Below are 72089 nucleotides of genomic sequence, written 5' to 3'. Positions count from 1 at the left end.
GTAGAGTGTTCTTTAGATGAAGATGAACTCGATGAGTTGTTCATACAACTCAGCGAGTAGAATGAAGAATATTTGTTCATCAGCTTAGAAGGAAAACTCGTCGAGTCAATGCCAAACTTGACGAGTAGAGATGGGTTAGTGGTCAGAAAAAGGGATAGGGACTCGGTGTGTTGACAAGCCAACTCAGCGAGTCGGGTCTACTGGTAGTTGATTTTGACTTATGGTTTGGTTAAGGGTAAATGGTCAGTTTACCCTGAGTTCGGTTAGCAGTATTTGACTAAGTGTTTGGTGGGAATTGCAACTGGAGGATTTCCGGAGCAGCAGCAGACAGACAGACAGACAGTTCCCACACAGAGTAACAGCTACGAGGTGAGTTGCCTTCCAGTAGCGGTGGGTCTACGGCCACAATGTCAGCCCACCAGTAGGAGTTGCATGATAGATGATGGTCTCCGTGATATTCATCTAGGGTTGCTACTAACTGTGTTATGTTTATGTGCTAGTATGATATGATGCTATGTGATATGTGTTATGTGGTAGTAGTAGGGGTGAAATAGTCCCCAGTATTCGGTCGCAAGGACCGAAGGGTAGGCTGGGCACCCAGATATGCCCGGCAGTATTCGGTCGCAAGGACCGAAGGGTAGGTCGGGCACCCAGATATGCCCGGCACTATTCGATCGCAAGGACCGAAGGGTCGTTCGGGCACCCAGATATGCCCGGCAGTATTCAGTCGCTAGGACCGAAGGGTAGGTCGGGCACCCAGATATACCCGGCAGTATCCGGTCGCAAGGACCGAAGGGGTAGGTCGGGCACCCAGATATGCCCGGCAGTATATGTATGTTATGTGATTTTATGGTATGCGGTACAGTGGGGGAATTCACTAAGCTTCGTGCTTACAGTTTTCAGTTTTGGTTTCAGGTACCTCTTCTTCGAAGGTGAAACTGGCGTGGTAGCGGCCCATCATACACACACTCCTTGTATTCCGCACTATGAGATTTCCTGGGGATTGTCCTCTGACGTTGTTATGTTTTTATAAACTGAATTCCAGACACGCACACTTTTATGAATGATATGATCGGTGTATGTTTTACTACTAATGTTTTGTTAATTATATGTTTTCAAAAATGAAATTTTTGGCTCGTATTTTTGGGATGTTACATCCTAGGTTGACCAACTCGCCAAGTCCACCTTTCGACTCGCCGAGTTCTATCGAGCTATTCAGTCGCGACTTGGCTCATCCACTCGTCGAGTCCCTCTACAGACTCGTCGAGTTCTAATAATTGAAATCGGGACAAAACGATACGACTCATCGAGTCCCCCTATGGACTTGGTGAGTCCTTCTGTCTGTTTGGCCATCTTAATAGATTAAGCCCCTATCTTCTAGATCCAAGGTTCTTAGTTAGTTTTCCCACTAAAAAGGCCTTTCTAAGGGTAGAGTTTCCAACTTTACCTGTCCATAACTCTTCTAAAAGGGTTTAGACAAAACCCTAATTCCTATAAGACATGGATCTTGTCCAAAAGGTCATAGAATCTTAAACCCACACATACAAACCTAGATCTATGGTTCTAACATTTGTTAGACATATCAAGTTCCGAGCTTTCTTCCCATGCATAGTCTTTAGGGCTAAAAAGACCATAAACTTGCTCATATGCTTGCATGGGGATTCCATGGTCATAAAGTTTTCACCTTTATGCCATGGAACCCTTTCTAGATCCTAGATCTGAGATATAAACCACTTGAGACGTCCCAACTCCAAGAACCAAGGTTCTTGAACCAAAACTTTCATAAAATGGAAACAAATAGATCTAAGAGGAGAATGATCAAGTTGGAAACTTGATTACCAGAAAATGTAGCAAATGGAGTGTAGTTCCTGTATCTACTCATTCCCTCTTGAGTCTCCTATCTTCTACTTCTTCCACAAGCTTCAAAAGACACAAACTAACACTCAAATGGAAAGTAATAGCTCAAGATCACTTATGGAGGATTAGGGTTTCGAAGTTAGGGTTTTGGAGGTGATGGAGGTTGGAATGGAGGCCATATATGATGCTTAAATAGGGTGCAAAAACCCTGAAAATAGGGTTTCCTCCAAGCAGACCTACTCGTGGAGTCCAGGCTTGGACTCGTCGAGTAGACCATTTAAATCTCCGCGTCCTTTTTGGCATCTACTCTACGAGTTAGGGCTACCAACTCATCGAGTGGCTTTTACAAAAATTAAAATTAATTGAACTGATGTGTACCAGGAATGGGGTGTTACACTCACACACTTAACAAGCTCAAATCACTCAAAGTCTCAATGAAATATGGAAAAACCCTAAAAGCTTCCTATCAATAAGATCTAAACAGTATAATGAGTAAGGTGATGACTTTTACCTTCCAATAGAAGCTCAAGTTGTATGAACACTAGATTCCCACAGTCCTTCCCCGTTCCTTGCTTGATTCTCTCTTCTTCTCTTCCAATGGATCACAAAACACTCAAATATTAGCTCTCTTTTCTCTTTTAGCTCACTATGGTCGATTAGGGTTTCACTCAGGGAAGTAAAGTGGCTGGTGAGGCGGAAATGAGGGCTTAAGGCCCTTTAAATAAGACACAAACCTGGAAATCTAGGGTTTCTTCTCACAGCGCCAACTTGCCGAGTTGGTTGTAAAACCCACGTGGCCAATTCGACTCTACTCGACGAGTTGGGGCACCCACTCATCAAGTTGCTCAATTAACTCATAAATAAATATATAAATATTATACATGGGAGTCGGGATGTTACAGACATCCACTTTGTTTGCAACAAAGTCACAACTAGCCAAGTACGATATCCCTTCGGCTCTTCAGTATGCTGACATATTCACCAAAGGGCTTCCTACATCTTTGTTTACAAATTTTTGAGACAATTTAAGCATCCAGAGTGATCCTACCGCTCGAACTATCAGGTGGGGCGGGGGTACTAATGTATATTGTGTATCATTCTTTGTATTGTATCTAGCCCAATAGCTAGTCCATTAGTAGTAGATCTTAAGCTCACTGTATTATGTATTTATATTGCATTGTTTAATGAAATAGGCATGGGGAATTGATTAGTCAAACACTTTGGTGCTAAGTAGAAAATTTGGAAATGGTTTGACTATTCAGTTTTGGAAAGATATTTGGTTTAGAAATCAATTGTTTGCTGATGTTTTTCATCATTTATTTCAACTTGAATCTGATCAAGATTATGTTATCGTTGATAGAAAAACTATTCATGGTTGACATTGGCATTAAAAGAGAAATGTTAGGGGTGGAGAAGAGAGCACTCAATTATCCTTATTGAGGAATATTAGTCCTGATATTACTCTTTCTATTTATAATGATGGATGGATTTGGAATTTAGGTTATGATGGTGCAAAATGATGGTGCTTTTACAGTTGCGGGCACGGACTCGGTAGAATCGGTACATCCCTGGTAAGGTTGATATTTTTGTGTGGCCATCTTTTTTAGATAGATTACCTAATCGTAGTAACTTGGATCACCGTGTTATTGATGTGCCTTCTTTATTATGTCCTTATTGTAATCTGGAATAGGAACAATTGGATCACTTGTTTATCAGATATGAGGTAGCAGCTAGAACATGGGATGCTATCTTTAAATGGATGGATGTTAGCATTGGTCGGTTTATCTCGATTGTGACTATATTTGACAAGGTGGATGGTTTCAAGTGCAATGCAAATAAAAAGAGTGATTTGGATGTGATTGTGGCAATGGTGATCAAGTTTTTATGAAAGTTTCGAAATGATAAGGTTTTTGGTGATGGCAAGATGAGAAAAAACAACATTTTTATGCTATACGAGAGCTCTCTTTTCTTTGTTTTAGTAATAGATATAGTAAACGTAATTTTAAATAGCTCGATTGGTTGATCAATCCTTTGACTTTATTTAATTTTTGGTTTTCCTCTAGCTTCTTGTTGTTTTTCAATTTTATTTTATGGTTGGTTGTTTCAAATAAAACAACTTAGTTAGTTTTATAAAATTTAAAAGGTGATAGGTACTTTTATGCAAATCAGGTTTAGGCGACGTTGTCAGGGAACGACTTATTTGATTTTTAATTTAATTACTTTTAGTTATTCGATCCATTTTGTGAGGTAAAAACCGCAAAAGTTATTTTTCTGCATTATTTGAATTTTTTATGTTTGTTCAGTAGCCATGTCTTGGTCAATGTTTGTTCGGTTTTTACTTTTTGTTAAGTTCGTTTTTACGTATTATGGATACTGTTATTTTTCAACATCAAATTAGACTGATAATACTGTTATTTTTCAACATCAAATTAGACTCCTACCAAGTTGAAATTTCTTCACCTTTCCTTATTATATCCCAAACTAGCATCTTGTTATGGTTGACTTGATCATAATTAATTAAGTGGACACAATATTGTTGATGCATTCATAAGACTCATAACACATATAAGTTGTAACTATTTGTTATTTGTTACAATTAAATTAAAGAAGCATTTTTCCTTCTATATGTCATAAGCATAAATGCAATGAACTAGAATTAATTTTCCTAATCTTCCAACATTCTACAACAGCTTCAGCAATCTAATATTGCCAAATAACAAAAGAAGCTTATAATTTCGCAAATACAATATAGAAAAATAACATAAAAATATTAAAAATTTCAACAAAAAAACCAACATGTTTTAGATTAACACAAGGCAGTCTACCATATATGTTATTGCAATACATGTAAGCAGATTTGAATGAAGACTAAGATCTCGTTTGATAGTTGTTGTTTTTATGCAAATCAAACAATATTTCTGGTTCATTTAGCCAAAAAGATTTGTTTGGACCTGAAGAAATATATATATCAAACGGGACCTAAATGTAGCCAATTAACTCATACCAATCATACTAATTCATAATAGAAATAGAGAACTAGAACTACATATCAAACAATTCAATTAGCCACACCTAGCAAATACACAAACAAATAAAATCCCCCAACTTATGTCTAGATATAGATTTAACATGATTTAGAGTGAAATTCGACGAATAAAGAAGGATTATTATGATTCAAAAAGGGCTAAGGAGATGAGAGATAGATGGTTTGGGCTCCGAGTTCATGCCAATGATGATGACCAAGGGTATAAATCTCTAATGAGTGATGACTTTAGCTTTCTTCATTGTCATTCCATTCCTTCAAGAGCTTCGATGTTGATTTATCATGTGATGACTTTGATCCTCTCGATGATTTACCCTTTGTCTTCAAAACCACCTTCGATGAACTAGAACTTAAAAGTTCAATGAAAAAAATAGTTTTTAGCCGAAACAAATAAGTTGTAACATTTTGATTTACATTTTGAATTTATCATCATATTTAACATTAAATTTTAGATATTAAACTAAGCATATATTAGGTTGAAATTTTCAAGAGTTAAATTGGAATTAGATTAAAAAATATTTCAATGCGTGATTTTAAAAAAGAAGTATAAGTTATTGAGGCTTTAAATAAATATGGTTGAATTAAGTTGTCTATTATAATAAATATATAGATAATTAAATACTATGAATGATAAAAACCAAAAAATAAAAATAAAAATAAAAATAAAAATAAAAATAAAAATAAATTAAAAATTAAAAATTAAAAATTATGGAGCTTTCAAATAAATACGTTTGTAGCAAATTGGTAAACACTAAAATACACATAATAAAAAACAAATACTTTGTTTATAAAAATAAAAATAAAAATTTACAACTCTTAAACAATCATATAGTTTAATGTAAATGTCAACCCATCAACCTAATTCAGATAAAACCACGAAGTAAAAAAAATAATAATAATAAATAAAATAAAATAAACATTCTAATTCCTTTAACAAATCCAAAACAACAATAATCCATTTCCTTTCATGCCTTTGTTGCTTTCAGCATACAAAGAATATAATAACCCTACACTTTTTTTTTACCAACAAGAACACTTCTCCACCTAAAAAATAAAAATAAAAAATCACCCAACAGGCAATCTCCTTCGAACAATTAAACTAAATCCCACCTCAAATCATCATATAAATAATAACAACAAACACCACTAGAATCTTAGATTTCAGTTTCAGCAATCCTTCTATCCTCAAAGCATCTGAACTCGATATTCTTTGTGGTCTGAAATCCAAAAAATTAAAATATATTAATAAATCACCGATTAATCTCAAATCTAAAATAAGAAACTGTTTAAAAGGTTGTATATATGCATACTTTTGAAAATGAGCAAGAGCACCACAAAACAAGACATTTCCAGGTGGGGGCATTTCGGTCTTTTGATCATCATCTTCAGGGTTTACAATTCGCATGTAAGTTTCTTGACCTAAATACCACCGGTCAAGATTGACTGCCCTAAGATTCCACGCTCCGACATTATCAAGATACACAAGAATCGCCGTCCACCCTCCCGGAAAAACCTATAAATTTCAATATTTTTCATTTACATTTTTTCTTTAAAAAAAAAAAAAAACAACCAAAAAAAATTAATTAAAAAAAGTCAAAAAGAAACCTGAGTTGTAGATCGCGCTATTGCATCCCATCTGTTATAAGAACCCCTACTGTTTTCCGTCCATTCCCCATATGCCATCCTATATATACATATAATATATTAAAATACAAAATATTAAAATCCACGTGTCAATTATTTAAAAAAATAAAAAGAAAAATATATATATATATATATATCCATACCCGACAACAAAAAACGAATATCCATCCATATGAAAGCTTTGAACAACAGTATCATTATTTTCCAATACGATTTCCACAAAAGCTTTATACGTAGCATTAATAAGCGATCTATCCATCGTAGGAGGTCTATCCAAGGGCAAATTCGGAAAATCAAGTTTATAAGAACCCTTGACTTTATAATTATCCGCAAGCCTCACAGGCGTTTCAGGATTCACAAACGAAATCCCATTAAATGTCGCCCGTTTCTTCCCATTAATCATGACAGGTGGCACGCTTTTCAACACATACACATCCGTCACATTTATCGACCCGTATCGAAACGACCCTTGCGGGTTTGGGCGGGCCCCACTTGCGGTGTTGTTCATCCTGATGGACATGGCTTGATTTACTGCAAAGGAATTGTCATTTGCATCGTTGGGCGGGTCGGGCAGGGGACCGGATGCCCGGGATTTGGAATTTGAGTAGTGCAAAATAGCGACGCCTGTGACCTGATTCCATTCCGATTGGTTTACGAATCTTGCACTTGCGACAACGTAGTAATCACTGGTTCCATTCTGGTCCATTGTAACGAGAAAGGAATAGGATTGGCCTACGTGGATGTCTAAACTTGAATAGTTTTGTTGGGATGTGTAATGTCCTTCTGCTTCTGCTAAAACTAAAGTGTGACTTTGGATTCTGAAGTTTAAACAAGTTGAAATTCCAACATTTACCACACGAATTCGGTAAGTTTTCCCTGCAGTAAATGGAAAACGACATTCAGATAATTTACATTAGAGAAGATTCATGAAATAGTATAGGTTAAAAAAAAGTATGAGTGTTTCTAATGTGGACAAATAAAATAGTTTTTTGTTCTTGAAAGAATCATGAAGATAAAGAATTAAAGATTATATCAAAAAACACAAATTAAGAAAATCTACCTGGATCAACATTAAGTGTCTCATGTTCAATTCCATCGGGAACAGAGGAGTTATATTGAAAAGGACCTTTGCCATTAATGAGAACTCCATCTGGCATACCGAGTTCCTTTCCAGCATCAAGTGAAGCTCTTAATTCCTTAATTCAAATAAGATAAACCATAGATATGAAATTAGATACATAATAAACGCAACACGATTCTTAATAAAGTGTGAAATTGCAAATATAAATATACCTTATGGCTTCGAGTATACCAATCACCAATAGTAATGACAATATCTCCATCAGGGGTATTGAATGGCAATGAAATAACTTTTCGGTTTGTGATGATAAATCCACCAAATCCACCTGAAGCCCTTTGAAAATTAATAGATGGAGCATAATAATAGCTTCCGATTTGATCTTTGACTTGAAACTGATAAGTCCAGTTCCATTTTGCAGGAATTGGACAATTGGTGCCGAGAACTCCATCTTGCCAAGAAGTTCTCCTCATTTCTATTCCAGGCCTATCAAAAGATGATTTGTTTTGTGAATTTAGATCAAATGAAATGAAACTGTAATTGTATGGATTAAGGTAGTAGGGAAATGATACCATGTAACAAGGAGGCTTTCGTCCAATCTGTTCTTGACATTGACAACTACATTGTAATTTGTTGTAACATTTAGGGTTGGGCCTGGAAACTTTCCATTCACTGCAATCACCTGTAATTTGAGTTTTATACAGAAAGAAATCGAAATGAGAAGTGACAAATATGGCAAAAAGTTATACGATAGAAATTTTCAAATGATAAGATTGATTTGAAAAAGGGTGGAAAAAAGGTGAACAGAAACCAAAAACAAAATAGCAAAAAATCCTAAAGGAGGTTTTTACCCTTTTGTGTGTGTGAGCTGGGGGAGGGGAAGTAAAAATCTAAAAATCACTCTAGATTTAATTTCTCCAGTATAATGATCAAAAGAGGGAAATCATTTAGGCATCACATCGAACACTTGATAACCATTCATAAAGCATAAGCATCACTAAACAATCAAAACCCATACTCAGAAACACGAAACAGAGCACATGAGAAGAGAGGAACACACCTGTTGAGGAACACCAAGTGGAGAAGCTGTAATATAAGAGAAGTCGAGTTCGAAATTTGCAAACGGGTCAGCAGCTAAACAAAACCCACAAAACAGCAAACCAATGTAGACGAAAGAGTACAAAGTTAACCCAAACGATGCCATTTTGAGCTGATTTGAAGTCGATTTTCAATGGGTTTTGAGGATTCTTAACATGATCGGAGACAGAGAAGAAAGCGGCTAGTTTCTTATTCAAATGCGTGTTTTGTGTGTTGAAAACACGAGAGCGGCAGAATATCGAATACGTTGCCCTACCAACTCTGCCTCAATCATATTCGTTTAAACCGGCGTGATATATGGGTTTTTATAGCCGGTTCCAGGCTAAACCGGTTAATGGCATTTGTAAGATAACTAAAGGGACCCATAAGTATGTGTGTAATCAACCCGAGGAAATATGGAGTAATTATTGAAAAAAAAAAAATAGACAAGAAAAAATAGTCATATTTAAAAAGGTGGCGTTTTATGAAATAGACACATGAGGATGTGACGTTTTAGAAAATAGTCATTAATTTAAAAATCCTTTAAAATAACTATTTATATTCATTAGGTACCATTCATCTTGACAAAAATATATCTATAATAAGGTGGAAGGTAGGTATACACATGGCTACCATACCTTCGATGTGTAGTATATACCATATAGCCGTGGAAGTATTATTGTTTTTTAGCACAAACTCGAATTAATATAACTTTTCCTTCATACTTTTTAGATCAAAGAATGTTGTCGATGGGCAATAAAGGTAAAAGAGTTGCAAGCACTTCCAATACAAAAAAAAAATGATTTTATCGTTGCAAAAATGATGATGCCATCGTTCAATCCTTAGCACATTCCTTGATGATGGCCCGGGTCATAATGACTTTACGGTGGTAGAGAAAAATGTTGACTTTTATACGAATGTTAGAGGAAATCAGTAAGAAAGATGTTGAAAAGTATAAAAGATTTGTTATTGTGAGAGGATTGGAGATAGGTTTTGGGCTTAGAGTCATAACATGCATTGTATTATTTATCACATATATGTAATTAATTTTTGATGATTCAAACATGTAAATTACTCTTGAAATGATAATCCCCGAAAGACAAGTTTTAGTTTTGTTTGATAAGTTGTAAGGGGTTTTTAATTTGCATATGAATTTTGCTAATATACATATACTTTAAGTGGCTATTTTGTTGTGTTATGACCCATATAACTATAAACTCGTTGAAATGTTTTTACTTAAAAATTACATAGACGTAGCGGTTAAACGAGCAACAAGCTATGTCACAGCCTTTTTTGCGTACTAGTGGCAGCTTATTATTAAATATCCCATTTAGTATGGATCCCAATAAAATGGAGCAATTTTGACAATATATATGTAGCACATTTAACCCTACATCAAAAAAACTTTAGTTTACACACATAATCATTAAAATGGATTGATGTTATTATCTCTATTAGCTTAAGTTTTTCAATTTGATCTTTATAGTTTGGTTTTTATTATTGTATTTGATTGATGTGTTAACATGTGACTATTAGACCCAATAAACTCTTAAATGCAATGTCAATGATATGCTGTTATTGAAATGAGTGGTAGGAAATGAAGCAATATCAGTGTATATAACATCCGTAAATTTGGAATAGGCATTTAAGATATAATATAAGTTTCATACTAAGAAAAATAGGAAAAAATTAACCAAATCATCCATAAATCGTAAAAGTAAGTACGCCGAAACACACACACACACACACACACACATATATATATATATATATATATATATATATATATATATATATATATATATATTGAAAGTGATTCTAATGAGCGTGGGTTTAATCCAATACTCAAATCCTATTTCATGAGTACTCATGAACTTTGCAGCAAACATTTGCTATGTCTAAGCACTTAGACAATCTACAAGCCAATTCATTACAACCTTACTTCATAACTTACTTCCAAAGTATGAACGACTGTAGATAATTTGAACAATCCAATTATTCAGGAAGTAAAACATGCAAAGTGAAACACATGATAAATAATTAACAGAAGATAGTAAATTTTACTCATAAATAAATCTTCCATTCATTAATCATAAAATGTCAATTACATTTATATTGTTACAAGTTTCTAACTATCTATCTAATCACTAAAACTAATATTGTCCTTCAGACCAATGTTCCTTGCATGTTGAACATGTTTAATCCTACTAAGACCCTTTGTAAGGGGATCTGCAAGATTCTCTTCTGACGATACCCTCGTCACCATGAAGAGTCCTTCTTTTACACGATGTCTGACGAAATGATATTTTTTATCAATATGTTTGGATCTGTCATGATCCCTTGGTTCCTTGGTTATGGCAACCACTGCTTCATTATCACAGAAAATTTCCATGAGCTCCTTTATGGTTGGTACAACTCTAAGGTCTCCGATGAAGTTCTTCAACCATATAGTCTCCTTTGATGCTTCGCTCGCAGCTATGTATTATGATTCACACGTTGAATCGGCCACGGTCTCCTGCTTAGAACTTTTCCAAGTTATTGCTCCTCCAATAAGGGTAAACACCCGGGCTGACTGAGAACGGAAGTTGTCTCGGTCGGTCTGAAAGTTGGTGTCACTATACCCTGCCACTCTCAAGTCTTCAGTTCCACCAAGTACATGTTGGATTAATGTCTACGTCCATAACTATAATTGGTAAGACTTGACCCGACTCGGCATGGTCCACTTGGGTTGCATGGCATCGGGACATTTGGATAGACCATTTTGTGAGAAGAAGACATTTGTGACATATTAATATATTATAAGTTCTAATATATTAATATGAAATCATGTTATTTAATTAGTATTGATCAAGAATTAATTTGGACTTAATTTAGTGATCAAAAGAGATTAATTAAATATATGGGGATTGATTGTGTAAATCATTCATTCTTATATATGTGGGCTTATGATCCAAGATTCCTTATGTTGAGTTTAACCCATGTGGTGGCCCATGGATACTCCATGGATTTTAAAACGCATGGAGCATATGGAATGGGTAAAGTCATGGGTTACATGGTGTAACCCTAATATGCATACTATATAAGGACCCCTTTAGCTCAAGAAATTGGCACAAGTGATACATATGTGAGGGCTAGTCAATTTGAGCTTGGAGTGTCTTCTTCTCATGGTTATTCCAAGTGTTCATGGTGTTGTGTGAACCATTTGAGGTGTCACACTTGGGGCACTAGGCACTCAAGCTTCATGAAGAGAAGTTACAACAACAAGGTATGTATTCTATCTAGTTTTTGTTATCCTAGTACATAAGATTGTATGCTAGATAGGGTAATACCTTGGAATATTCATATTTGCATGTATAATAGAGAAAACATAGATCCAAGGTATTTAGGGTTGCATGTACACTTAGGAGTTTTAGTATGCTCAAAACCTAACAGTGGTATCAGAACCATGGGTTGTTTTCTGTTATGTTGATGCAAATGTTTTATTTTCAAAGTTTAAAAAAAAGAGAAAAAACATGATGTTTGTCAAATTTTAAGATAATTACTTGTTTTTGTGAAAAACTAATTATTTGTAAACTTTGAATCATTTACTATATGAGTTGAATTAGGTCAAATTTAGTGAAAGATAAAATGATATGATTATTTTATTAGTTTTAAAAGTTTGATCTAAAGAGTGTTTTTTTAACCTCCATAAGTTATGGATATGAAAAGGTTTTTAAAAAAATTGATTCAAAGTTTTTTTATGGAGTTACAAAATTTTGTGTTAATGTTTTAAAGAATTCCATAACTTATTCTTAAGTTATGAAACATGAAAAGTTTCATCATAATGCAATCATTTAACTCCATAACTTATGGATTACCAAAAGTTTTATGTTTCCTTGATTTATGAATTCGTTTAGATTAATGAAAAAAATTGTGTTTTAGTTGTTTTCAATCCTAATTAATCTAGAGGTAGTTCATAAAATGTGTTTTTGTAACTTGTCCTCAAGTTACATAAAATGTCATATTTATGAATCTTAAAGCTCATAAAAGTGCCATAGGTTACATAAAAATGAAGAGTTTTTTTTCATTAAATAGTATTATGACTCTCAAGTTACATAAAATGTCATATTTATGAATCTTAAAGCTCATAAAAGTGTCATAGGTTACATAAAAATGAAGAGTTTTTTTTCATTAAATAGTATTATGACTCCATAACTTGTCTGGATGTTTAAGAATCACTTCTTTAAAAGTGTTATTAAAAAATAAGAGGTTACATAAAAAAGGAAGAGTCTTCATTTTAATGAACCATTAAACTCATAAGTTATGAAACGAAAAGTTTTGAATAGTTTCAAAACTTTCTCTCAAGTTTTGGAATTTGTAAAGTTTTCCTATGAATACTTTAATTCCAAGTTAAGCCCTTAGAATTTTAAATGTTAAAATTCAACCCTTATACTTTATAATATTATAAGTTAATAATATTTATATATGTATAAGAGCAAGTCATCTTACCATTAGTATGCCTCATTCACGAAGTCGGTCTATAAGGGGGGTATAAGGTTACTGCCTATAAAATGGCAGTTTAATGGGTGTCCACTCTCACCCACCGCTTCCTTGATTGGTGGAGGGTCGTTTTCCGAACGGGTAGGAAAAGGACTATAATTCTCCCTTCATTAAAAGTATTAATGATAAATACTAATTAACTAAACTCTTATTAATACCCAATCTTAGTTACTTAGGAAAATGTGAATTTGGTGCTAACCCATGAAATTACACTTTGCACTTTGCTTAAGTCAATTAGTGGAGCTTGTGTGGTTAACCGGCACGCTAGCTTGATTTAACAAGGTAGGCAAAGGGTAACTTAATATTTATCATAGTATCGGTGGAGCGTGTGTGGTTAACCGGCACATCGATTGAGGGGTAAATATTAAGGGTACCAAGTATATTTGCATGGTTATTCACACCTTGTTTTGTGATCCTCGGCATCTCAGTCACAAAACCTGAAGGGCACACTCGAGATTGAAACATGTCATTGAACAGTTCAATGAATCTCAAAAGATTTAGGAGTTTCAAGTCCAATTAAAAAAACCTAATAAATTATTTCGTTTTTCCATGGTGGAAATTGGTGAATCGTCATTCACCTACCTTCAAATATTCTATAACTTGGATTACGGCATCCCTCTTCCAAGTTATAAAATAGTTTGTAGGGTCCTAGCCTTAATATTTCATATTGGGTGTTATATTAAGGACTTTAAATCAACTATCTTGAATATCTCTCAAAAGATGCCTAATTCAGACATCGATGATCTTCCCAAATCTCTTACAACTTCACTTCCTCCACCTCCTCTAATTATCCTCCCTAGGCCAAAAGTTCAAGGTCACTCAATCCCTATTGGCAAGCAAGGTCTATGTGTGCTCACATCTTGGAGATGAAGTCACATATTAACAAGCAGGGAGAGTGGGTGTCAAAGTCTTGAGAAAGTTGGATGTCTAATCACTTTCTAAGTCACATAGTGAGTTCCTTAGGGACTCCTATGAAACAGACTATGACAAGACCCTTAATGATCTTATCTATTTACTAAGATCAACTTCCCAAAACTTTTTGGACATAGACAATGATGACATTGGAAATCCAAAAAAAAACATTCTCTTCCCAATGGAAAGGGGTCGGCCATAGTCAACTCGGTTGACCAAATGGTAAAGAGAAAAGCTAAGTCTGTGATAGTCTTGCGTATCATTACCAAATGGTCCATATGTTTATATTGCAAAGGAAGGTGCATTAGTTGCGAAGCTGCCAATTTTACCTAAGGATGTTAAAGTCAATAAGCTTGACCCTACTTCAGGTAAAGTCCACTATCTAACTCTGCTAAGTTTCTATTCTGAGATTCTTGATACATGATGTGACTAGGTCACATGTTGATGTTTTAAGAATCAAAGAAAAGTGAAGAAACTTAAAGAAAGAATATGTTGAATCTGATCGAGTAGATGGATTTCTATAGCATAGTTTGAAGATCGAATTCTTGAGCTACTTCTTAGGAGTTATGTTATATTGCTTAGGAATAGATAACAACAAAGTTTTCATGTGTTTTTGCACTGTAAGGATATTTTTTCCGCAAAGTTTTTAAAATAAAAGGAAAATTTAGACTTTATTTATTTTAAAATATCCTTACAATGGCATTTGTGAAAAAAATTTATTGCTTATAAGATTCCATCAATAGCAAGAGTGTAAATATGAATTTTATTCTTTCATTTGTGGTATGTCTAAATTTACCAAATAAGGAAAGTTTCTCATCACCCAAGTTTTTAGTTGGATAGAAACTTGGAATCATACAAGTTGTATAGTATAATGAATGAGAACTTTCAGCTTTGGAAAATTAAGACTAGTTCCTTGTTCACATGTATATGTGATTCAAGTGAAGGACTAAGGGATCGAGTGCACATTCTTATGCGCTGGTCTAGTCCACCACAAAAGATCGATAAGACTATTCGTCATAATTTACTATAGCTCAGTAAATATGGTTATACTTACAAGATTAAGTGTAATTCTGAGACATTGGAAAAGGTTCCAATGTATGGCAGAGCGAATAAGAAGAATCAACTTAGGCAGAAAGATAAAAGTTTCTCAAATCTGAAATGATAGGAGAGTACTTTTGTATCATGTTTTAAGACCATCTTAATGATTTTGAGACATTATCACAATTCATCCTCTAAGTGCATTCTGATAGTTAAGAAGAGGATTTATGAATTTTTGAAGTGGTTAAATCAAGAAGATGATTCATACTTCATTCCAAAAACAATTCTTAGAGTTATACTCTAAGATTGTAACTTGAGTGACATGTCTTAAAGAAGGTTTAAAACACTTGTCAAATGTAAGAGTAAAATTTTTCTACTCTTGTACATTTGAAATTGGTAAGTTGTGATGTTTTGGATAAAACAAAGACCAATTAAGGCCAATTGTGCGAAGTGTTTGTCATGATAAAGAATCTGCACTATCTCTTGAACATTTGGCAAGATAGTCTTATATGTCAAAGAGGACAGTGGGAGTCTTAAAGATCATGAAAAGATTTCAAGATCTAATCAAGAATAAAAACCTAGAGTTTAACACTAGAACACGATGTGAGGTTTATAACCTATCATGTTGACATATTTCTATTTCAGTGCCAGTTACAGTTAAAATTTGGCTTTGCATATGAGTTCTTAGAGTTCTCAGTTGGTTACATAACAACTTGGAAGCAATGGCAGGCCCTTGAGCTGCCAGGTGGCAAGAAATTAAGATTGAGTTCAGTCCATATGAGTTTGGATTTGTCATTATCCTTGTCTTGTGATTATGATTTTGACAAATTCATGTGGATAAGAACACATACACCATAAAATCTAAGGGTCATAAGGTTTCTCCGATTCATGAAAATGTTGGTGAGGAAACACTTCCACCAAGTAGATTTGAAGAAGATAGCAAAGATCTAAACCATTGAAACTATGATTACGACATCCCTTTTCATAGTTCTAAAATTGTTTAGACACACCTATGAGCTATCTAAGATAAGGTGTATGATTTTCATAAAGTCTTATCAAGGCAATCTCATCTCAGAAATCTGAACTTTTGTAAGAAAGTCAGTAAAGTATTGACTTCTAGAAGTCCAACTGATTTCTGAGTACATGTCAAAGCTAGTGGGAGCATATGTGTTATGTAAATAATCATTATGTTAGTGGGAGCATTATAATTATTGTTAGTGTTGCAAGTTAGTAATGTTAGTTATATAAAACAAAAGGTTTCAATTGGAAAAAAAGTTGTTTTGCTATAATTAAGGGAGAGGAAATTATGCCTTATGTCAATTCTAAAAAGGTTTAAATTGAGATTTTAATCATCTTAGTCAAATATAAATATATATATATATATATATATATATATATATATATATATATATATAAAGGTTATTTGGAAAACAAAAAAACCCTAAAAAAACCCTAAAAATGCATAAAAAAATACTTAGAGATCACAAAACTTTTTTTTGACATTTTTTAAGAAAAAATCGCATATTTTTAAAGAAAATCGCTGAAAAAATTTTGAAAAAAAAAAAAAGTTGTTTTTTATTTTTTTTTTTCAGCGAATTTTTATAAAAAGCTGCGATTTTTTATAAAAAAAATTCAAAAAAAAGTTTTGTGATCTTTAAGTATTTTTTTTATGCATTTTTATGATTTTTAGGGTTTTTTGTTTTCCATAGAACCTAAACCTATATATATATATATATATATATATATATATATATATATATATATATATATATATATATGAATTTTATGTTGGTTTGGTTCAACTTAAGAAAATTCTATATATTGCGTTCTCAAAATTCGATTATGATTATGGCATCCCTATTTATAGTCAATTTTTTAAAACATGGCAAATAAAAATATTGTAGCAAAAGATTGGTCTAGAATCATGTATTTATCTGAGACATCATGAATCGTGTCCCATTTTCTTTGGGTACAGGATCGATTGCATGTGCTATAATATTTATCCTTTCTAAACTTTCCAAATGCCTGTGGCATTAAGAGGAAAAGGTTTAGAATTGGATATGACTAAAATGATTAAGCAATTGTCGAGGACAATCTAAGGTTTACCAAAGATTGGTTGATCAGGGACAGTTGGAAGTATAGTGTTAATTTTTGGAAGGACCATATTGACATATTCTAAAAAGAGGCAACTCTTGTTCAGAAGTGATAGTCAAAATGGGAATATGGAAATGATTCCATAGGTGGAAGTTATTCAATTTGTGTAAAATTAGAAAAACTTAATGCGAGAAGGATGTTTCCCATGGAATTGATCTCCATCGGAATACTTTGTAATGTCTTTTGACAAGTCTTTGTGACTTTGTACATAGTCATTACAAGAGGATCTGTGCATATAAGTTTAAAATATAACAGATTTCGGTAAATGGCATGAATTTGGAATTCCTGCATTTGCGGTAAGGATTTGGGAATGTGAAATTAGAATCATTGAAATTTTGTTCAATTAGTTTATTTCACAAAGTAAGGATCATAGACAAACATAGAGTTCATACTTAGTGTATGGAAAAGCTATGGTATAGAAAAACATAGTTTACATGCTTGGAGCATAGGACAACTAGTGTTTTTAATTCAAGTACAAAGTTGATAAAACCAAAACAATGAATAATTAGTAATCAGTATGCTGATAAATAAAAAGTGTTCTATTTATATTCATAGGTTTTGATACCATACTAGATTCAATTATTCTTGTGTTTCGTTTTGCATGTTTTGACTTCCAGAACAAACTAGGTCATTCTTCCCGAATGACTGAGTTATTCAAACCATCCACAGTCAGTCATATGTTGGAAGTAGATATGAATCAAGATTGTTATGGGTTGGCTTGTAGAGGTCTAAGATGTTAGACAAAGTGGTGCTACAACACTCATGAGTGCTCATAAGTTCTGAGTATTGGATTCAACCCACGCTCATTGGAATCACTTCATGGATTTTATCACGAGTGATCATGAGACGATAATATCTTATATTCTTCAAACCTAGAGATATAAGTTGTTACTATGAGTTGGTTATACATTGATTGCACGAAAACGCATTGGTAAGTTGATGTTATAAAACGTGCCTTTGTGTATGATTCAACAAGTAGTAGAACAAGTCATATGAGTCGAAGTTTATCCATTCCTTTTACCTTCGGGATAAAAGCGATATCTGTGGGCCCCTCGATGATTTAATGATGATACATGTGAGTGCTTGGCCAAGCCAGGACTGTTTTGATCTGTTCAATCAGTCAATCATCATAAATCGGAAATCGGGAAACAAAAAATGGACAGAGAGAATGATTATAATCCATGTCTCAGTCCATATGATATCTAGAATGGAGGAATATGTGATCCCTTATCTAATGGACAAGTCATTGACAAGATCAGAGTTCAGTTAACACGTTAGAGTTCGATAGAAGCTTTTGAGAGCTACGATTGCTAGTCGAGGTTTGAAGTCATACTCAATAATAGTTTTAGACTTATCCAAGTGGGAGACTGTTGGATTAATGTCTAAGTACATAACTATATTTAGTAAGACTTAACCCGACTCGGCATGGTCCATTTGGGTTGCATGGCATCGGAACATTTGGATAGACCATGTTGTGAGAAGAAGACATTTGTGACATATTAATATATTATAAGTTCTAATATATTAATATGAAATCATGTTATTTAATTAGTATTGATCAAGAATTAATTTGGACTTAATTTAGTGATCAAAAGAGACTAATTAAATATATGGGGATTGATTGTGTAAATCATTCATTCTTATATATGTGTGCTTATGATCCAAGATTCCTTATGTTGGGTTTAACCCATGTGGTGGCCCATGGATACTCCATGGAGTTTAAAACCCATGGAGCATAAGGAATGGGTAAATTCATGGGTTACATGGTGTAACCCTAATGTGCACACTATATAAGGAACCCTTTAGCTCAAGAAATTGGCACAAGTGATACATATGTGAGGGCTAGTCAATTTGATCTAGGAGTGTCTTCTTCTCATGGTTATTCCAAGTGTTCATGGTGTTGTGTGAACCATTTGAGGTGTCACACTTGGGGTACTAGGCACTCAAGCTTCATGAAGAGAAGTTACAACAACAAGGTATGTATTATATCTAGTTTTTGTTATCCTAGTACATAAGATTGTATGCTAGATAGGGTAATACCTTGGAATATTCATATTTGCATTTATAATAGAGAAAACATAAATCCAAGGTATTTAGGGTTGCATGTACACTTAGGAGTTTTAGTATGCTCAAAACCCAACAGTACAAGGACCCAATCCTTATTCCTTCGTAGATAGTTTAGAATGTTCTTGACTGTTGTTTAGTGAGCTTTACCTGTGTTCCCTTGATATCGACTTACCATGCTCAACGCAAAAGCCACATCAGGGCGAGTACATGTCATAGTGTACATGATCGAGACAACGACAGAAGCATATGGCACTTGACTCATTTCCGCTATCTCGGCATCGGTACTCGGACTCTAAGTCTTACTCAGTTTGGTATTGCTCTACATCGGTAACTCCCCTTTCTTGGAATTCGCCATGCTAAAACATTTTAACACCTTGTCCAAGTAAATACTCTGACTAAGTCATGTTAGTCTTTTACTCCTATTTCTCAATATCCTTATCCCCAGAATATAAGCAGCTTCCCCTAGATCATTCATAGCGAAACACTTCGCAAGCCAGTACTTAACTTCCTACAAGGTTGGGATGTCGTTTCCTATGAGTAGTATGTCATCGACATACAATACTAGAAAGCTAACTATACTCCCACTAGTTTTGACATACACACAGGACTCATCCTCACTCCTAGAAAAACCAAACTCTTTGACTTTTTTATCGAAGCAAAGATTCCATCTACGAGATGATTGCTTCAATCCATAAATGGATTTCTCAAGCTTGCACACTCTATCAGGGTATTTAGCATCCACAAAACCTTCTGGATGACAAATGTAAACATATTCAACCAACTTCCCATTAAGGAAAGCGGTTTTGACATCCATCTACCAATTTCATAATCACGGAACGCAGTGATAGCCAACATAATTGTAATAGACTTGATCTTGGCCACTGGTGAGAAGGTCTCATCATAGTCGATGTAACATCCTAATTTTCAAGGCTAAAAATTTCATTTTTAGTTAAGTAACTCATAAAATATTTTACTAAAAACATTACCAATGTCAAATCAATTTATAAAACTCTAACACGAGTCTCAAACCATATCATCAATAATAATAAAAATTAGAGTACAATCCCACGAAATCTCATAGTGCGGAAATCATGAGTGTATGTGATGTGCTCTTACCGCGTCGACTCCTTCCCCTTCGCTGTAGAGGTACCTGAAACAAAGCTAAAAACTGTAAGCATGAGGCTTAGTGAGTTCCCCCACCATACCGCACACCATACAATAGCATACTGTCAGGCAATTCTGGGGTGCCTGACTACCCAGGTCAAGCTGTTCTGGGGTGCTTGACTTACCTATGTCAAGGCGTTCTGGGGTGCTTGACTTACACGTCGGTCTATTTCACCCGACCACCGGGGACTATTTCACCCCTACCACTACCATGTAATAATATAACACACATATACTGTCAAGCAATTCTGGGGTACCTGACTACCCAGGTCAAGCCATTCTAGGGTGCTTGACTTACCCGTTGGTCCTTACGACTGACATACGGGGACTATTTCACCTCCTACTACTATTATTACATATAACGTATCATGCTAGCACATAAACATATCAAGTAGTAGCAAACCTACATGAATATCACAAAGACAATCATCTAACATACAACTCCTACTGGTGGGTCGGCATTGTGGTTGTAGACCCACCGCTACTGGAAAGTAACTCACCTCGATGGCGTGTAGTATCTGCACAGTCCTCGGCACAGGTTTCAACTCGTCTCTACTCCTCAATTCCTACACAACGACCTTTTTCGATTACTAATGCATACTCGTAACCCTTACATGGTGTAACGCTCGTAGATTCGGGATAGTCAATTTAGAGACGATAAGCATCAAAAATGACTTTTTGATGGAAGATTATTTAGAAGTATTAATCTTAACTAAGTTATAGTATATGTTACAAGGATTTTGTGCATATAAAGAACGCTGAAATCCGAGTTATAATGAAGAAGTTATGACCTATCGAACTTTTGCGATAGAACCGCCACGACACAGCGCGACGTAAATAGTGAATTTACGTTAGAGCGATATTTGGCCTTAGCGATCTAAATGAAAGTCGTAGAATACTCCGAGAGCATGCATAAAAAGAACGCCCAAATCTAACTTCATATGAGGAAGTTATGATTTTCTAAAGTTTCGACTTAGTAGTATGCAGCCCGAATACTCGATTTGAGATCGAGCGGTTTTTAGCCGAACCAATCTAAACGATAATCGAAGATCTCGTTAATAGTAGTGAAACGATAAAAAGATAGGCGAAAATGGACATCGGATGAAGAATTTATGAATTTATAACGGAGTTTTCCTGTCCCGGCCTACTAAAAATAATATATAAGTAATATATTTATAATATATTAAAAATAAAGTCAAAATTAGCCAACGGAGTCTAAACGAGAGATGTAGATCATATCTCACCTACGCGTCGATATAAAGAACGTCGAAACCGGAGTTCGTATGCGAAAGTTATGAATTTCTGAAGTTCGGGGCGCGAACCCTAAAGTTGTGTCAGAGACCACGACGTGGCAATAGTGGCCACAACGTGGCATGACTTCTGACGCATTCTGGAGCCTGACAGAGCAAGTGGACGTTGACGCATTCTGTCTCTCTCTCTCTCTAACTCTCGGAATGGGTAAAAGACCATTGCACCCCTCTATAGTCCCCATAATTCATGTCTTGACCAATACATAAAGTCAACAGAAGTTAACACTCAAGTCAACAGTCCATGTTGACCCGACTCGCCGAGTGCATCTATGTGACTCGCCGAGTCCCCTTTTCACTTTAGAAAAGTCGTTAAAATCCAACTTAACTCGTCGAGTTGTCTCATCAACTCGTCGAGTTACCCATGTCCAGACTCATCGGGGAAAACCCTAGTCGACTCGTCGAGTCGGCTCATTGACTCGATGAGTTTGTTCAGTCTGTATCCTCATTCAGATGTTTTAAGGTAGATCTACCACTCCAAACTCTAGATCTACCCTCCCAAGGCTCAAATGTCATGTAAAGCTTCGATCTTTACGTTCATGCATGAAATATTTTCTCCATAATGCCAATACAAGCTCTAAAAAGGGTTACATGCACAAAAGTTTCGCCTCTAGCTCAATAAAGTTCGGGTCTTTGGGCTCACTAGACCACCTACAGTCCAGATCTGAGGTTTCAACCTCAAGACATGCTCAAGTGACTCAATACCACCAAAATGGATGGAAGAAAGACCCTAAGAACTGCTTAACCCAAATCTCATAAGGAAATGATCAAGTTAGCATCTTTTTACCTCCAACTGAAGCAAACCCCTATAAAACCACTAGATCCAAAAGCCTTCTCTTGATCCAAGGTTGAAACTCTCTTCTTCTCTTCCAAATTATCACAAAAACACTCAAGTCTCAACCCTCTTTATTTCTTACCTCACTATGGCTAATTAGGGTTTCACACAGGGGAGTTGGGTGGCTGGTGAGGCGGAAATGAGGGCTTAAGGCCCTTTAAATAGGACCCAACCCCGGAGATTTAGGGTTTCCTCACACAACACCAAATCGGCGAGTCGGCTCTTTGACTCGTCGATTTGGTTATTAACCTACGTGGCCAATTCGACTCTACTCGACGAGTTGAGGCACCAACTCGTCGAGTTGCTCAATAAATCTCAAAAATAAATATATAATTAATATACCTGGAAGTCTGGATGTTACACAGTTCCACCACGAAAAACGGAATTTAAATGAATTAAGTTTTATTAAATGAAATTCCTAAATTCTTTTGAGATTCATTGAAATTTTCAATGGCATGTTTTATCTCGATTATGCCCTTCACGTTTGTGACTGGGATACCGAGGATCACAAAGAAGGTGTGAATAACCATGCAAATTAGCTTGGTACTCTCGATGTCATTTACCATCTAATCAATGTGCCAGTTAACCATGCATGCTCCATTAATCTATGATAATTCACAAGCTACCCATTGCCACTCTTTTCTAATCCAAGTTAGTGTGTTGGTTAACCACACATGCTCTACTAACGACTTGACAAAGTGCAATGCACAATTTCATGGATTAACATCAACTTCACATTTTCCTAAAGTAACTAAGATTGGGAAATTATAAAAACATTTAGTTACTTTATATTTATCATTATACTTATTAATCAGAGAATTAACGTCCTATCCTACCCTTTCGGCAAACGACCCTCCACCAATCAAGGAGGGGGTGGGTGAGAGTGGACACACATTCAACCACTATTTTATAGGTAGTTTCCTTATACCCCCAATTATAGATCGACTTCGTGAATGAGCCTACTAATGGTAAGACTGACTCATCTTATACATATATATAAATTAAACTTTTAATATTATAATAGTACAAGGGTGTATTTTAAATCTTTTAAAATACTAGGGTTTTTAATTCAATTTAAAGTTTTCGAAATTAATACTTTTTAATTTAAAATCTTAAATATTCAAAACCTTGATTTAATAATTATCCAAAATTAAACAATTAATTTAAATTATTAAATCTTATAGGATTATCCGTTAAATTAAATAAATAATTTAACCTAATCCCTTTATCCCCTAGATTTCGAAATTTTTAGGAAGGGATATTTAAAAATCAACAATTATCCATTTAAACAATTAAAATATAATGCTTACCCAAAACCCTATATTTTCGAAATCTAATATTGGGAAAGGCATATTTTGAAATTTCTAGGGTTAGGAAACCCTAAAATTCGAAAGTATGGAAGCCAAAGGAACGGGTTCAAAAACCCTAATCAATTTTCGAGCCTAGGGTTTTAAAACCCTAATTTCAAAAAATCCAAGCCCTAGGGTTTAGTTGCCATAAGCCCTAATTTTTCAAGTTCAAACTATTGTATCAAATCTAACTAAAAACAACAACCAAAGGCTCTGATACCACTAATGGTTTTATACAAACAATCCTATATGTGCATACAACCCTAGTTTGGATCTATGTTTTCTCTATTAGACATATAGCAAAAGAACACAAATTATAAAATACTAATATGCATCTAATAATTTCGAAAATCACATACGAAATATTAGATCACATACCTTTGTCGCTATATAGTAATAACAAATCAAACTTGAAGATCCTTGCTTTTGAGAACAAGTACCACAATTGTAGTACCTTCAATGGCTCACAAACACACTAGGGAAAGAGGATGAATATGAGAGAGAGGAGAGAAGGTGAATTGCTCCAAAAATCGGCTCTTCTATGGTTTCACAAGGGTGGGACGAAATCAAGAGCCAAGGGGTCTATTTATACTTAAGGCTAGCTAGGGTTTTAAGATGGAAACCCTAATTCCTTAGCTTAAGACCTAAGCAAGTCCATGGACTCCCTTACCTTAGCGCTTGGATGAAAATACTTGGAACATTCTAGGGATTTTCGGCCCTCCCTAATAAGGGTGATCCAGTGGCGCAAAGCCTCAACTATCAAATAATTACAAAACAGCCCCTAAACTTTTAATCAATTCCTTTAATCTGAAATTAATTCAAAATTAATTTCTGATTAAATATTAATTAATAATATGATTTCTAACTAATATATTATCCTTATAATATATTAATAAATCATATTTATGCCCCAATTTATTATTCTAAATAATAAACTCAACCTCTCTCTCTCTCTCTAATACTTAGCATGTCTAGTTATCAGAGTGAAGGTAACCCAAAAGGACCATGCTACCATCAAATCAAGTACATACCAATTATATTTATGAGCTTAGACACCTAATCCAACATTAATCTATTATCATATCCCTTATGAGAAAAAGACCATTATGAGAGTAGATGATAGGGGGAATTAGGGAATAAATGTGTGTGCATTATATGTGTTAATATGTTTATTTATTATGATGTTGTAAGTTCAAGTGTTACAATGCTTTGATCTCTAATATTACTTCTCCCAATATTATTGTTGTAATGAAATAATTAAATTCTTTTAAACATATTTTGGGATTTTGACTTTAGGATTGGAGTATTTCCTTTTGGTAATGTTGACTTTAGGATTGGAGTATTTCCCTTCTCCAAGACCATATAATAGTTGATTTCTAAGAGTACCCATTAGACTTTCCAAGCTAATATTGTATTTTGTCATGTATTCAAATTATAAATCCTGAAAAGACATGAAGTACAAGAGTTTCAGATTTAAGAAGATTTTTGGATTGTAATAGTTAGTAAACTTTAACTATTGTTTTGATGATTGTTACAATCTCGCACATGCATAATTTTTAAACATGTAACTTTTGGGACCATGATTTCCATAACCAACCTTTATGATGACATTAAGTAACTTAAAGATACCAACTTTTAGATCGTGCTAGAAATGTTTCAATCACATTAGTTTCAGATGTTACTTAAGGAAAATGTCTAACATGATCTTTTTTTATATATTCAATATTGATTATCACATGTTTTTTTCTCAACAATACTTAACAAGTAATCATGTGTTTCCCTCCCTCTTTGAGGTCGAGGGTTCAAGTCCCGTTGCAGACATATGTGTAATTAATGGGTAATTTAGGAGTAGATTATGATGGTGATTTTAGTGTTACCATGCATTTTATGTAATTGAAACTAATATGTGAGCTAAGAGGGTTGTCTTTTGTTCTTTGTATTATATGTTTGGAGTATAGTGAGTGCATGCATATATAAGATCGAATTATAAGCTGATATGAAAGAGAAGCAGGGGTCAAGGGGACCGTGCCCCCTTGCAGGGTTGAGGGATAACGCCCCTAGTAGGGTTAAGGGGCAGCTCCCTAGCGGGGTTTGGGGCACCGCCCTAAAAATTCTTCAGAAATTTAAATTAGTTACATTATGAAACAAATAGAATTCTAATGGGTGATTATGGTAAAATTGATAAATCTTATCAATTTTGGTAACTATTGATTATGTCATTAAATTCATGATTCTCCTAACTAATTTAGAAAACGGAAACCCTAATCTGTCTAAGCATAAATACGGCTCATAAATTGAGTCTTCATATACCCTTCTTAGCACTTCTTCTTCTATACGAATTCAGAAACCTCTGACGATTTGGCTTGTGTTTCTGTGTCTAGATACACAAATGTCTTTTCGGATTATTAGGTTGGATTTCCTGTAACCCAGACATATGGTGGAAATATCAGTTCGGAAAATAAATTTACATGATCTAAGAGAAATCTGGTTCTCCACCATCACCCTACTCAAATATCCTTCGACAGATTAGATTTGTCATTAAAAAAAAGTAATAATAATAATACAAAAACATTAACAAGTAATCGAATATGTAAATAATGTTTACTAAAGATGAAATCAAGAAAACTATTCAAAATGACTAAATTTTATTCTAAAAAAGAACATGACCTTGGAACATTTCAAGCAAATCTTCAAAATCATATTATACGGATGCAAGATTTGATAATTTTAATAAATTATAAACTTAACAAAAAATGGTCGAAACAAACAGTTATACATATATCCAATGATATATTTTCTATTAAGATTGGCTCTACTTTTGTCCGATGCAATATGATGAGTGCATTTTTAGGAAAGAAGTTCATAAATAAAGATTTGCAAACGAGTTTTAAAATTATAAATGATTAACTAGTGTCATACATCAAGAAATACGTATTGGATGGTAATATCAAAGACACCTTTATAAATTGTTTCCAAATATAAAAACTTGTTGTGAAAATTATAAAACATTAAATAGTATTTTTGGAATTCTATATTTAGTTTTTCATATTAAAATTATATTTATTTTAGATTGTATTATTAATAATTTGGCCCATAAAATAAAATTTACCGACCAAATAATTTTGTATCAATTACATTAGAAACAGATTGAATTTGAATCTTGGATTGGTTAAACAGCTATGTCTATCTAGTTCTTATTACCTCCTTTCAGTGTTTGTGTACTTATATATTTTTTTAATATTTAGGAAGAAACAAAATGTTAGCAAATTTTTAGGCCAAAAAAATAACGATCTCATGCATTTCTTTACCGGTTATTGCCGGTAATCAGAGAAAGAAGTTTATCCAAACTATTAATTCAAGGATTTTGTCTTCTCCTAACGGCCATATTTCCTGCAACAGATCACGTGTAACGCAAACATTCTACCTCCTTCCATTTTATTTCTTTTTGTTTATTTATAATTTAATTCTCCTCTTTATCCCCGAATATAAAAAAAAACACGCAATAAAAGTCTTAATTTATTTGGTAGTGGGCATTCAATGTTCCCTTTATGTAAATTTTAAATTGGGGATATCATTTTTAATGATTTTGGCTTTTGTAAAAGCTCGTACATCAAGTTAGTACTTTATTATTGTTTTTAAAATTAATATCATTAATGCAAAATATACTAATCCATATCATTATATACTTATAAAAAAAAGTATTTTTCCTTTAACCATCTTTATTTAAAACTCTCATATATTTTTCCTTTCATCACATTCATTTGAAACTTTCATATATTTTCAATTTCTTTCTAATAATAATTATAATTTGCTTAATTAGGTTAAATAAATATCAAACCTAAATTGTAATCATATATAAACTAAATTTTAATATTAAGATAATATATTTACTTCTAGTTATAAAGTTATGTTTTTTAGCTTTTAACATATTATAGTTAATTTATTAGTTTTAATATATTCTTGGATATAAACCATTATTATTTTAAATATACAACTTTGGAACAATTTGTATAAAATACTTTAATTATTAATTTAAATATAACATTATAGGGTCAAGTTAAATATAAAATTTAGTTTAAGTTAAACAACCCAAAGAATATTTTGTAAATAGTTAAAAGTGATAAAGTGTAGTGTTTTTCTAATAATGATTATAAGTTAGTTAATAAGGTTAAATAAATATCAAATCTAAAGTGTAATCATAAATAATTAAATTCCAATTTTAAAATAATATTTTAATTCTACTTATAAAGTTATGTTTTAACTTTTAACATATTATACTTAATTTGTAGATTTAATATGTTGTTATATGTAAACCATTACCAGTTAAAGTTACAATTTTTGAACAGTTTGGACAAATTACTTAAATTATTAACTTAAATATAACATTACAATGTCAACATAAATATAAATTTAAGTTCCACTTAAAAAACCAAAAAATATTTTGTAAATAGTTAAAAGTGATAAATTGTAGTGATAAATGCAAAAGCTAAATTGTAATCTCAACTAAACTAAAATATTTCCTAAAGATGTTTTTAGAATTCTTAAAAGTTACAAATAAGTATCTTAAAATAACTTACAATAAAAATAGGTAAAAATAACTCTATATAAATGATTATATTGTTACCTTTAAAATCAAAAAAATAATGTTTGATGTGTTCAATAATTATAATGATAGAAATTAAAACATTAATCAAATAAATTTTAAAAAATTAATTGACAATAACAACAACTATAAATAACATTAAACCATATATTATATTTAATTTTATTCATGTGTAACTCGCAGGTAGAAGTCATTCAAACGATTGATATTATGAAGTTATAATAAATGTATATATTAACATATAATTCAAATAATCAATATATTATATCAATTTAGTATACAAATTATTATATCAAATTTAACAACAACGTTATTGTTATATATATATATATATATATATATATATATATTTGTAAGGAATTTAACTATATAGATGTTTCTGCGCAACGCGTGGACATTCGCCTATTCGCTTAGTTCTAATAAAAGAATAGTTTTATTCTAATTTGGACATGTGTCATTCTCTTAGGTTTTTTAATTAATGCATATGTTATTCTCTTTTTGTCATGTATGACCCTATTATGTCATCTAATTAATGCATGTCATTTATCAACATATTGATTTCTTCATTTCAAATTTTAAAATATAAATTTACCACTCTAATTACATTAAATTAATAAAATTAGAATAAAAATTAAAATAAAATTAATACAATTATAAAGTGATATAATTTCATATATTTATTCAAATCAATGATTATAATTTCATATAACTAAAAAAAATCTCTTAATTAATAATTTATTTAAAATAATTGATTAATAATTTTGAGTTTTTATTATAAAAGTTGAATTAGTTTTGTAACCGTAATTTCCACGGTTATAAACTAGTTAAAAGATAATAAATTACTAGAAAAAGTCCAAGACATCTAAAATACATGCAACATATTATGATTATTATCTAGATTTTTAAAATTTTTTTATAAGAAATTACTATAATAGTAAAAAGATATGGAAGGATACAGAAAAAAAAGACTAAATTATTGAAATAGATAATGATTTATACATAATATCATTTTAATAATACATAAGAATTTATACTTTTAGTTATATTTGACAACTATTGTTAGGTATTGCTAAAAAAAAGTATATATATATATATATATATATATATATATATATATATATATATATATATATATATATATATATATATATATATATTTGTCCGGTTGTCTTCTGTCGCTACGTATATTCATCTTTTTCATATTAATCAAATGATTCCATAAATTTCTTTTATATATATATATATATATATATATATATATATATATATATATATATATATATATATATATATATATATATATATATATATATATATACTCTATTAAATGATTTATCAAAATCATATTTAAGTACAAATATATTTAGTGCCAAAATTTTTAGTGTTTTTCTCTACTTACATGAATAGTCCTTTGGCTAACAATCATAAATATTATAAAAAATAAAATGATCATTTTTCTCTCTTTTTATTTTTCTTTTGAATATTAATCCATTATAATCATACAATTTTTTCTCACTTTCCATCCTCAATTAAAATCTCTAACACCACCACAATCCCAATCCCTCTCAGGTCGTTTACTTTTCGGATAAAACCAAATTGTTCAATTAGACAATCTGAATTGAACTATATGAATTAGATATTTTGATTTTTGATTAATTTTTAAATATAATTGAAATATTATTTGGGATTGGTTTGGGTTTATATAATAATAACAAATTAGTCTAGAAAAACGAATAACAATTTGTAACATTCCAAAATTTAAGACCAAAAATTTTGTTTATAGTTAAGTTATTATAAAACCAACAGTATAAAAACATTCATAATAACATCCCAAATCAAAACCAAAGTGTCAATAATCAAAACATGTTATCATAAAACAATATCAAAGTGTCATCCCAAAGATCTCATGTGCAGAAAACCCAGTGTGATGCGCTGCGATCGTCGGCTCCTTTCCTTTGAAAATGAAGTACCTGAAACCAAAACTGAAAAATGTAAGCACGAAGCCTAGTGAGTTCCCAAATACCACATACCATACACATCAACATACTGCCTAACATATATGGGTGATGGCTTACCCTTTCAGTCTCTTCTAACCGGATACTGTCTAGCATATAAGCACATAAATAAATCACATACTGTCATACATAACCATGAACCATACATGTATCATAATGAATAAAGATGCTATGTGCAGAACATAGTCTTGCCATTATGCCACGGGCCGCCACGTGGTCTTTCTTGCTAAGTTGGGGGCCACCCCCTTGGTATCACAAACAAGTGCCAAGAGTCACCTCCTGATCTTCCATGCAAACATCACAAAGACAACTAGCATATATACTACTCTACTTAGCCAATCAGCATACAGTGTGTCAGGAGCCACCTCCTGGTCTTTCGTACATAATGCCTAGGGCTAACCATCAGGTCTTCCTACCATAAATAATAGCATACAATGTGCCAAGAGTCGCCTCCTGGTCTTTCATACATAATGCATAGGGCTAACACTCGGGTCTTCCTATAATACATAAACCAAATGGTCTGACATTGGTGCCTTCAACCCATACAAACAGTGAGGATACTCGCCTCGCACTGCTGAAGTCCCGCGAATAAATCCCTGGCTGCTGGCTGACAGATCCCCAAACTGTCAATCATCAAAACAACACCCAATTAACAATTGGATTCCAATGCATAACCATAAGTCCATACTTGGGGTAAAAAGACCATTTTACCCCTAACCTAGCTTGGTCCAAAGCCAAGGCCCAAACTCAAACTTTGGAGGCTCGAAAGCCAAATAGTAAATCAAGGCCCAACATATGGCTCAATTTTCCAAATTGGGCCCAAACTTCTACATGGTCTTACCTTAAGGCCCAAACATTTATTCTTGTCCAAACATTTGGCATTCCAATGGTCCAATATCTCAAAATCATCAAGGCCCAGTTATGGCCCACCTATGGCACAATTTTCCAAATTAGGCCCAAGCCTTTTCAATGGGCCTTATCCTAAAGCCCAATCCAATTATTCTAGTCCATATACTTGTTCTTGGATGGCCCATCAATATCCCAATCACCAAATCCTAACAGAAAGTCCCAACTCAGGCCCCAACCAAAATTAGGGTTTTCTCACATGAAATGACGATTAGGGTTAAGTGTTCTTACTTAACCCATTAAGGACTTAACCCATTAGTTCTAATATCATGTTAAGATAACTACAAGGGCATTATAATGTATTATTTAGAAAATTAATTAACGACTTCAACGCGGGTCCCAACAATGCAAAACTAACATCTTCCAAAATTACGGTTTTCTAAACCCTATCTAGGGTTTCTAACCCAATCACAAGCCAACTAAGTCCAAGATTAAGCTATTGGGTCGATTAGGGTTCTACTCGGTCGTGCACCACCCACTGCCACCTTGGGTAGTGGTGGTCGGTGGCGGCTCACAACGGCATCGACCATTTCTAATGGTGGTGGCTTATAATTTTGATCGAAACTTCATTAAAACAACTCAGAACACACAACACATTCACACACTCACATATATATGCTCATAGCGACCCATGGTGGCGGTTGGGTGGTGGTAGAACGGTAGTAGGAGGCAGAAGCCACCACCTCACGGCGGTGGTGGTTTTCTTTAATTTCTAGCCAAGATTACATCTAACAACATTACACACACAAAGCACACAAACACACACACAACCACCTATCACGGTAGCATCGGTGACAACAACTATGGTTGGCTGCCATGGTGGTCCTAACGATCTTCGGCCAACAAACGCACACACACACACGTTGACATGATCTGAAACACACACCCATACACGAAATGCCCCACACAACACCACCATGAACAAATACAAATCGACAGTTCAAATAAAAAAAGAAACACAGCCACAACCACCTTTTCGGCGACACACAATGGCCAGAGGCGACGGCAACGTGATAGTGGCAGATGTGGGTTGAAGCAACAATAGAAGAAACAGGAAGTGAGTGTGTGCGACCCAACCGCGAACAACAACAACACCTATGAACCGCGCTTTCCCGATCTCCCCGTGACTCTTCGTCTTTGTCGGTGACGGAACAAGGTGGCTGCTCTGGTGATTCTTCGATGGTGGCAAGGAGGTGGCGGCTGGGAGGGTGGAGAAGATAAGGTGGCGGCTATATAATTATTAAGATTAGGGTTAGTGAGGGTATTGGGTGCTAAGTTTTTAAACGAGGGTCAAGGGTAGGAGGTGATGGGTCTTAGTCCCGCCTCCACTAATCAAACTTAATGCGTTTTCAACACTTTAAGTCCCTCCACCCCCTTCTTTTTTCGAAATGAGTCCATAATTTACCATGCAACCCCTGCATCCCAAAATCCTATACATTTCAGGTCCTAAAGTTACAATATAAACCCCAAATTCTGAAATTTATATCATTTAGCTCCTTATCGCCAACACTAATAATTTACTAAGGGTTTAGGGCTAAAATAAAATAAAATATAAAATACATCTCGGAATTTTAGGACTTATTATTTATTTACTTATTTCATTTATTTATTTAAAACGGAATGTTGCACAATTTATTATTTTTTGTTCATAATTACTAATTTGATATAGACATTTAATCATTTGTTAATTTATAAATGTAACATCAATATTTCAGGTATACGTATTTTATATTTTTAAGTGGCGGTTTAGATTTTTACTGCACCATGTCATGGTAAGGACCTGATCACGACACATGGGGCGTCAATAGGTGGCAGTACAATGGAGTCCTCACTACGACACGATGGCGGCTGAGATTCAAAACCCTAGATGTAACATCCCGAGATAAGGTATGTATCGATGACCTTAACTTTTATTGCAATTGTCAAAACTAGTTCTTAATTGAGAAAAGGTGGTATTTAAGTACGCAGGGCATATGCATGTGTATGCCCAACGTACTCACGTGCTTAGTAAGAATGCGGAGGCCACATAGTATGTTGGGCGTACTAGGCTCAGAGTGTAAACCTTAATTGTGTTGTGTGTCCCTATTTAAGGAACGTGATGGCCTCATTTCCAGCCTCCAACCCCCTCGAACCCTAAAACTCGTTTCCATAGCTTGTGTAAGCATTTGTGGATTATTGAGTGTTATTGTGGAGTTTTTTTTTTGTGAAGAAGGAGCCTAGAAGGAAGAAGAGTTGGTGTCCAAGCTTTTGGATCTGAGTTTTTCTGTGGTTGGTGCATCATCTCATTGTTTTGATTAGTTCATGTTTTGGTCCATTTTGAAGGTTTTGTCTCAATGTAACGACCCAATTTTCACGTCCAAAAATTTCGTTTTTAAAACATTACTTTAGAAAATGTTAATAGATAAAAACATTGTTTGACCAAACTACATCACAACATAACCATGTTCAAAAGTCAAGTCATACAGCTAATCGAAACATCAGAGTATAAATCCCAAGGAAATCTAATAAATGCGGAACCCAATATGTGTGCATGATGTGCCGCTACCGAGCCAGCTCCTTCCCCTTCGATGAAGAGGTACCTGAAACCAAAACTGTAAACTGTAAGCACAAAGCTTAGTGAGTTCCCCCATTGTACCACAAACCATACAATCACATAACATACATAAATTTTCAGGCATATATGGGTGCCCGACCTACCCCTTCAGTCCTCTCGACTGGATACTGCCTAACATATCTTGGTGCTGGCCTCCCCTTCGGTCCTCTCGACCGGATACCGCCTAGCATATCTGGGTGCTGGCTCCCCTTCGGTCATCTCGACCGGGTACCGGGGACTATTTCACCCCCTACTACTAACACATAGCACATATATCACATAGTCTATCTAGCATGACTGGGCATGACTGCCCCTTCGGCCCTATCGACCGGTAACCTGGGGACTATCTTCCTTACTATCAATAGCATATAGCATCATATCATACAACCACATAAACATAACACAGGTAGTAGCAACCCTAGATGAATATCACAGAGACAATCATCTAATCATACATCTCCTATTGGTGGGTCGGTATTATGGCCTTAGACCCACCGCTACTGGAAGGTAACTCACCTCGGAGTAGCTGCTGATCTTCGTGGGAATAGTCTGACTACTGCTGCTGCTGTTCCAGAAATCCTCCAGCTGTATTCCCACCAAACACTTAGTCAAAAACTGCTAACTGACCTTTGGGTAAAATGACCATTTTCCCCCTAATCATGCCCTAAGTCAAAGTCAGAGTCAACTTCCAGTTGACCCGACTCGCCGAGTTGGCTCGCCAACTCGCCGAGTCCATGTCCAAACGACTGACCTGAATTCTGTTTCTACTCGTCGAGTTAGGCGTCTACTCGACGAGTTCTCCTTCCAAACTGATGTTCAAGTCCTTCATCCCACTCGCCGAGTTGTATGAACAACTCGCCGAGTTCATCTTCATCCGATGAACACGTTATACTGTGACTCGCCGAGTTGTATGAACAACTCGCCGAGTTTGATCTTGATCTAAGGAGATTGCCTTGAACTCGCCGAGTTCCACTATGGGTAAGTTTTGGCTTCCAACTCACCGAGTCCCTCCTGGACTCACCACACGACTCGACATAACAAAAAGGGGACAAACCCGGAGACTCGCGACTAGACTCGCCGAGTTAGATGAGTGACTCGCCGAGTCCGCTCCATGCAAGAGCTAAAAAATGCGATTTTGCTCGAATCCAATCCATGTAATTCGTAGATATGGGCTCCTAGAGCATGAATAACATGTAAAGTTTCCAACTTTACGTGTAGATATCCATCTATGGGGTTTTTAGGGTTCAAAATGCACCAAAAGAGTAGATCTAAGGTTTATATGAAATATGGGCTCATAAAGGTAGTGGATCTGAGCTCCTGGAGCTCAACTATGCTTGGATCTAGGGATCAATCAACTGATTTCGAAATATTATGCACATACAAGTTTGGAAATGAGCCATGATGGACTTTATTGGGGCCATAAGCATGGAGACAAGGGGGAAAATGAGCCATACCTTAGATATCACTCTGAAATTGCTCCCAAATGCTTGACCTCCTCTTCTTCTTCTTAATCTCCTTCCCTACACACTCCAATCTCCAAGAGGACACACCAAATGGCTTCAAATCCACAAAACAAAGCTTAGAACGAGGTATATGGCTCTTAGGGTGAATGGGGGTTGGCTTGGGGGCGGAAAGGGGGATTAAATAGGGTGCAAACCCCTGAAACTTAGGGTTTCATCCAACAATGGTGACTCGCCGAGTCCAGGATATGGACTCGCCGAGTCGCCAACTTAAACGTGTCCCGGGTCCCGTCCCTACTCAGCGAGTCAGACCTATGACTCGCCGAGTCCAAGGCTTAAAAGGAAAAATACTCAATCAAGATTTACATACCAGGAACCAGGTGCTACACTCAAGCTTGAAGCTTTATGAGTTTGATGAACTCTAGAGCATAATATCTATCCTTTTAGGTGTTTCTAGTTGTTTGGACTCATAAAAATGAAATCTTGGTCATCAAGATCTCTCCATGCATGATATATGAGGACCTTTGTGAGTAAAGGATTAGAGTTTATGAGTTTTATACTTGTCTAACCATGCCAAGGCTTAAAGTCACCAACTTTGTGATGTAATAGGCTCTAGTTATCCCAGATATGAGATTGTAGCAATTGTCTTAACGAATTAAGACCAGGAGAGTAACAAAAAAGTGAGTCTGGGATGTACGTTGTGCGTACCCCCAGTTACATGCAGCGTGGCGTTGAGTCCACCCCGATGCATGCATGATTAGTTGTACAGCCAACGTACGCGCTGGGTGTCGACTTCCGTTGACTTTTAGGGTTCTAGTCAAGTTGTCGACTTAGGAGGCGATGGAGGGGTAAAATGGTCTTTTACCCTTCTAAGGTTTAGTAGAGAAATTTAGCCTAACATTTTTGTGAGTTGTTAATATCAATTATTAACTAGAGGTATATGTGACATATGTTAGGCGGAGTCTAGACCAACAGTTCGGTGCGGGATATACTTGATTTACTTTACGAGGTACGTCTTCTCACTATACTTACGTGGGTGGTAATTATTGTGCGACAAGGGGGGGGGGGGTCTTATATGTGTTATTGATCAGAGGGTCTTGTTTTCTTATACTGAGATATGTGATATTATGCATTCTGTCTTTGTGAATTATGTTGTTATATTATTTTGTGCATGTATTGAGTTATGACTGGACGGTCCATATCGAGTAGTGAGACCGGAGGGTCTTCACTGAGACACATGACCAGAGGGTCCATACCGAGTCGTGAGACCGGATGGTCTTCACTGAGACACATGCCCAGAGGGTCCTTATCGAGATATAGCCATGAGAGGCTAATTATTTGTGTATGTGGTATTTTGAGGGACTCATTAAGCTTCGTGCTTACAGTGTTTCTGTAAAATGTGTTTCAGGTAAATCTCAGGATCGCGGGAAGGCGCCAACATGATTGTACTCACCAGCTTGATGATTTGTGTTTATGTGGATTCTGGGATACTTGACAAACAATTTCTGATGTTTTGTGTCTGGGAAAATTTTCAAATTTGGCTTGATAAATGTTAAACTATGTTTGGGTGAAAGTTTTAAAAATGAAAAAAAAATGTGTCTGAAAATTTAGAGGGTTACACTATACTTTAAGTCTTGAGCCCTATTTAAAGGTTCTAACATCTAGGGTTTCCTTATTTGGCAACCTCCATCCTCTTAGAACGAACTCCATTTTGGTGCAAGTGAGTGTTGTTCTATGCTTGATCTTGCTTCTTCATTAGGATTTTTGGTCCTTTGGATATATAAAGTTCTAACCTTAATATTTGCTTTTCTAGATTTAGGTTTATGCATCTTTTGGGTGGTTTTGAGTCCCTTTTCTAGATATCCTTGGAGTTGAGCAAATCCAGGACCTTTTAAGCAACTCAAATGATTTACAGGATGGAGTGTTGAAAGAAAGGTGTGTTTGCATGCTTTCTCTTGAGGACAAGCATGTATCTTGGCCCACTTTAGAATTAGGTTTAGAGTTTGGGTGCTATTGAGAAAAGAGAATAGATAAAGTTAGAAACTTTATCCATTGAGACATTTAGAATAATCAAATCTGAGATTTTGAGCTCTAAAGATTAAGGATGAAGTGTTTAATCCATTAAGTTGTTTTAGATGCTTACTACGACAAGTTTACTGGTAGATGTGCCACAACAATAGGGTCTGGTCATGTTTGTTTTGTCATCTAGTTACCACAACGCGACTATGGGGTTGGCCATGGCACGGTGGGTCGACCGTTGACTTTTGACAGGTTTGATTTTTAGTCGAACTTTATGGTTTTGGGCCATAGACTAAGAGTTGACCTTTATTTAATGCTTAGGTGGTTCATAGTACCAACCTTTGAGTTTCCTATGAGTTGTGGAGTTGTTATCTTGACTGTGAGGTAAGTTTCTCACTATACTATGATTGGACATGGGGTGTCATTGCATGATTTTTGTCTTTGCGACTCTAGCAAGTATGTCTATATGCTTGTTGGGTAGGGCCCAATGTTATGCTATGTATGTAACGCCCGTAGATCCGGGCTAGTCAATTTAGAGATAATAGGGGTCGAAAATGACTTTTTAACAAAAGATTATTTAGAATAAATAATCTTAACCAAACTGTAGAATATGTCTCAAGGGTTCCGTACATATAAAGAGCGTCGAAATCCGAGTTGTAACGAAGAAGTTATGACCCATCGAAGTTTCGCGATGGAACCGGCACGGCACCAGGAAGATGTAAATAGTGAATTTATGATATAGAGACTTTTAGCCTTAGTAATCTAAATGAAATTCGTAGAATATGTTAACCTGAGAGCATCCATAAAAAGAATGCCCAAATTTGACTTCGCATGAGGAAGTTATGATTTTTCTAAGATTTGGCTTAGCAATGCACGATCCGAAACTCGAATTATAGTTCGAGCAGTTTTTGGCTTACGCGACCTAAATTAGAGTTGAAGATCTCATTAATAGGAACTCAACGGTAAAAATACAGACGAAAACGGAGTCCGTGTGAAGGAGTTACGAATTCTTCGCGGTCATTTAACAGCCTAAATTCCTCCTACTGTTAAATTTAAGATCGGTCGAGAATTAGCCGACGGAGTCTAAACTAAAGTTGTAGATCTTGTTTTTACCTATGCGTGGATATAAAAAACGTTGAAAACGGAGCTTGTATGCGAAAGATATGGATTTTTGAAAATCAAATGATTTACACCCTATGTGCGATGCCACGTGTCAGCACCAGGCTGTGCCTGGCTGTACCCAGGTGGCCACGACGTGGCCATCAAATGGCCACAATGTGGGAGCCTCTTCAGCCTCCTATAAATAGAGTCACCCCTCTCCATCATTATTCACACCTTAACCCTTCATTCCTCTCTCTATACTCTCTTTCTCTCTCTCTCTTTAAGCCCTAAAACCCCCCGAAAAAGCCTAGGGAACCCCCTAGCACGAGACGGAAGCCCCGAAGTACCCGACGGCCTAGAGAAGAAGAGACTTTCGGCTCAGAAACGCTGCTCCAGCGAAGCCCGATTTCCAAGGAAACCCACTGTAAGTGAGCTATACCTACCCTATCTTTAGTATAGCTTATGTTTATTATAGTAACGTTATTAGGAACTTATAATAAGTACTTGGGCTATTATTATGGGTTATAAGTATTGTTTAACGCTTATATAATAGTAATAATAGCTAGACTATTAATTAGTCACGATAAATATTAGACTAAACCCTAGTGGTATTGATACTAGGTTTTGTCAAGGGAAAATTGTTTTGTGATAACGAAGTGTTGTCCGAGTACCGAGTCACCATCTTACCAGGTGAGTGCATAGTTACTTTCATCTTACACATACATATGAAGTATTTTATATAAATTACATGATGTGTGCGCATATTATCCGTATACTTGCTATCTATGCTGGATGAACGATTTTATACATGTTTTAAATGATTTAAACTGTATATTTATTTTATATCTACAAAATGTGTTGGGTAAAACATGGGTAGATGTAATAGTTGTTGTGCGACCAAATAAAATAATGAGAGACCTCGATATAGATGTTATTGATGATCCAGTCATCTAGCGGAGTATAGATGATGACCATAGACTATTCTAGACAGTCAAGTGGAACGCTAGCAGGCTCGCAACCTGCAGGTGTTTATTTGAACTGTGTGCTCACCAGCAGTACTCCATCACCCACATGGTTGCCTTATTTGACATGAATTGTTTAGGAACCCCCGAAGCATGTGTTTTCACCCCGATGAAAGTCTTTAGACCAGGTCCCTTGTGTTATATGTTTTAGGGACGTAAACTGAGGATAAGGGGAACGGGTAATCGGGTTTGTTTGGTTTGATAAAGTTAATAAACTTATTTATTGTGGGTTGAAAACTCTATGTACTTACCAATTTTTCCAACCTGACCCACTCAATTTACTTATATCACTGGTGTTGATATGAAGTCACATTACACTGAGAGATTGAGGAGGTATATATCACTAGTGATAATGAATGTAAGTTCTGTTTGTGCTTATGTTTCTGTATTGACGATGACATCCCAAATGTTTTAAAATGAATAAAAATAATTTGCTTTGGAAATTCTTTAATAACTTATTTATCATGTTTTACTGGGAACAAATTCCGCAGCATTTTTATTAAAAGAGATACTCTGACTTTTATAAAGCCTAAACAAAATCGGTCTTTTCTGGTCATGGAAATGGGGATGTCACATGTTATGTTGGGTGGGGTCTGTTATTCAGGAAGAGGTCCAATACTTAAGGTGGGACCCATTTTTCAGTACTGGATCCATTATTTAGGTTGAGGCCCATTATTACGTTGTATATGGTATCTCAGGAAACTCACTAAGCTTTATGCTTATGGTTTAAGTCTTAAATGTTCCACGTACTTAGACTATCCCCATTCACAACCCTATGCAACCTAATTGTCTATTAAAAAATTATTATTTCTCATTAAAATACACAACTCAATCATACCAAAATTTTATAACTCATTAGTAATCCAACCCAACCCAAATTTTAACTAAAAAATTATACATAGAAATTATATCAATATTCATCTCATTTTATAGAGAAAAATAAATCATGTATTTTGGTATATTTTATTTTATTTTTTAATAAAGATAAAGTATAGTTATTTCAAAATTACTTTTGATTTATAAAAGTTAATTTAATTCCACATTTGACAGATGACAGATAGGCAATGAAAAGTTTAAAATTTTGGTGAGCTTGAATCGTGGGCATGAGCAGATCGTGGTATTTGTTCAAATTTTCTTTTCTTTTTAAATATTTTATTGGCGAGCCTTATTTTTTAGCTTACCAATGGGGATAGTCTTATAGTAGCAAAGAGAAGAGTTCGGTATGATTACATCGCATCAACAAGAGATTCCACACTGTTTTATTTTATGTTTTCACTCTGATAACTTGTTGGAACTCATTACTCATGTTTTGAATATTGTTGGTTTCAAACGATATTGAATGGTTTTACCTTATTTTAAAAATGAATTTTTTTACTCAATATTTTAGGATGTTACAATAAATTTATTTTCTTTAAGTAGATTAAATGTTCTTACCCAGTAAAAAATGTCAATTTACTTATTCTAATTGATCGACTAATATTGAAGTTAGATATTAGTTTATATTTTTATAGACTTTCCCAACATCAAATATTATATATATATATATATATATATATATATATATATATATATATATATATATATATATATATATATGTGTGTGTAACATTATTGTGCGGTCGTAAGTATAATTCTAAACCAATAAATAAAAATAATAAAATGTTATCATCTTAACGCCTATGTTGTAAAAATGGAATAATATGTACCTTATTATAACACATAACACAAGTGTCATTGTAAGATATTTTAGTCAATTAAGCTAAAAAAAATTTAAAAAAATCCGGATTTTATTGATAATCAATTCTCTTAATTTAAAAAAAAAAAATATGAACTTTAAAAATTAATTGACGTTTCAATTTATACTAATATTAATTTCAAGTTCCTTAACCAACAATGATCTTCCCTTTTTGGTTGGCTTTTTATTTTCTTTTCCTTTTTAATTTGTTTTGTCCTCCTTTTTTAAAATGTTTCCTTTTTTTGGGGTTTCTTTCAATAATATATTGTGGGACGCTTTAAGTGTGGAACGTGTTTTATTTTAATTAATTCTTTATTCCCTTCTCCTTTAATTTGCCCTTTTCAGTGCTACGTCGCATTTGTCCGCATCTCATTCGCTCCACCGTTTGTACGGTTGTACGTGTTACAAATATACGCGTGTTACCGATACCAGCTGTGCACCGCTATAGAAGCCAATAGATATAAGGTTACTGTCACCGACTCACATCCACCGATCCAAATACATCCCTGTTCTTTCTAGATATCTCCCTCTTCTCTGTCACCTTCCTCACTGCTCATAAAAGAAATAGACCACCGATCGACCAAACTAGGTCTCCGATTCATGTCTATCTTTGTTCCATATTTCTTTGGTTTCCTTTATTTTAAATTTGTGCTCACCTTCACTTTCCGGTTCGTGTGTTTGTCTAAAGAGAGAGGTAGCAAAAAACCGAACAGAAACAAAAGGACTCGAAGGCGACGGTGAGAGATTGAAGTAAATCCAACCAATCTTAGGTGAGCAAGAAGGAATGATGGGGTCAAGGGTAGACGCAAGCATTGAGGTATGTGATTTACTTTGTTACAATGCATGTAGTTCTATTCCTCTTTTATGCTTCTACCAGCCTCGACTTGCAAACATCGATTATCAGAAATTCTAAAAATTAATGATCGATTGAAGGTCTTCTAGTGGCTGTCTTGAATTTCCAATTTGAACTCCACCTGCTTCAATGCATCTACACCCCACCGCCTTACTACTTCCTTCTCTCTCTCGCCAACAAATCCGCTTCTCCACTATTGATTTGCTGCCCCGGTTGTCTCCATCGTTGGGCTAGCCTAAGGCATGGTCGACCTAGCCAACGGTTCAAGGAGTTGTTCATATGAATTGATATTCAGTTTCAGTGAATTTGGTAGACCTATTTACGTTTTTATTTTTGTATTTCTTCTGTTGTGAATGTGACTTTTGCTGTTGTTTTCCTTGTCGACATATATATGGAATCTCATGTATCAGGAAATAGATTCAACAAAGTCCAAATTCTGTCCAAGTTTGATTCTTAACTATACACCATAAAGAAAACATATGTGACTCTCTTATCAAAATTTTCATAAGCTTCTCTTAAATGTTTTCATTAAATGTTGATTCCTCCTTCCATTACTCAAAATTAGAAGTTTTATAAGAGAACTAATATCGGCGATGTCCTCTTTAAACTGTTTAATTCGTATTCTTTAGAGATATCTACAAACCTTTTAGGGTTAATTTTTTCTACATTTCTCATGTACAGGTAGTCGACGATGACAGAGTGCAAAGGAGCGTACGACGTTGTTGTAGGCAACAATTTTGTTCCTTATCAGTTTCATTGTTTATCCAGTTTTCTTCCCTATGTCTTTTTAATAGTGTGGGGAAGTGGGTGTTAATGGTGACTGTACGTACACTGACGAGCATAGTTGTAATAGTGGGAAAGGCTTATCTAATCGCCTCTGTGCAATCCTCACCATTTCAGTGAGCCCTGCCTTCGTTGAAAATCTCATGTGGTTCAATGGCAAGGTACAAACTGAACTTAATTTCTATCTATTTATCCATTGATAAACTCAAATTCAAGCAATAAGAGATACAAATATTAAAGTATGTTGTATGATGGTATGTACTCGAAATTTTCATCTACCTTTGTATGTTTTAGATGTGTTTTTCCTGAAATCATTATGTTTTTCTAATTTCATATAAAAATTGCCCACCAAGTGCTTGATAGAATGTCAAACTCAAATTTCCAACATTTGCAAGCAGACGATGCCAAATATATGGAGAAACATGGAAATTTGAAGTTCCCGACAACACATAAAAGATTATTTCAGTAGTCCTATTGAATAATTATTGTTACAAGGTTTCATTCTTTATTCTCTTTCGATGACTCTAGATAAACCAGGAAAGCCAGACGTATTCAAGGGGTACAATCGTCATTTCAGTCCCCTGGATCTGCTTCATCTCTATGCCGCCGCCAATCCCCACAGTTTAAGGTACAAATACTATGTAGAGATAAGAAGAGATTTGCAACCTTTTGAAAAATTCATATCAATCAACTGATTTTTGAACCATAAAACTGTAATGAAAATATGAAATTATAATGAGAGAATTCGAATGTGTTTGGTTGGTAGGATATGGTTTGTTTACAAATTTGTTAAAGGAATTGGAAGGTATATTATGTAAAAGGACCAAAATACGCTTTGCTGATCAAATGTGTTTAATGAATCTGGCAGGCAAAGAAATGAAGATGAAGGTTGATGTTTATTTGTTACAGTGTGATCACATTTAATCTCTTTGATCACATTTAATCTCTTTGATTTGTTTTAAAGGTTGATATTAGTTTTTTTTTTATTTTAAAAACATGTGATCACATCTAATCTCTTTGATTTGTTTTGAGGAGCAAAATTCCATCAAATAGGGCTTATGCTCACTACTAAGAGTATTTATAGCAATTTCATCACGATTTGATGAGTTTAACTTAGAATCTTATCAAAGTTTTATCTTTTTTTTTTTTTCGTAATGAGTTGAATATGACATTTGTAATTGGTGTATTGGGTGCAACAATCAGCAACAAGTGACAAATTTACCCAATGTACCCTTGTGGGATTTGTAATTTTTCCTATACCGAATACATATCTGATCCCCGCAAAAGCGGGGATCCTTCACTAGTTATAACATAATTTTAATCGATTGAGTTTATTTGATTTTTGGTTTGGTGTTCAGTTATTAGAATATTATTTAGTTTATTTAGTTTGTAAATATTATTCAGTTTTTTAGTTTATTATAGATAATTTATCAATACTATTTTTATAAAATATAAATAAGTATTTTTATTAAATTAAAAAATATGACACAACAAAAATAAATTAATATTTCGACGTAACAAATAATAAAAAAGTTTAAATACATCCACATTTAATCGTTCATATGTATCCAAGGTTTTTCAAAAACATCGACATATAATGGCTGTCATTTACAAGTGCAAATAATATTAAAAAACAAGTATTTTAAAATTTGATGTTTTTTTAAAAGAAAATATATGTTTGTATTTTAAAATTTAAGTAATCTATTAAACAACAAATATATTTACTAAAATAATATTTAGTTTATTTATAGATACTTTATTAATACTATTATTATAAAACACATAAATATTTTTATTTAATTAAAAAAATACAACTTAATTTTCTTATATTTTTAATATTTAATTTATTAAAATTTTTTATATAAGAATGTTATAAATTTTTTATGTAATTTATGTATGTATTTTATAAAATACAATAAACAAATAATAAGAAAACTACTCAAGTAAAAAAATAATAAATACGTAAAAACAAATACTTTTAAAATTTAATATAATTAATAAATAAATAAAAACTTTTGTTTCTTAAAATTTTATTTATTGTTTGTGTCAAATGTATAAAACAATAATATAAATAGTAGTTATAAGATATAAATATTAATTATATAGTAAATATAATAAAATTTTCTTTATTTTATAAAGTGGTATAAATTAGACAAAACTGCAAATTTGGTCCTTGTAGTTTGTAAAAACTTTGAATAGGGTTCAAAAAGGTTTCGACTTGTATAGAAGGTCAAAAATCAAAACTTTTTTGTGGTTTTGGTCATTGGAACACCTGAAATGACGGTTTTGTCATTTTAATTTCTTTTTTGTATTTTTTTGTATGTATTTTAATACTTTTTTATCTTAAAAAATAAAAAATAACATCCCATCTCCTTTCTCTCTCTCTCTCTCTCACACACACATGAATTTTTCTCCCAACACAATACCCATATCTTCTTCTCAATCTCATCTTCTACACAATCACTGTCATCTGTAAATCATCACCCTCAACCACCTAATCGACATTTCAAAATCACCCATAAATCAAGCTACATTCGACTGCATCCTTCACAACGCCTGAGGCCATAAATAGAAACCCAATCTCCATGATTTCTCCGTCAACAACCTCAACGAAACCATCAGCGACCATGTGTATGAGTTCTTACAATGGAGGAATAAACCCAGATCTTGGAATGACTTATCCCTTTTGCTCAACCTCTTGATGATCGATCCAAACAAAAATCAATTTTAGGAAATCGATCTGGGTAGCAATTGAGGAGCAGTGATGTGAGAGTGGTGTTAGCCCTTTCTTAATCCCATCATTCGTATTTTTGTTATCTTTATCACACACACAGATACAGACACACAATGTGTGTGAGTTCCCTCCTGTTGTTCAATCACACAGTAAACCCAAGATGGGTGCTTATGAATTTTTTTATCATCTATTGCTCTTCCAGATGAAATTTTTGATCCTATTGGAAGAGAGATCGAAGAAACAGATGAAATTTTGAGAGAATTTGAAAGGGTTCTTGATTTATGGAGTGTATGTGCCTGTTTGTGTTTGAAGGTAAGAAATCAATTTCTATCCCTTGAATTCTAGATTTTTGTATTAGCTATGAGATGAACACAAGATCTTTATCTTCATCTTTCCCCTAATTTCTTCATCTTCATATGGTTCCCAGATCTTCATATTGTTCAGATGGTAATGGTGATATTCAATTTTTCTAAAAATAAAAATGATGAAGATGGGTTTTGTATATATATATATATATATATATATATATATATATATATATATATATATATATATATAGAGAGAGAGAGAGAGAGAGAGCGAGAGAGAGAGAGAGATAGAGAGAGAGAAAGAGAGAGAGAGTACTGGTAGGGGTGGAGTGGGTGTATATCTTTTTTGTTTATTATTTTTTTTCATAAATTATTAAATTAAATAAGAAAAGAAAATACAAAACTGAAATTAAAAGGGTAAATCGGTAATTTCAAAATTTTTTGAACCAAAAACCCAGAAAAACATTGATTTTGAACCTTGTGTGCAAGCTGAAAACTTTTTAGACTTCATTCAAAAATTTTTGCAAACTACAAGGACCAAATTTACAGTTTTGTCTATGAATTAATATATAGCAACAAAGAACTAACTTCAAAACATCATAACTATCAAAAATAAAAGTTGTATTGAATATTAATATTATGTTTACTTTGATATGTGAATCTTATTTCAAAATATAAAATTAATATTTAAAATAATGATTGAAAATAAGTAGGCGACAGCGAGGAGAAGTACAGTATCGCACGCATCAATGTCTTGAAAGTAATAATTTTGATTCATTGGCTAAAAAATAAAAAAACTATAACAAATAAATATTATGTCACCAATAAGTCAATGATAGAGAGAGTAACATTATAAAATCGGGGGTAATAAAATAGACAACTACAATGTCGGATCATTTATCGTTGGATTGGGTTCACCAAAAAAACACATTTAATTTATTTAAAGTAACTAATCAATAAGTTTAATTAAAAATAAAAAATATATTAATACAAAAATAATATAACTTATCATCCCTAATAAATAAAGAACTTTTTGCCACATTTCATCTTCTCTTTTATTTGGACACATGACATTTTTTAAAAAATTTCTATTATCCACTTGTCATTTTGTTGTATTTTTCATTTTATTAAATTAAAATTTCATATTTAATATGTAAGGTAATATATATGTAATATATTTATTAATTGAGTCGTACTAATTGGATCCCAAATTTTCTTCTCATTAATGATTTTTTAAGTATAAATTCCCGTGTATTTATAATATCAATAGTTTGTATGACTACTAAAAACTATTTTTTTTTTAAACTCGTACCTACCATTTAATTACTATCCCATTTTTATTATATATTTTATTCTTTTATAATCAAATAATAATACAATGTGTCAACGATTTTTATATATTTTAATATTTTCATAAACCAAGAAATAAAAATAAAATGATATTAAATATTTAAATAAAAACTAAGTATTATTAATAGAAAATGTAGTGACGACACATATATTTATAACGACCATTGTTTTATGTATGTACACAATGATACTCCAAATCTGAAATGAAAATCTACACACACACCACAAATCTCATTCTTCCCTTTTATTTAAAAACAAAAAAAATAATTAATTTTTTTAAAATATTTTATTTTATACATATGAAAATAATAAATATATTTTTATTTTAAAACTTTTTAATAAAAATGATATATTTTTTTTTCTATAAATAAATCTTTATATTGAACCATTTTATTATGTAATGATTAGTTTTATTTAAAGTAAAATATAAAATAATCATGAGGGGTCTAATATTATGTAATGGTAATTAATAAAAAACTAATTATTTTGTAATGATTAGTTTATTTTAGAAAAAAAGTTAGAGTAATTATTAGGGGTCCTTGAAAAATATAAAAAGGGTCCAAATAGCTAGATCTTTTTTTAAAACTCGTACCTATCATTTAATTACTATCATCTTTTTATTATATATTTTATTCTTTTATAATCAAATGATAATACAACGTTTTCTATATATTTTTAATATTTTCTATATTTTAATATTTTTATAAACCAAGAAATAAAAATAAAATGATATTAAATATTTAAATAAAAACTAAGTATTATTAATAGAAAATGTAGTGACGGTACATATATCTATAACGACTATTGTTTCATGTATGTATACAAGCATACACCAATATGAAATGAAAATCTACACATACACCAAAAATCTCATTCTTCCCTTTTATTTAAAAACAGAAAAAAAAATTTAATTTTTTTTAAATATTTTATTTTATAGATTTGAAAAAAATAAATATATTTTTATTTTAATACTTTTTTATTAAAATGATATATATATTTTTTCTATAAATAAATCTTTATATTGAACCCTTTTATTATGTAATGATTAGTTTTATTTAAAGTAAAATATAAAATAATCATGAGGAGTCTAATATTATGTAATGGTTATTAATAAAAAAATAATTATTTTGTAATGATTAATTTATTTTAGGAAAAAAGTTAGAGTAATTATTAGGGGGTCCTTTAAAAATATAAAAAAGGTCGAAATAGCTAGACATTTATTAGAAAGATTTTATATATGTAATATATTCAATACATTAAAACCATATTAATTTTAATAATTCAATTTTTTTTCTCATTTTTCTTATAAATTCAAACTTTTTAAATTATAAAAATTTCATATTTATTTTTTTAAAATAATATGATACCAACATACTAATTAAACGTAGCATTTATGAACGAGAAAAGTAACCAAAATAACCATTTTTTTTCGGGGTAGTTATGTATGTTTTCCGACTTCAAATGAGATAAGAGAATTTTCTGAAAGGTGGATTCCCAACCAGTCATTTTTTGTATATATATATATATATATATATATATATATATATATATATATATATATATATATATATATATATATATATATATATATATTCTACAATACAAAATAAATAAAAAATTATGAATAATATTTGATATTAAGTTCGTAATTTTATTTAATGAAAAACATATAGAAAATCCGTTTTTTAATATTATATGGAATTTTTATTAATAAATTTTAGAATATTCTAATATTCTTCTAAACTTTTTATTGCTGTTAGAATATTCTAATATTCCCCTAAAACTATTATAATCGTTAGAATATCTTATATTCTATTGGAGTTGTTAGATTATTTCATAATATTTTATTGTTTTATTTACTTATTTTTGAAAAAAATGATTAAATTAATATTTATTTATTTATTTTTGAAAATTTTCATTTATTTTGCTGTTTATATATATATATATATATATATATATATATATATATATATATATATATATATATATATATATATATATATATATATATATATATATATAGTTGTTTATCTTCAAAATAAGTTGTTAAGATTGTTTCTTTTTGTCTCACAAAAAAACTCATGGTTCCAAATGAAATTGAATCTCTCTCTCTCTCTCTCTCTCTCTATATATATATATATATATATATATATATATATATATATATATATATATATATATATATATATATATATATATATATATATATATATAAAAGAATCAAAAGAGCAAATCAACCTTTTTTAAATATTACGATAATATATGCGTTTCAAATGTGAATACCATACAAAATACCGTAGTGACTATACCCAAGTATCATGTTTTTTGAACATCAACTCATGGATCATGTTTTTGCATTTCTTGTAAATGAACATTTTGCACGCCAACATAATTAAATAACGATCTAATTTTCTAAATATTCTAATCTGGTCATTAACGTTTTAATGTGTTAATAATTAAATTGAAGACTAAATAAAACTTGCATTTTAAATATAATGCAATAGGATTTGTATTGTGCCCTTCAAAAAAGAAAGACATTGTCAATGTAGTTATCCAACATAAGAAATTAAAAAATATGTTATAATTTTTTTAGTTAGGGATATATGAAACATGTTTACAAATTATATATATATATATATATATATATATATATATATATATATATATATATATATATATATATATATATATATATATATATATATATATATAACAATTTTTTAGGAGTACTAACACTTCATCTAGATCAAAAACTTGTATTTCACAAGTTGTATGATACGAGTCACACAATATTTGTATGCATTTTTTGTTAACTAAATTTTAATTTGATCTTAAGTTTTGGAGGGTGTTGGTTGAATTCAGTTTTACTAGTTAAGTTTAAGGGTTACTCACCAATATGATACTAAGAATTCTATAAAGAGATCTTTAATTGTTGTTAACTTTTGAAAAACTCCACACCGCCTTTCAAAAGTGAAAAGCCTATCAAGTCTTTTGCCGATGCCTTTGCTAATTATGAAAGGCTTGATCCAATATGAGCTGTACAATATGAGCCCACAACTTAATAGAAAATGAATTTTGTGGATATTTATGGCCTATGAGTTTACCTTTATTTGTTTCAATTTTAAGTTTAATTTTTTTTTAAAGGAAGATAAAATAGTTTAATTTTATCAACCATTTTCTATGACATAGTAAAAAATTAGTCCACATATCAAAATAACCTTAGTCCACAAATCAAAATAACCATCAATAAATAACATCTAAGAAAAAGTTAGCGATGTCATCTGTGAAATATGATGTCATCTACAAGCTAAGCTTTTTTCTGGAAATAAATATTTTTAGTCATTTCCTAGATATTCCTGTGAAATAGCATGTTTCATCCGGTAAAATGTAATTTTTTTTTAACATTTTATAAATATCAAATATTGCATTTTTAGTACAATTTATAATACTATTAATTTTTTGTTCCTTTAGGAACAATACCTAACCACAGGTATTGTTCATGTGTTAACTTCTATAACCGGGGTTACTTTACTTCTCGATTATTCCACTATCCCAAGCCTATTATCTTGCTTCCATAACTTTTCCACTTGCTCCGCCTCTTCACCGCTTCTTACATCGATTTCCATATATAGAACACCCTTTCTTCATTTTTTTTGTTCTGTTGCTCCACACTCACATCTTAGTGACTTTTCAAAATCGATTGAACCCTCCATTTTTGATTGGAGGTCATTGCCATCTCCTTTTTGTCGCCATCTCCTTTTTGTTGTAATGGATGGGTTTTGAGCAAAACAACATTCCTATGGTGTTCATGCAAATCTTAATGTTGGATCTAGCTTTTCTAATTGTACATGCATAATTGCCCAAGACTTGCAAAACCCTAATCTAGCATATCACAAAAATCGAAATCATGTCTAGTAAACTAGTTAGAACATTGCCTTTGATTATTACTTGAAGATCTTGAGCCTTTGAGAACCTTACACCTCAAATGTTGTGCCTCTAATAGATCACAAACACCAAAACAATTGGAGAATGCAAGAGAGAGAGAGAGGGGAGAGGTAATTTTCGGCTCTTGAACTATTCTTACGCTTATGGTAGCCGAAAATTACATGCATAAGGATTCCTTTTATAAGTGAGGAATTAGGGTTTCAGTCAAACATTTATCCGGTTGCTTAGGCTCTAAGAAACCCATAAGAATCTTCTAGAATCCCTATCTTGGACGAATTCTTAAGGCCTTGTCCCCAAGATTTCGTCCACCCTATCTCTAGGGTTTCCTTAGCCCACAATACAATTATCTTATAATTGTAATTTCAGTCCCCTTAGTTTAATTAATTTCTTTTGTTCACAAAATTAATTCTTAATTAATTCTTGACCAATATTAATTAAACAAATATGATTTATCCTTTAATATATTATTCATATAATACATTAATAAACCATAATAACCTCTTTCTCTATTATTCATCCAGTCAAGCTGCTTTGGTAGAGGCAACCCAAAAGGACCATGCTACAACCGAGTCAACTACATACCAAATATAGTTATGAACTTAGACACTAATCCAATAGTATCCCACTTGGATATGTCTAATAACTATAAATGCAAGTATGAGTTCAAAATCCGATTTGCAATCTTAGCTCAAAAACCGTTGTCGAACTCTGACACGTCATTTAGATAAGGGATTGTATAGTCCTCTGTTCTCAAGATATCGTTTGGAACATCACATGGAACATAGTCATACTTATTGTCCAACAGTTTCTTCTCGATCTCTGATCTTTCTAACATAGAACTTAATTGAACACATCAACTCAGTCCTAACCGGGCCCGACACATAAGTCAAACCAAATTATCGATGGGCCCAAGATATCGCTTTTACCCTCATAGGATAAAAGGAACATATAAACTTTGACTTATATGCATTTACTATTTAATCATCAAATCATACACAAGAATGCGTTTTATAACATCAAGTTACTGATGCGTTTACGTAGCCCACCTGTCGAGTTCCCTCCCTACGACTCGACGAATATACTCGCAAACATTATTCTTGGTTAAAACTCATCTGACTCGTTGAGTCGTTCTTCAACTCGTCGAGTCTCATGACAATCTTCATCAGACTCGCCGAGTTGTTCAACCAACTCGTCGAGTTCAATGTTCATCTTCATGCGACTCGCCGAGTCGACCCTACGACTCGCCGAGTCAATTCAATCCTCTTTCCATATAGATTCATTTTGAGCCATGCAGCGGCTCCAAATCACAGATCCAAGCTTCTAGGGCATGCTTATCACGTAAAGTTGCAAACTTTACTTGCATGCATGGCTTTAAAGGCTCAAAATGGCAAATCTAAGCTATTGATGGGTCTTTATGCATAACGGGGACCTCAATCACGACTAAAGCTGCAACTTTATGCTTCTAGAATCCAAAGAGAGTCCAAATCTGAAGTTACAACTTCAGATCTAGTCCATAGCTCATCATACCAACTTTATAGTCCGTGAAAACCCTAAAAATCACCCAATAAGGGATATCTATAGGGAGAATGACGGATTGGGTACCTTTTGAAGTTGATATCTGAGATAAGTGTTGATTCCCACACTCCAATTGCTTCAATCTCCTTCTCCTCCAAGTCTTCTCCCTCCAAGAACTCTCTTTCAAGCTTCACACACACACACACACAAGGCACACACACATGAATAAGGCTCTCAAGGGTTCTTTGGAACTGTAAGGATGTCCAAGGGAGGCTAAGGTCCCTTTAAATAGGGGTGCAAACCCTGGGAATTAGGGTTTCACTTGCCAGCTCCTACTCGCCGAGTCCCATTATGGACTCGTCGAGTAGGTCACTTAACCCGCGATCCTTCTCACTGCTACTCGATGAGTAGGTAAACCAACTCGTTGAGTAGGGCCTAATCCAAAAACTCATATTAACAATACCTGAGAATCGGGGCGTTACACATTCCTTAGTCCTCCAAAGGTACTTAAAAATATTCTAGACTGCGGTCCAATGTGCTCTACCCGGATTCCCTTGATATCTGCTGACCATGCTCAAAGCGAAGGCAATATTAGGGTAAGTACAAGTCATAACATACATGATTGAGCCAACTACGGAAGCATAAGGTACTCTGCTCATCTCTGCTATCTCGGCTTCGGTACTTGGGCTTTGAGTCTTACTTAACTTAGTATTCCTTTAGATTGGTAACTCCCTTTCTTGGAATTCTCCATACTAAAATGTTTTAGTACCTTATCCAAGTAAGTATGTAACGCACGCAGGTCCGTGCTAGTTAATTTAGAGACAATAGGGGTCGAAAATGACTTTTCGACAAAAGATTATTTAGAATAAATAATCTTAACCAAGTTGTAGAATATGTCACAAAGTTTCCGTACATATAAAGAACGCCGAAATCCGAGTTATAACGAAGAAGTTATGGCCCATCGAAGTTTCGCGACGGAACCGGCACGGCATCGGGAAGTGTAAATATTGAATTTACGATGGAGGACCTTTTAGCCTTAGTGATCTAAATGAAATTCGTATAATATTTTAAACTAAGAGCGTCGATAAAAAGAACGCCCAAATCTGACTTCGTATGAGGAAGTTATGATTTTTCTAAGATTCGGCTTAGCAGTGTACAACCTGAAACACGAATTTTAGTTCAAGCGGTTTTTGGCTTACGTGACCTAAATGAGAGTTGAAGATCTCATTAATAGGAACTCAATGGTAAAATGACAGACGAAAACGGAGTCCGTATGACGGAATTATGAATTCTTCGCGGTCATTTAACAGTCTAAACGCCTCCTACTGTTAAATTTGAGATCGATCGAGAATTAGCCGACGGAGTCTAAACGAAAGTTGCAGATCTTGATTTTACCTACGCGTGGATATAAAGAACGTCGAAAACGGAGATCGTATGAAAAAGTTATGATTTTTCTAAGTTTGAAGGTTGATACGCGATAGGGGGTGACGTGGCACCACCAGAAGGTTGCCACATGTACCAACTTGGCGAGTCATGACTCAGACTCGGCGAGTCCATCAGATTTTCCACTATAAATAGAGGTGTCGGGTCTAGGCTCTTCCTCACACCTTCAAACCCTTCTTTCTCTCTCTAAACTCTCTCTCTAAGCCTCCCTAACCCCCTAAAGCCTAGGGTAACTCCCTAGCACGAGGCGGAAGCCCCGAAGCGCCCGAAGGCTCCGAGAAAAGAGCCTTTCAGCTCGGGAAATGCTGCTCCAGCGAAGCCCGGTTTTGCGAAAAACCCGCTGTAAGTGAGCTACGCCTACGCTAGTTTTAATATAGCTTCTAATTAATTATAGTAACATTATTAGGACCTTAAAATAATTATTTGGGCTATTATTATGAGTTATATTGAGTGTTATTTAACGCTTATATAATAAAAATAATAGTCAGACTATTAATTTGTCGCAGATATCGGTAGACAAAACCCTAGTGGTGTTGATACTAGGTTTTATCGAATAAAAGTTGTTTTGAGAGTATCGAAGCACTGTCCGAGTGTTGAGTCACCACCTATCAAGTGAGTGCATGGTCCCTTTCATCTTACACATAGATATGAAGTATTTTATTATAAATTACGTGCTATGTGTGCATATTGTCTGAATACTTGTTGTCTATGCTGATGAAAGATTTTATACATGTTTTAAATGTTTTAAACTGTATATGTATTTTATATCTACGATAATGTTGGGGTAAAACATGGGTAGATGGAGTATGAGTTGGATGATGAGTTGAGAGGTGAAATAGACCGTGAGGTGAGGATGAGAGGTGGATGACGTGAGAAGCCTTTCTCCCAAATGATGGCCCCGTCATTCAGCAGAGTATGGATGACAACCACAGACTATTCTAGACAGTCCAGTGGAACACTAGCAGACTCGTAACCTGTAGGTGTTGTGAACGACGTGTTCACCCGGTGTACTCTAAACCCTGGTGATCATGCAGACTTGATGCCTAAACCCTGGTGATCATGCAGACTTGATGCCTAAACCTTGGTGATCATGTAGACTTGATGCCTAAACCCTGGCGACTATGCAGACTTAGTGCCTGTTGTGTAAACCATGGCTATGATGGACTTTGTGTCGATTCCTTAGGATAATCCTTAGGAATGAATGAACGAGAAATAGTTGATTCTTAGGGTAGATCCTTAAGAGTAAAGAAGATAGTGGGGATGGGTAATTGGGTTTAATTGCTTGATTGTTTAAACAAAATAATTATATTATTGTGGGTTGAAAACCCTATGTACTCACCAGGTTTCCCAACCTGACCCACTCAGTTTATTTATATCACAGGTGTTGATACAAAGTCACTTTACACTGAGAGATTTAAAGAGATGTAGATCACTAGTGTAAATAAATGTAAGTTCTATTTATGCTTATGTTTATGTATTAACGATGACATCTCAAACATTTTGAAATGAATAAAATACGTTTCTCCGAAAATGTTTTAATAACGTATTTATCATGTTTTTCTGGGAACAAATTCCGCAACATTTTTATTAAAAGAAGAACTCTGATTTTTATAACGCATAAACAAAATCGGTCCTTTCTGGCTGTGAAAATGGGGATGTCACAAAGTACTTTGACTAAGTCTATTAGTCTTTTACTCATATTTCTCACAATCTTTATCCCAAGAATATAGGCAGCTTCTTCGAGGTCCTTCATAGCGAAGCACTTCCCAAGCCAAGACTTAACTTCCTGCAGGGTTGGGACGTCATTTCCTATGAGTAGTATGTCATCGACATACAAAATGAGAAATCAAACTATACTCCCACTGGCTTTGATATAAACACAAGAATCATCCTCACTTCGCAAGAAAATTAAACTCTTTGACTTTCTCATCGAAACAAATATTCCATCTGCGAGACGCTTGTTTCAATCCATAAATGGACTTCTCAAGATTACACACTCTTTTAGGGTGCTTTACATCGACAAAACCCTCTGGCCGACTCATGTAAACATCTTGTGCCAACTTCCCATTAAAGAAAGCAGTTTTGACATCCATCTGCCATATTTCATAATCATGAAACGCAGCTATGGCTAGCATAACCCTAATAGACTTTATCTTCGCAACCTGTGAGATAGTCTTATTGTAGTCAACTCCGGGAGTTTGAGTAAAGACTTTTGCAACCAATCGCCTTATAAGTGTGTACTTTCTCATCCATGTCGGTCTTCTTCTTGAAGATCCATTTGCACCATACCATCTTACGACCTGGTAAACTGTCAACCAAGTTCCAAACTTGATTGTCATACATGGACTGAATCTCGATGTCCATAGCCTCTTTCAACTTTTCAGACTCCGGGCTTGCCATGGCTTCCTTGTAGCTATTAAGTTCATCCAAATTTACTAGTGTACTATCACTAATAAACGTATCACCCTCCGTAGTAATATGAAAACCATAAAACGTGGGTGGAACACTAACTCTACTGGAAAATCTAAGAGGTAAGACTCGTCAATCGGTTCACTAGGAGTTTGCTCCTCGGGTTGAACGCCAGCATTAGAGGTTCCTTCATCGCTTGAATTTGAAGCTCTTCAAGATAAATTTGCCTCCCACTGTTCTCTTGGCTTCTGAGTTCTCGTTCTCGGAAAATCCTCTCCTCGCAACAAAGACAACAATATCACTCGGTCTATAAAAGAGATAGCCAAAGGATTTCTGCAGGTAGCAGATGAATATACTAATGGGTTTTGAGCATAATATCAATCATATAGTGTACATGCAACCCTAATGCTTTGGATCTAGGTTTTCCTCAAGTTATACATGCAAACAATCTTCCAAAGCATAAACCCTAATCTAACATGTCTAAGAACGAAATTCATATGTAAGTAAGTGTTTGGAATCTTACCTTACTTGTTATGTAGAAATAACAAGAATAATCCACAAAGTCCTTGACTCTTGAAATCTTAGTGCCCCAAGTGATGCACCTCTAATGGAGTCACAAACACCACTAGCAACAAGATGACTTAGGAGAGGGGAGGAAATCGGCTAGGGCAACACCAAGAAGCATGGGGTCGAAATCCTTGTGTTAGGGGGTCTATTTATACTTGTGGCTGTTAGGGTTTTTAGGTGGAAACCCTAATATGACTGCTTAAGCCTTATTCAGCCCATGGACTCCTTCTAGAATATCCCTTGGATGAATTCCTTATGGGCTTCCCATAGAATTTGTCCAAACTTTTTTCCAAGGTGATCCATCAGCCCAATTGCAATTATCTTATAATTACAGTATTAGTCCCCTTGATTTACTTAATCTCTTTTGATCACAAAATTAATTCTAAATTAATTCTTGATCAATATTAATTAAACAATATGATTCTCTTTTAATATATTATTCAGATAATATATTAATAAATCACAATTAATCATTTTTCTCCATAATTCATCCTATCAGTTGCTATGGCGAAGGCAACCCAAAAGGACCATGCTCATAATTGGGTAAGTGCATACCAAAATAGTTATGGGCTTAGACACCTAATCCAACAGTCTACCATTTGTATAAGTCTAATAACTATTTTGTGTAACGCCCGTAGATCCGGGCTAGTCAATTTAGAGATAATAGGGGTCGAAAACGACTTTTTGACAAAATATTATTTAGAATAAATAATCTTAAACAAGTTGTATAATATGTCTCAAGGGTTCTGTACATATAAGGAGCACTGAAATCCGACGTATAACGAAGAAGTTATGACCCGTTAAAGTTTCGCGACGGAACCGACACGACACCGGGAAGACGTAAATATTGAGTTTATGATAGAGAAACTTTTAGCCTTATTGATATAAATTAAAGTCATAGAATATGTTAACCTGAGAGCATCCATAAAAAGAACGCCCAAATCTGACTTCGTATGAGGAAGTTATGATTTTTCGAAGTTTCAGCTTTGCAGTGTACGACCCGAAACTCGAATTTTATTTCGAGCGGTTTTTGGCCTATGCAACCTAAATGAGAGTTTAATATCTCATTAATATGAACTCAACAGTAAAAAGACAAACGAAAACGGAGTCCGTGTGAAGGAGTTACGAATTCTTCACGGTCATTTAACAACCTAAACTCCTCCTACTATTAAATTTAAGATCGATCAAGAATTAGCCAACGGAGTCTAAAAAAAAGTTGTAGATCTTGTTTTTACCTACATGTTGACATAAAGAACGTTGAAAACGGATTTCTTATGCGTAAGTTATGGGGTTTAGAAGTCGGCAGGGTGTTGTGCGAAATCGGGTGACGTGGCTGAATATGGGCCAAGGCTTTCTCCCCAAGGCAAGCCACCAGAAGGTGACATGTGGCATGGAATATATGAGTAGGAGGACCTACTCGAAGAATAGAGTTGTTTTCCAGCCTATAAATAGAGGTGCCGAGTTCCCTCATTCTTCACACTTCTCCCCTTCAACTTTATCTCTCTACACTTTCTCTCTAGCCTATCCTAACCCCTCTTAAGCCTAGGTAAACCCCCTAGCACCTGAAGGAATCCATGAGGCTCCCAAAGCACCAAGAAAATAGTCTTTTATATCAGAAATGCTACTCCAGCGAAGCCCGGTTTTCGAGAAAACTCGTTGTAATTGAGCTACGCCTACCCTATCTTTAGTATAGCTTTTGTTTCAATATATTAATGTTATTATGCCCTTATAATAAGTACTTGGGCTATTATTATGGGTTATATAAGTATTGTTTAACGCTTATATAATAGTAATAATAGCCATACTATTAATTAGTCTTGGTGAATATTAGACTAAACTCTAGTGGTAATGATTAGGTTTTGTCGGAGGAAAATTGTGTTGAGAGTAACGATGTGCTGTCTGAGTACCGAGTCACCAATGTATCAGGTAAGTGCATGGTCCCTTTCATTTTACACATAGATGTGAAGTATTTTATATAAATTACGTGACATGTGTGCATATTATTTGGATACTTGCTGTCTATGCTGGATGAATGATTTTATATATGTTTTAAATGATTTAAACTATATATTTATTTTATATCTACAAATATGTTGGGATAAAACATGGGTAGATGAAATAGTTGATTTGTGATGAAATAAAATGATGAGAGATAGGCGATGATAGGAAGGTGATGATAATTAGGTGAGGATAGATAGGGGATGATGAATCGGTGATATAGGATGAAAGCTACTATAACCTTGTCCGGCAATTTGGAGATGTAGTCATCTACCAGAGTATAGATGGCAACCACATACTATTATAGACAACCCTGTGGAAACACCAACAGGCTCATAACCTGTAGGTGATGAATTACGAATTCAGGCGATGTTGTAACTACATATTAATGCGATGATACTCTAACCCCTTACTATAAATTACGAGTTCATGCGATGTTGTAACTACGTATTCATGCGATGATGCCCTAACCCTTGTTGGACACATATTGAGGGAGTAATCCCTGAATCAATACTGTCTATGTGATGTAGGCGATGATCCTTAGGGAGAGTCCTTAGGAACAAACATATAAGGAAATGCGATGTAAGGAGACGAGAGGTAAATATGATGTAGGAGACGACCCTTATGATAAATCCTTAGGGAAAGTACTTAGGAATAAAGAAGATAATGGGGATGGGTAATTGGGTTAATTGTTTAATGATTAAATATAATAATTATATTATTGTGGGTTGAAAACCCTATGTACTCACCAGGTTTCCCAACCTGACCCACTTAGTTTACTTGTATCATAGGTGACGATGTGAAGTTACACTACACTGAGAGATTAAGGAGATATAGAGCACTAGTGTAAATGAATGTAAGTTCTGTTTATGCTTATGTTTCTGTATTGACGATGACATCCCAAATGTTTTAAAATGAATAAAAATACATTTATTCGGAAATGCTTTGATAATGAAATTATCATGTTTTTTTTGGGAAAAAATTCCACAACATTTTTATTAAAAGAGATACTCTGATTTTTATAAATCATAAACAAAATCGGTCTTTTCTGGCCGTGAAAATAGGGATGTCACATTTTTCAAGTACGACTTCAGAACCTGATTAACAATCGTAGCTTTCAAAAGCCGCTGTCGAAATCTGATTTTATCAGCAACGCGTCCTTTAGATAAAGAATCATATATCCTCCATTCTATATATCTTATAGACATGAGACATGGATTGTAATCATTCTCTTTGTCTATGTGTTGTTTCCTGATTTCTGATTTATGACGACTGTCAACAGACTACAATAGAACACGTCAACTTAGTCGAGGCTTGGCCAAACGCTTAGGGTGTCATCACTAAATCATTGAGGGGACCACATATATCGCTTTTATCCCACATTGGGTAAAAGGAACGGATAAACTTCGAATCAAATGTTTGCTTATACTTACTCATCAAATCACACACAACAATATGTTTTATAACACCAAGTTACTAGTGCGTTTACATATTATCAATGTGGAACCGACATGCAAACTACAACTCACATGTATCCGTTTCAAGAATATAAGATATGATCGTCTCATAATTACTCGTGATAAATGCATGAAGTGATTCAAGTGAGCGTGGGTTTAATCCAATACTCAAATCTTATTTCAAGAGCACTCATGAACACTGCAGCAGACTTTTGCTATGTCGAAAATGCTTCAGACAATCTACAGTCAAATTCATGACAGTATTGCCTCAATACCTACTTCCAAAGTATGATCGACTGTGGATGGTTTGAATAATCTCATTATTCGGGAAGTCAAAACATGCAAAGTGAAACACAAGAATAATCGATTCCAATATGGCCTCAAACTTGTGAGTATAAATAAAACACTTTTTATTTAATCACCATATCGATTACACATTATTCATTTTATAATGTTTCGAGTAATCAACTTAATACTTGAATCTAAAAACAATAGCTATCCCATGCTCCAAGCATGTATAATGTGGTTGCTTATGGTCCTTAGTTTGTGAAATAGATCAATTGAACACATTTCCAATGATGCTCATTTCACAATTCCTAATCCTTATCATAAGTGTAATAATACCAATTCTTGCCACTATTAGAATATGTTAGATTCTAACATTTTATGCAATGATCTCTTTGTAACGCCATGGCACCAAAGTCACCAAGACTTAGCTAATGATATTACAAAGTGCTCTATTGGAGATTGTTATAAGACAAATCTATAGACATGAAGTCTCACGTTCTAAGTATATTCCTTTGAACATCCTTCTTGCATAAAAGTTTCTAATCTACATATAGATTCTTAATATCCAACTATCATTATGAAAACATTTCCATATTTTCCATATAATTACTCATTCTTAATAGAATCCTATTTATTTATAATAATGCCAATATGTTCCGTTCAATAGTTTACTTCCAACTACCCTTTAGCGACCAATACTTAGTGAAACTTAGATCATCCTTGACTGTTGTTCAATTATTTTATTCATATCCAGTTCTAGTCCTTTTTTCCCTCTTAATACCCAAGGCATTTGGAAAATCAGAACTGTCGAATATTACAACATATGTAATTGATCTTATACTCGAAGCGTATGGGATACGATACATAACGTCTTACATAAAGACATGATACTTTACCAATCTCTTGCTATAATATTTCCATATACATATATATATATATATATATATATATATATGTGTGTGTGTGTGTGTGTATATATATATATATATATAGAGAGAGAGAGAGAGAGAGAATTTTATTATGTTGAACCTTTTCAACATAACATTCATATATGTCCATGACTAACTTTGATTAAAATTTCTTGATCTAGTCTTTTAGACTTGAAATGAAGTATAAGTTCCTCTCCCTTAAATATAGTAATACAACTTCACAACCTCTGCAACTTGGTGAATTGAAACTTTTGTTTTTCTATAATTAATATTGCTAACTCGCAATACATAATAATCATGCTCCCACTAACATGATAATTATTTCCTTACCAGCATAACACTTATGCTCCCACTAGCTTTGACATGTATTCATAAATCAGATGGACTTCTAGAAATCAATAATTATTGACTTTCATCACCAAAGTTCATATATTTCTGATACGAGATGCTTTGACAAGCCTTTATCTTAGCTTCTCAAACCCACACACCTTTCATTAGAAAGCTCATATGTGTATCTAAACTATTTCAGAACTCACAACAGGAAGTCCCAAATGTTTAGACTATTTGCCATTTCTCACAATTCGAACTATGAAGAGCGATGCCGTAGTCATAATCGAATTTGAGAACGCAATTTACACAATATCTAACTCCTTAAAATCTTTCTTAGTGAAAACGTTTCCTCACAATCATTTTCATGAAGTGGAGAGAAACCTTACCACTTAGATTTTTATGGTGTAAATCAAGGTTGTAGAACTCGTTACTCGGTACCTGCTCGGACGACTACCGAGTAGCGAGTACCCAGTAGTACTTGGGAGTACTCGGGGAGTACTCGGATTCGGTAATTTATGTATAAATATTTTAGGGAAATTATATATGTCGAAATCATAAGTTAAAATCATAACTTGGTAGAAATATATAACAAAAGTAGATACATGTGAATACAAAAAAGCTAAACACACATAATGGTCTGACTTCGTGAATAATTACTGAAAATTTAAGATATATATGTTCACATGTGTGTGTTAAATAATAAATCATTAAGTATATTATACATATTAATCACCGAGTTGATCGTGTTTTACAACACAACTCAGATCAGTAAGGGGGCGATTGTGGAGTACTCGGGATTCTGTAACTCGCCTCGGTAAGGGGCTGAGTAGCAAGTACTCGGAGGAGTAATCGGCCAACTCGGCGAGTTTTACAACACTGGTGTAAATGTTCCTATCCATGTGAATATGTCATAATCATAATCGCAAGACAATGTTTGTGACAAATCCAAACTCATATGTAATGAACTTTTTCAATATTTATTTCTTGCCACCTGGCAGTACAAGGGCCTACCATATCTTCCAAGTGGTTAGCCAGCTCACCCATACAGATCAATGAACCTTCATTGATCAAGGTGAATTGCCTTTATGCATATAAATGAGAACTCTTAGGACTCACAGTTATAGTCAACTCTACTGGATTGGCACAAAAACAAGAATATGTCAACAAGATAGGTTATAAACCTCAAGTCGTGTGCTAGAGATAGACAATAGGTTTACTCTTGATTAGTTCTTGAACCTTTTCAAGATCTTTAAGACTCCCACTGACCTCTTGACATATAAGATTCTCTTGTCAAGAGACATTTCTCTACAAACAAATATTCAAGAGTTAGTGCGGATTCTTATCATGAAAAAACAAAACACACAATTGATCTTATTTGGTATTTGTCTTATCCCAAGACATCACAACTTACCAATTTCAAATGTGCAAGAGTAAGAAACATTTCTACTCCACATTTTATGATGTGTTATAAACTTACCTAAGATATATCACTCAATACACAATCTTGGAGTATGACTTTGAGACTTGATTTTAGAACGAAGTATGGTTCACCTTTTGATTTAACCATTCAATAATTTATGATTCCTCTTCTTAGCCATACTAGTGCACTAAGGTGTTCTTAGAGGATGAATTGTGACACAGTTTCATAATCATAAGTTAATCATAAAACACGACACTTAAGTACTCTCCCTTCTTTTCAGAGTGGAGAAACTTTGATCTTTCTGCCTAATTGATTCTTCTTATTCGTTCTGCTATATAATGAAACCTTTTCAACGATTCAGAATTACACTTAATCTTGTAAGCATAACCATATTTACTAAACTTTGTAGTAAATAATGATGAAAAGTCTTATCATTCTTTGTGATGGACTTGACTAGTACAAAACAATGTGTACTAAATCCCCTAGTTCTTCACTTGACTCACATCCTTATGTGAACAAGGAATTAGTCTCAATTTCCCAAAGATGAAGGTTCTCATTCATCATACGATGCAAGTCGCATGATTCCAAGTTTCTGTCTAATTGAAAACTGGGTGATGGGAATCTTTCCTTATTTGGAAAATTTCTGAGACTACCACAAATATCATAATTAAGAATCACATCCTTTTCAATATTACTAACAATCGAAACATATAAAAATCAATTTTCACAAATGTCATTGCAAGGAAATTTAAATAAGACAAAAACAAAATTTATTTTATAAAAATGCGGAAACAACTTGTCCTTACAATGCAATATCAAATGAAAACCATGTTAATAAATATTCCTAAGCAATCTATCCTAACTCTTCTAAGTAGCATCTCAAAATCCGATCTTCGAACCATGTAATCGTAATCAATTTCTTTGTGATCAGACTCAACTCACTCTTCCTTTTAAGCTTCCTTTCTTTTCTTTGATTCTAAAAAACAACAAAATGTAATCTTATCACATCATATATTAAGAATCTACAAATAGGAACTTAATAGAGTTAGATAGTGGATTTACCTGAAGTAGAGTCATACATCTTGACTCTCCCATCCTTGCTATCTTTCAGGTACATATGGCAGCTTCGCATCCAATGCCCTTTCTCTTAGCAGTAGAAACAAACAAACTCTCTTGGACTAGCACATAGGACAACCTCAAATTCAACCTTTCTCTTTACCATTTGGTCAAACGGTTTGACCTCGGCCAATCCCTTTCCATTGGGAAGAGAAGACTTTTCTAGACTTCCAATGTTTCCATTGTCAATGTCCATGGAAGTTTGGGAGGTTGATCTTCCCAGCAAATTTGCTTGACCAGTGCGCCAAATCATTGTTGATTCAACATCAATAAGCGAATAGGTAAGATCAATGAGGGTCACATCATGGTCCATAATTACTCTCTAATGAACTCACTATATGATTCGAGAAGTAATTGAAGAACCAAGTCAACAACCAACTTCCTTGAGACAATGACACCCAACATTCACAACTTGTCAATGTGTGACTTCGTCTCCAAGACGTGTGCAAACACAGACTTTCCATTTTCGTTTTTACCTGCCAATAGGGCTTGAGTGACCTTGAACTTTTCAAGTCTTCGAACACATGGTTCAGGGAGAACTATTGGAGGAGGTGGAGGAAGTAAAGCATAATTTCCATTTCCACGATCCAATTGTGGAACATCACCTTCAAGTGGAAAGCTTTTTCCAAAGGATTCAAGAAGACCATAGTCATTTGAAATCTACAAAACGGGAGAAAATTCAAGTTAGTTGATAAGAATCCTTGATATAACACCCAAATGAAATATCAAGGGTAGGATCCAACACAATATTCTGTAATTAGGAAGATGGATGTCGTAATCCAATTGCAAAATATTTGAAGGTAGGTAATTGACGATTTACCAATTGCCACCATGAAAAATGAAAAGAAAATTAGGTTTTAAATTTTTTGAAACTCCTAGATCTTTTGAGATTCATTGAACCTTTTAACGGCATCATTAATCTCGAATATGCCCTTCAAGTTTGTGACTGGGATGCTGAGGATCACAAACAATGTGTGGATAACCATGCAAATTAGCTTGGTACTCTTGATGTCGATCACCACCCAATCAATGTGTCGGTTAACAACACACTCTCCATTGATCAATGATAATCTTACGAGAAACCCATTGGCATCCTTCATTGGTCCCATATTAGTGTGTCAGTTAACCACACATGCTCCACTAACGACCAGCAAGGTGCAATGTGCAATTTCATGGATTAACACTAATTCAAATTTTTTCCTAAAGTAACTAAGATTTGGGAATTTGTAAAAGTGTTTAGTTACTTCGTATTTCATTATACTTATAATGGAAGGTTGTATCATATCCTAACCGTTCGACTAACGACCCTCCACTAGTCAAGAGTGAGGTGGGTAAGAGTAGATACCCAATGACAGTCATTTTACAGGCCACTTCCTTAAACACCCCTTATAGACCAACTTCGTGAATGAGGTCTACTAACGGTAAGACTGACTCTTTACTCATACATATATAATATTAGACTTTTAATTTTATATAGTACTAAGGTGTATTTTACACTTTTAAAATACTAGGTGGTTTAATCTATTAATAAATTAAACTTTTAATTTGATTAATCTTAAACCATATTATTATGGATTCATTAAGTTTCTCTTTTAATTAAACACATAATTAATTTAATAAAACCATAAGGGTGTAATTTGAACTTTTCAAAACACTAGGATTCTAGAATTTAATATTTCAAAATTAAAACCTTTTAATTAAATTATAAATTCCAAAACTTGAAGGAAAATTTTGAAACTTTTCAAAATATCTTTTAGATCAAATTTGAAAAATAATTAAATATCATATAATTAATAATTATCACAAAATTTGACCTAATCCAATTTTTTTTTTCTTACAAGATAATTCAAATCAAAATAAAAATAATTAATCTTTATATTATAAAACAAGTAATCATCTTAAATTGACAATTATCCATTAATTTGATTAGAATATCAATTACCATAATTGAAAATTATGATTTCTATTTGGAAAAACAATTTATGGTAATTAACCAAATAAAATTAGGGCAAATATCGAAATCTGCTGTCAGATTGTTTTCACAAGGTCAACACGCTGTGTTCACGACGCGAGTCTGGTCAGATTCGAAATTCGCAATTTTTTAGCTTTGAAAAACTTAACTTTTGCATCATATAACAGAAAAACTACCCTAGGCTCTGATACCACTGATAAGTTTTGAGCATAACGTCAATCTTATGGTGTACACGTAACCATAATGCTTTGGATCTAGGTTTTCCTCAATTTATACATGCAAACAATCTTCCAAAGCATAAACCCTAATATAACATGTCTAAGAATGAAATTTATATGTAAATAAGGGATTGGAATCTTACATTACTTATTATGTAGCAATAACAAGAATAATCCACAAAGTCCTTGACTCTTAAAAGCTTAGTGCCCCAAGTATCGTACCTCTAATGGAGTCACAAACACCACTAGCAACAAGATGAATTAGGAGAAGGGAGGAAATCGGCTAGGGCAACACCAAGAAGCATAGGGCCGAACTCCTTATGTTAGGGGTCTATTTATACTTGTGGATGATAGGGTTTTTAGGTGGAAACCCTAATATGACTGCTTAAGCCTTAAGCAACCCAGACTCCTTCTAGAATATCCCGTGGACGAATTTCTTATGGGCTTCCCATAGAATTCATCCAACCTTTATTCCAAGGTGATCCATCAACCCAATTGCAATTATCTTATAATTACAGTATCAGTCCCCTTGATTTAATTAATCTGTTTTGATCACAAAATTAATTCTAAATTAATTCTTGATCAATATTAATTAAACAATATGATTTCTCTTTTAATATATTAGTCACATAATATATTAATAAATCACAATTAATCCTTTTTCTCCATAATTCATCATATCAGTTGCTATAGTGAAGACAACCCAAAAGGACCATGCTCATAATCGGGTCAAGTACATACCAAAATAGTTATGGGCTTAGACAACTAATCCAACAAATACACCGCTCACTACGAGGTCCGAGTTTGTTGTGAGTCTCTCGTCTTACGAAAGCCTCGCAACCCCAAACCTTGATATGTGCCAACGAGGGAGCTTTCCCTATCCACATCTCATGAGGTGTTTTGGCAACCTTCTTAGTAGGGACTAGATTAAGGATATGTGCGACAGTCTCTAAGGCATAGCCCCAAAATGAGATAGGTAACGAAGCACAAATCATCATGGAACGAACCATGTCCAACAAGGTTAGATTGCGCCTCTCAACCACACTATTCAAATACGGTGTCCTAGGTGGCATCGATTGTGAAACAATTCCTTGTTCCTTAAGGTAGTCGTGGAATTCAAGACTAAGGTATTCACCACCTCGATCGGATCGAAGCAACTTGATTTTCCTGCCCAGCTAATTCTCCACTTCTTGCTTAAACTCTTTGAACTTTTCAAAGGTTTGTTACTTGTGCTTGATTAAGTAGATATACCCATATCTGCTATAATCATCGGTGAAAGTCACACAGAAGCGGTTCACATCCCTTGTGGTGGATCTAAAGGGCCCACACACATTGGTGTGTATGAGATCCAATAAACCCTCACCCCTTTCACAAGTACTATTGAAGGGTGACTTGGTCATCTTTCCAGGTAAACAAGACTCACACACACCATCGTCCCTAAGGTCGAATGACTCCAACACTCCATCCTTTTGGAGTTGGGTTATGCGCTTCTTGTTGACATGTCCAAGACGACAATGCCACAAGCATGTTTTGTCCAAACTATTGGAAGAATCGATATACAACACACTATTCCTAAGTTATCTACAACCATCACAGTTTCATATATTCCGTTACAAGGCAATGCTTCAAAATAGAAAGTACCATTAAAGAAAGCATTAATAGAACCTTTTTCATTATCAAACGGAAATATAAAACCTTGTTTATATAAACCATGAAAATAAATAATGTTTCATGTCATTTATGACAAGTAACAACAATTATTCAAATATAGACCTAACCCGCTACTAAGCACTAAAGAGTAAACTCCAATCTTGGTGACTGGCGACGCTTTCCTATTCCACATGATCAAGTTTATCTTCTCATGCTCCACATCCCTACTTCTTCTTAGGCCCTGCAAATCAGAACAAATGTGAAAACCACATCCTATATCAAGGACCCAAGACATAGCATAATACCTGCAAAGGATGACTTTATGTTCCCATCCTAGATATCTTGCAAGTACTTCAGGCAGCTTCATTTCCAATGCCCTTTCTCATGATAGTAGTAGCACTCTACATCATTTGGGTTGGAGGAGGGTGCAACGGGACCAACCTTGGTTCCACTAAAAGAGGTACCATCTTGGGACTTTCCTTTATGGTGGCTCTTTGAAGGAGCCTTCCTCTTCTTACCCTTTCCTTGCCTAATAGCCTAGATAGGGGCAACAACAGGAATAGATGCAACCATTTTTCCTTTCAGACTACTCTCAACAATCCTTAGCAGGCCTTAGAGCTTGCTTAGAGTGACATGCTCATTATTCATATCGTAGGTCATACAAAACTAGTCGTAGCAATGTGGTAAGGAGTGTAGAATAATATCTATGGACAACTTCTCATTGAAGTTAACATTTAACTTCATCAAGCGGTCCACATACCTCTGCATTTTCTGCAGGTGGGCCATGATGGACTCTCCATCTCTCATTTTGGTAGTGATCATCGAAGCGATGATCTCGTACCTTTCCTATCTTGCGCTTTAATGGTACCTATCCATCAAATCTTGATGCATCTCATAGGGGTAGTAGTCCTCTTAGGACTTTCGGAGTTTGGCAGTCATATTCACAATCATGATGCAATGAACTTTTGTAGCATCTCGCTCGCGAGCCTCGAACACAACAATTTCCTCGGGATTAGCAGTGTTGGTGTCTACCTCCTTCAATTCCTTGTCAAGAACATACTCCTTATCCTCGTAGAGGGTGACCATTCGGATGTTGCAGATCCAATCGTTGAAGTTGGTCTCGTTAAATATCACCCTCCCACACAAATTCATGAGTGAGAATGAGCCAGCGGGGGTTGAGCCAGAAGCGTTGGTTTTTGAATCAGAAATCTGAAAAGAAAAAGAGACAAAGTTTGATTACATAAGAATCCCTAATTAAACACCCAAATGAGAAATTAGGGTTAGGGCCTAACACAATTATTCACAATTTAGAAGAGGGACACCATAATCTAAAATGAAAATAATTGGAAGGTAAGTGAATGACGATTCACAAATTTCCACCATGATAAACGAAAAAGAAATTAAGTTTTAAATGTATTAAAACTCCTAGATCTTTTGAGATTTATTGAACTTTTGAATGACATGTTTAAATCTTGAGATGCCCTTCAAGCTTGTGAGTGGGATACCGATGATCACAAACAAGGTGTAAATAACCGTGCAAATGTACTTGGTACTCTTAATGTCATTTATCACCTAATCAATGTGCTGGTTAACCACACACGCTCCATTTATCTATGATAAACATGGAGTCACCCTTTGCCACCATTCCTAGTCTATATTAGTGTGCCGGTTATCCACACACGCTCCACTAATGACTTGGCAAGGGTACAAAGTGTAATTTCATGAAATAACATCATTTCATATTTTTCCTAAAGTAACTAAGATTGGGAATTTTATAAAAACATTTAGTTACTTTATCTATTCATTATGCTTTTAATGAGAAATTAGTTGCTCTATCCTACCCATTTGGCTAACGACCCTTCACCAACCAAGGAAGCGGTGGGTGAGAGTGGACACCCATTAATCTGTCATTTTATAAGCAACAACCTTATACCCCCTTATAGATCGGCTTTGTTAATGAGGCCTACTTACGGTAAGACTAGATTTATCTTAAACATATGTATAATTATTAATCTTATAATATTATAATAGTATAAAGGTTGAATTTTAAACTTGTAAAATTCTAGGGTTTGGAATTTAAATATTTTAAAAAATTAAAACTTTTAATTAAAAAATTTTAATCCCAAAACGTGAGGGTAATTTTTGAAACTTTTCAAAACATGTTTTAGTTCAAATTTGAAAAGTAGTAATTAAACATATTATTAATATTTATCACATAATTTGACCTAATCTTTTCCATACAATATAATTCTTATCAATTTACAAATAATCATTCTTTATCTTATAAAACAAGTAATTATCTTAAATTGGCAGTCATCCATTAATTTGATTTGGATATCAGTTACCATAAAAAATATGATTTTTAATTTGAAAAAACAATTTATGGTAATTATCCAAAGCAATTCAAGACGAAAAATTCGGAATCCAGCAAGAAGTTGTGCTCACGTCGTGACCTTCTCTGGTCACTTCGTGAGTCTGTTCGAAAATAGAAAAACGAATTTTACAGCTTTGAACAATAAACTTTGCATGAAATATATTAGAATAAATATCCTAGGCTCTAATACCACTGATGAATTTTGAGCAAAACAACATTCCTATGGTGTTCATGCAAACCTTAATGTTGGATCTAGTTTTTCTAATTGTACATGCATAATTGTCCAAGACTTGCAAAACTCTAATCTAGCGTATCACAAAAATCGAAATCATGTCTAGTAAACTAGTTAGAACATTGCCTTTGATTATTACTTGAAGATCTTGAGATTTTGAGAACCTTAGCACCTCAAATGTTGTGCCTCTAATAGATCACAAACACTAAAACAATTGGAGAATGCAAGAGAGAGAGGGGAGAGGTAATTTTCGGCTCTTGAACTATTCTTAGGGTTATGGTAGCCAAAAATTACACGCATAAGGATTCCTTTTATAAGTGAGGAGTTAGGGTTTCAGTCAAACATTTATCCGGTTGCTTAGGCTCTAAGAAACCCATAAGAATCTTCTGGAATCCCTATCTTGGACGAATTCTTAAGGCCTTATCCCCAAGATTTCGTCCACCCTATCTCTAGGGTTTCCTTAACCCACAATACAATTATCTTATAATTGTAATTTCAGTCCCCTTAGTTTAATTAATCTCTTTTGTTCACAAAATTAATTCTTAATTAATTCTTGACCAATATTAATTAAACAAATATGATTTCTCGTTTAATATATTATTCATATAATATATTAATAAACCATAATAACATGCTTCTCTATTATTCATCCAGTCAAGTTGCTTTGGTGAAGGCAACCC

The 72089-nt window shown here is 33.9% G+C and overlaps 1 protein-coding gene, 1 long non-coding RNA gene and 1 pseudogene across 3 annotated transcripts; 1 reads left to right on the top strand and 2 right to left on the bottom strand.

Annotated features, from left to right (window-relative positions):
- Positions 1-5031: 5031 nt before the first annotated feature.
- On the bottom strand, positions 5032-5859 carry LOC145016342 (mitochondrial import receptor subunit TOM7-1 pseudogene; annotated as a pseudogene).
- SKS2 (SKU5 similar 2) lies at positions 5804-9014 on the bottom strand. Its single transcript, XM_078974042.1, has 8 exons — positions 8683-9014; positions 8195-8304; positions 7838-8108; positions 7605-7740; positions 6688-7420; positions 6506-6584; positions 6211-6413; positions 5804-6117 (listed from the first exon to the last, which is right to left on the bottom strand). Exons 1-8 carry the CDS (start codon positions 8824-8826, stop codon positions 6012-6014), a joined length of 1782 nt encoding a protein of 593 aa, XP_078830168.1. The 5' UTR covers positions 8827-9014; the 3' UTR covers positions 5804-6011.
- A 32965-nt stretch (positions 9015-41979) lies between these two features.
- Positions 41980-44493, top strand: LOC145017436 (uncharacterized). 2 transcript variants are annotated; one of them, XR_013666507.1, is made up of 4 exons: positions 41980-42107; positions 42207-42335; positions 43053-43782; positions 44023-44493. It is a non-coding gene; the product is annotated as an uncharacterized LOC145017436 (long non-coding RNA). The 2 variants fall into 2 exon arrangements; XR_013666506.1 differs by having other exon boundaries at positions 41980-42335.
- Positions 44494-72089: the final 27596 nt, after the last annotated feature.

The sequence above is a fragment of the Lactuca saligna genome, chromosome 9, assembly GCF_052625555.1.
Source record: "Lactuca saligna cultivar CGN05327 chromosome 9, ASM5262555v1, whole genome shotgun sequence".
In the NCBI taxonomy this organism is placed as follows: Eukaryota; Viridiplantae; Streptophyta; class Magnoliopsida; order Asterales; family Asteraceae; genus Lactuca; species Lactuca saligna.
This window is presented reverse-complemented; position numbering and strand designations above follow the sequence as displayed.

Bases quoted from the DNA above. Each gene is read 5' to 3' on its own strand.
- SKS2 (XM_078974042.1), bottom strand. From the start codon at position 8,826: ATGGCATCGTTTGGGTTAACTTTGTACTCTTTCGTCTACATTGGTTTG. The intron at 7,421-7,604 runs GTAGATTTTCTT...CATTTACTGCAG, and splicing joins GACACTTAATGTTGATCCAG to GGAAAACTTACCGAATTCGT. The intron at 6,414-6,505 runs GTTTCTTTTTGA...TGAAATTTATAG, and splicing joins TAGCGCGATCTACAACTCAG to GTTTTTCCGGGAGGGTGGAC.